Here is a 70,321-nt window from a genome sequence, read left to right as displayed (position 1 = left end):
CATTAATGGGACAATGTTCTTGCAATCAGCTTTCTGAAGGTTACACTGGTAATCTTCTGTCTTCTTTCCAGATGCAGGTAAACTGCAAGAGGGAGCGCTTGTGCACATCTACACGTCGGAACCAGGCTTTCTTTTAGCATTTCTGCCTCAAGCATCCCCACTCTGACACGAAGAACGTAACTGTCAGCTTTTCCAAAGAAAAATCTGTATTTATTTCAGGCATCATAATACAGTCAGGAGGGAAAGCACGTTCATCCCCACCTGCCGCTGCAGACAGCACTCGCAGATTACTAGAAATAGCAATCCCTCCAATAAGCCTTGGTGGTAAAACATTACCTAGAGCACAATGATTGGTGGGATCCTCTCTTTGTATTCCCTTCTACCTTTGCTTCCTTGTCTTCAGTTTTAGCTATATCTCACTACTGCTGCTCCAGCTTCTACTGATTTTATTTTATCCTCTTTTCACAGAGTGTTTTCATTTTGAATGTTGTCCCTATTCCCCAAACTATTTTTAACAGTTCCCCCTCTGACTCACTGCTGGGAATCCTCCCTTGGATCCGTGCTCCTTTCCTCGTTCTCACAGCATCACTCCTTCTCTGCCAGAGATCAGATCACGCTTCTTCATTCCTGCCTTTCAAAAAACGGACGTATTAGAAATCCAATGCCTAGGGCAGATCCAAGGTCGTTCCTTCCGAAAGCAAGGCAAAAGCTTCCCTTTGGCTTTCAAAGGTCTAAGCCAAAGTTCTCCTAACTTGTGACTGCCAAATGGCTTCTGTGCTGAACGGGTGAGTATCCTGAGCATTTCTGCTCGGTCTGTCCCCATTGTCCTTCAGATGCTGAAAAGGACAGGGCACAGATCTGGTGCCGGCACGCTTTTGACCGCAGAGCGCTCAGAGGCAGGCTACCGCCTGAGAGCAGACCTCCTTCAACGGCAAAACTTCAGTTCCTTGCTCCTGCCACCCGGCATTATGCATGCAGAAAGTTGTTCTCCTAGCCCTGTTAATAAATTTTTTAGGAGACAATAAATCTCCACTTCGTTTAATAATTCATTTTCCTCAGACCGGAGTCCAGGTGGGTGTTTAGGCTCTCGCTTTCTCCTGGGACTCGACGGATGGCGAGGAGTCTGTAAACCGCACCATTTAAAAATACCCATGCGCACACACCTGCTCTCAGCCTCCGCATCTGCCCGGTAATTGCTAGCTTGGCTGCTTGGTTGGGCTGCCTGTCAGCAGCAGCGCGGGGCGAACCTCTGCATCTGCGAGAGCTGCAGCCTTCCTGGTGCCAAGCCTTTGGGGCTGTGCCGCCCTCCCCCGGGCCTCAGAGCCTCTCTCTGCAGGATGTCAGCTGTCCTCCTCGTCTCCTCCCTTCAGTGGGATGGCTTCCTCTGCTCTGACTGTGATAAGAGTTTGTTTTTTTCTCCAACATACCCCGGGTTACTGCCGCTCTCTGCATTTTTCTGCTTTGATACCTGCATTTATGTTCTGATTTCTTTCTCTCTCCTGGGGCCACACTGCTTTTCTTTTCTCACCCAAAGCAGCTCTGCCACAAAGACAGATATTACTGATAGCACTGGGCTCTGTCGATGAAGCAGAGTTCAATCTACCTTTTGCAGAGATCACGGGGAATCGGGCACAGGCGAAAACGTCAGGCTAAGATTGATGTGGGGCTGTTTGCCTAAACGGGTTCCCTCTTATTCTCGTGGAGCAAGGAAGCTGCTGATATCTGCTCTGTGCCTGATATTGTCTTCAATTCCACCAGAGGCAACTTTCCCCATGCGACAGCAGCAGGTACATTCCCAGCTTGAGGTCAGACCGCCCGCGGCGGGCACGAGTGCAAAGGGGCTCCTACTTTGTTCAGGCACTGAGCGTTTTGGCACTGCCACCCTCCCCAGAGAGAAACCTCGCTGTGCTTTTGTCATTGCTGCTGTTGTGTGGGATTCGAGATCTGCCAGGGAAAAATGGTGCTGCTCTCGCCTGAGCTGCAGCAGCCCTTTCTCCTCCAAGACAGCATGCAGCTACTGGCAAACAGGCTCAGGGCAGGCTCCTTGCCACGGCATGCCTCGTGGCTTTGTGGCTGAAGCCAGACTCCAGCAAGCCGCAGACCCACAGAGACTCCTCTACACCCAAGCTCCAATTAGCGAGAAATCCCGTTTTATGCCTGAAAGTGATGTATTTTATGGTTGTTCAAATGTGTGCAAAAACTCCTGTGTGTCACACGTGGCCTCCTGCACGGCTGAGCAATAGACACAGGATCTCACTGCATGGATACTCGTGCCTTTGGATGGAAGGGGACATTCACAACAGTGAAAAATAGGCTGACTTTGTGCTCGCCCCGTAACAAAATAAATTGAGGGGAATGCGTTAGCATTTGTTTTATTTAACTTTGCCAACTTTCAAGTCAGCTCTCAAGCACCCAGAAGGTTTTAGAAAATGTTTAATCTAGCTCAGACAATTTCCTGAGCTCCCTAACTGGACCACCCCATTTTCTGAAACGCTGCCAAAAAGCCTTAGCCACTCGCCGGCTCTGCCGTGCTTGCTCTTTCACAACTCTTTGCCGTCCTTTAACCCCCACCCTCAAGCCGTTGCACGCGCCTTAATATAGTCCAGAAAGAGGAACCTCCTCGACCTCACTGTAAATGCCTGATTAAGCAAGCCCCTCCGGCAGCCGGCAGCATGCCTGTCAGGCGATGCCCTGCTGTGCCGTGCTGCTCCAGCTGTGCTGTGCCCAGAGGTGGCAGCGAACATCGCTCCTCTCTTCCAACCGCTGCCATACAGGGAGCAAGGAGGGTCACATGTGGCACATGAAGATGCTCTGCTGATTCCAGAGCCCCCTAAGATGCAGCTTTCAAACCTTGACTAAATCTTTTTTTTTTTTTTTTTTCTCCAGAGCGTAGCATGCAGCTTGCTGGGTTTTTTTCACTTTCCCACTAAGCGTTGTGTGCTCTCTGGGGGCTTGCTCTTCTGTCTGGTTATCATGGGATAAAAGTTTCCTCCCCAGTTTCCTGCTCTTCTCCCTTGTTTCCCTCTGCTGTCCACCCCCACCGCTGGCTCCAAGTAAGGGCAGCAAATCTCCCCAGGGCTCCCCACCACCTACTCATTACCCGCTGCCCTTCCTTCCCTGCCCCCTGGCCTGTCTCTTCCTCATATCAGAGGAGGTGGGAGGATGAGAAAAATTGGCTGGGCTTTTCCAGGGACTTCTGGAGGAATTTGCTCTTTCTTTCCCTGCACATGACTGGCCCACCTTTATGTTTTTTACTGGGGGAGATGTCATTCGGGGGAGGGAACCAACTTTTTACATGGACTAATAGTGATAGGATAAGAGAAGTGGCTTTAAACTTAAAGACAGGAGATTTAGGTTAGACATTAGGCAGATATCCTTTCCCCAGAGGGCAGTGAGGTGTTGGCACAGCTGCCCAGAGAAGCTGTGGTGTCCCATCCCTGGAGGCGCTCAAGGCCAGGTTGGATGGGGCTCTGGGCAGCCTGAGCTGGTGGGGGGCAGCCCTGCCCATGGCTGGGTAGGCTTTAAAGTACCTTCTAACCTAAGCTATTCTGTGATTCTATGATTCAAAATGAAATTAACAAAAAAAAAACATGGGGGAAGAAGATAAAGACAACAGTAACTATTAAGAATTGAACTGCTAAGTTCACATGTTTTTCTGCAGCTTCTTGCTGGCTAAAAGAAGCGGAGTGTGTCGCACGCAGTGTTATCAGGAGCCACTCAAATCCTGTAGGTCAGAGTTAGCCCCATGGCATGGTTCTGCCACGGGGTGCTTGGTCTCAGTGTGTGCAGGAAGAGGATGACATTCCAGGCTGTCCCAGCACTGCTGCATGGAGAAATGAAACCCTCCAGGGCTCAGGTTTGCCTCCCCTCTCTCACAGGAAGCAGTTTTGCTGTGGGGGAAATGCTGCCAGTAGGGAACAGCAGCATCAGCAGCTTTCTAGAGGCAAATCTCTGCCAGGGGCAAGGGGGCTTTGGGGACAGCACTGTTGGGGCTGGCAGGGCTCTGTTTCACAGCCTCAATACATCTGGCTTTCCTCAGTGCCCTGACCTGCAAGGTCAGGTCTCCTGCTTCCACTTGCTCGAGGTCTCTGCTCCAAGCACTGAAGGTGTTCCACAGCTTTCAAGTCAAGGAATTATTGCTCAGAAATAATTTCCCTATCTGTCACAGAATTATTGCAGGAGGGAAAGGATTAACAGGTATGCAAATTACAGAGAGTAGGGGAGGGAGCAGGAACGATGTTAAAAAATTAATAAATGCCTTGGTGGTATTGCTGCTCAAGCTCTTGGGTACCATTTTAGAAAAATGAACGTGTTTGCAGGCTGGCTGCAGGCCTGATGGGAGCTGGCTCCGGGCATAGGATCTCCTGCACAGCTGAGGACGGGCAGCCAGTCCCTTGAATACCCACTCATATGCACACATTGTGCAGAGCATCTCCTTTTCATGTGCTTGGGCCTGAGGAAGAGCCGTGGCACAGCTGCAGGAGGCTGTGCAAGGGCAGCCAGGCCTGATGGCAAGCTAGAGTGATTCAAATGAGCCCCTCAGTGCCCGATCTCAATTTCTAAATAAATCTGCTTCAAATTACATTGATTTATGAGTCACATATTTTTATTTGATCAAACGGCAGTGCTACAAAACCTTCAGGCGCTGAAGGTGTTTCTCATCTCCCCACGGTTTCAGATGGAGGCACCCCTTACAGAAGCCATGCTTTTAACCCCTGACTCCGCCAGCTGCTCAGCCAGGCTGCCAGCACCCACTCCAAAAACAGGTGGCAGCCGAGTCCTAACAGCAGGCTGTGCCCTGCCCTGCTATCGGGACATCTCCCTCCCCAGTTCTTGAACACCATGGTGCTCCAGTGAGGTCACCGTGCAGCCTCCCCAGCAGCTCTGCGGTCCCAAGCTTCCATGCTGAATCCCTGGGATTCTTCAGTGAACCTGGAGTGAGGATGTTTTGGACACTGGCTGTGCCCATACACATCTCTGGGAATCTGTGTTTTAACGTTTGTACCAAGAAATCCGTTTTCCAAGTGTCACGGGGTTAGACAAATACCTGATAAAGAACTAAACCTGTCAAATAAATTTACTTTGCAAAAAGACCGAGCCCTGCAGAAGTCTCTGTTGTGTACTTAAAAAAATACCTTACGCCTTCACAAACAGACAGCCCAGGACACTGCATTCCTGCGCGCTCCTAAGCCAGCAGCAGCGGTGGCAGCAGAACAGTGTGCATGGAGCTGCTGTGTCGCTGTGCAGCCCTGCAGCAGAGCCCCTTTCCCCCTCCTCCAGCCAGCAGCTGAGTGAGTGACAGCTCTTGCATGCTGCTTTGCCTTATAGTTAACACAGGTGAGGCTAAGGCAGACTCTGGGTTGGAAGGACATTGTCAGAAGCTCAGCTGGATGCTCAAACACTGGCTGAGCATAGGGCTGCATTTTTGAGCTGAAGTCTAGCTGTGAAAATAGCCTGGAAGGGGCTTTCTGGAAGTGTCCAGCCTGCTCTGCCCCTGGCACGTCCCCTGCTGTGCTCACAAAATAGCCCAAACAGCATCACTGCATCAGGGCTTCTGCAGGGGTGAATGGTTTCCTTCTGCAGGCAGTTGTTGCCTGCCACTACCCAGGGCATTGCCTTGAAAACTAACAATGCACCTTTTTGATGCAGCGTTATTTGCATCTCTTTGTTGACTTTGCTAATCAAGCTCACTTCTAAGTCTTTGAAAACAGGGCTAATCAAAGGCACAGGGCTCCTTGGACACGGCAGCCACTTCAGGCGAGGTAACCCCTTGGGGACCAGGCACTTTTGGTCGCTGGGCTGTTAAGGGCTCCATCGGGAGCTGGCGGCTGTGCTGAGCATCCAAGGTTAAGGAGGCAGGTGACTGCCATCCCTCTGCACCAGCTGAGCTGAGGCAGTGCCACATGGCCACCAATAGGGCAAGGCTTTGCTGTCTGGCCCTTCCCCTTTGCCATGTGCCCACGGTAGGGTACCTGGCTCTACCAGGTCTGTGACAGTCATCAGTTCATGGGGGAGCAGGGAGATCACCACCCCCAGCAGCATGAGGGCTACTGCACCCATCACCGCATTGCCTTGCTGAGCTGGCCCTATAGTGAGGGGCTCCAAATTCTCCATGCTAGTGTAAAACCATGCCGTGACTCAGAACTGAGTCCAAGGCTGAGTCCTCACTCTGCACAGTTCCCCACTCCATGCTTTGTTCTACATTTCCCACAAAGGAGCATGATTTTTTCAGTCTGTGCAAGACTAGCCAGTGTGTGTATCTAAACCCTCTTCAGCTCCCTGTTGCAGTCATAGTTTTCATTCCTTTCTGGCTCTTTCAATAGTCTGTGGGGTAGAGCTAAGCTAAGTCCAATTCAGAAAGGGGATTTTTTTTTTTTTTAACTGTTTTTTGTAGACTGGTACATCACAAATACACTTAAATCAATATTTCCCCTAAGATGCAATAGTAAGATATCCCATTTCCAATTGCTGGGTTTATTCCAATGGTGTGCTCTGTCACTGGTTGCCCAGCACAGTGGCAGCCCCTCTCTGTTTTTCACGGTGGTGCCTTGAGAGCAGCCAGGCCAGGCTGTCCATGCAGAACCCGTCCAGCACATGCTCTCAATTTGCATACTGTATTTGCCAAGAGTTATTAGTGTTGATCGGTAGTTAAATAATCTGCCCTTTCCATTTCAGGAGGCCTGTCAGGACTCACCTTTGCATAGACTTTACTTAAATGGGAGCATTGTGACACACTGGAAAAGGATTTTCATTAGGGAGCCTTCTCCTTGTTATTGAAACAGCTACAAATACAAAGTACCGTCTCTGACATCACAAGTGTCTGCCGTGCATGTTGACATCTCTACATCCTTTGCACACTGAAATGGCTGCAGCCCACAGAGCAGCAGAGACCAGGCTGCAGCCCTGTATGGGACATGGTGCTAAGGACAGATCCCACATCCTGCCTAGGGAGGTGGTGGAGTCACCGTCCCTGGAGGTGTTCAAGAACTGTGTGGATGTGGCACTGAGGGACATGGGCAGTGGGCATGGTAGGGATGGGTTGGTGGTTGGACTAGATGATCTTAGTGGTCTTTTCCAACCTTTATGATTCTAAATAAAGTTATCTTCTGATAGAGAAGGGATCGTCCTTGCAGGAGGGATGGCTGTGACTCACAGAGAAACAGTAGGAACAGCAGGAAGGGGTCAGAACCACATTCGGTTTCATGGTTAGGCAACACCTTTGGAAACTGGAGCCAGGAAAAAATAACTTGAGGGCTGAGAGGAGCATTGCAACGACCAGCTGCTTCCTGCACAGGCAATTATGCCCAGTGCCTTGAACATTGCTAAAAGAGCCAGAAAGGAATGAAAAGTATGGATGCAGCAGGGAACTGAAGAAGGGCTTGATATGCAAGCCAGCTAGTCTTGAACAGCCTGATAGAAAAAAAAAAATTCATGCATGAAATGACCTTCACTGTCAGAAGCAAGGGAACTGAGATGCACTCTGGAGGGACACCCTTCATCCCCTCTTCCTCCTGCCTACAGGTTTTGAGCAGCTGCTGAACTATGGGAGCTTTTCCCACACTTCCTTGGGCATGGGATGAGTTTACCACTAGCCCCAGAATCCCCACAGATGCAAGAAGTTCGAATGGATTAATTGATTTGTGCAATAGGTTTTCCTGCTCGGTTATTGGCAGGTTTGCTAATGGATCACTATTTAAGTGATTCTGATATTTTAAATTACATCTTATTTCATAGATGCACATTTATTTTAAAAAAGAGCACCCTTTGCATCTATTAACATATTAAGGAGAAAATAAAACATCCAGGTTGATATAATGTACAATGTGGCATTACTCTGGGTGCTTCCTAAGCTAGGGAAATCTTATTTGTTTAATAATAAGTTAGTCATGAATATGCAAATCTGCTTCAGTGCAGTACCTCACTGCTGTCACTATTAATGAGCTGCAAATTAATGTGACAACAAAAGGAAAATCTATTTAGTGGCAGAATTGCACTTCATACCTGGCTCAAGAGAGCAACCAGCCACCGGCACTTCGGTCTGCTGGAGCAAAATGTGCACACAGTGTGGAGGTTTCTTTCTGGGCTGGCAAGCCAGAAGTAACCACACAGTGCCTTCACCCCAGCCCTAAGGCAGAAGGCAGCATTGCTGGCAGTGCTTCAGCGCACACCTAACCTGCAGAAGGGTGCGATGTGCAAGCAAGGTGAAATGAGTGCAAAGCACTCTAAGAGGTGAAATGCGTAATTAGCAAGACCTGGGTGGGACACTTAGATTGCTTGAAAGGGCCCCATCTTCACATATGTTTGGGGATTTTTTTCACCTACAAGTTCACAGAGTTAGATTTGTTGGATTCCAGTCCTTTTCTTCTGAACCTCCTCTTGGCAGAAAATGCAGTGGTGACTGAGAAAGGAACTAATATGCCTCTTCATGACTGTGACATTCAGCTCACGCTTTGTGTAGTGGTGCCAAGCCTGCTCCTACCAACACAAGACCCACAAAGAGCTGCAAATGCTATGCACTGCAAGCAATGCTGAACGGATGTGCTATTTTTCGGTTAGTTTCTGTACAAGTTTAAAGCAGCACTGTGGGCTTTTTTTCCTGCGTGAACAAAGTAACAAACCTGAATGTCTAACAGCAGTCCTGCACGCAGAGCTGGGGATTGGCAGCTGCCTGTGTTTGCTGCTCCCTGACACCTTGTTCCCTTTATGCACAAGCCATGGGTCCCATCTATGGGGCTGGCATTTAGCACAGAAACGAAGGGAGAAGCCAGCTTCAAGCTGTTTCTAGGGGTGAGTCTGGCTGCTGGGAGCAGATCTGGTATTATTTCCATTCTGCTCCCATGATCCCACAAACCAGAGGCCACACTGAGCTTCCAATGGGTGCCTGGGCTCAGCCTTTGAGGGATTGCTCCACAGGGAGAGTTATGTGGGATATTTAGCCCAAAGGGGATGCTCCCCAGCAGAGCCCAGTCCTCTGGGTGAGGTAAAGAGGAGGAGTTCATAGCAAGTTCATACCAAGGCCCGTGGACCGAGGGAAGCCTTTCCACAAGGCCCTCAGGCCTGGCTTGTCTCCTCTGCTCTCCCAGGTACGCCGCCATTACAAAGAAGCACACCCCAAGGATAAAATGGCCACGTTACATTGACGGACTTCACTGCGGTCAGGTGTCCCTGCTGCTACCCTATTTTTAGCGTGCAGGCGTGCCTGCATGACAGCAGCGTGCGGCTGTTACTGTATTTGAGCACAGGGCCCAGTGCCAGCATGGAGGTGGCCCAACTGTATGGAGAGCACACAGGGCTGACTGAGGGGAGATGCTCAGGAGGACATCTCAGGATCCCGAGGAGCCGGCCAAAATACACAATGTACCCGTATCCTATTAGCCTGCAGGGCAGGGGGGAGAAGAGGGGCCTGCCACGTCACCCTGAAGCACTGCAGGGCCTGTCCAAGCCCTGCGAGCCCCACTTTTTCGCTGCCAATTCCTGAGCTATATGACAGCGAGCTTCTGTTCCCTGAAAAATTCTCCCTTTGGTTAGCCCAAAGTGTGCTCGCAGCCTCAGCGCTTTGTATTAAAACTAAATGATTTACCCTAGTACTATTTTCCTCCCCTCTGCAGACACCACTGAAAAGAAAATTCAGTCAATTCAACTTAAAAAGATGACAAAGGAGGAAAAATAATTGAACCTATTCACAATTCTTCAACTAAAAGGCAATGCAGAAAGTATTGTGAATGCTGCTTTTAAGCCTCTGTCCCATAAAGGGCTCCCAATGTTTTCTCGTAACCTTGAATTTAGAAAGTCAATGTAGATTCTACCTCCGATTTCACGAACCGCTCTCAAGCACCTGTGCCAGCTCAGCTCTGCTCTGCAGGAAATGCACGTAGAGCCTCCTTTCATAAACATTATTAAGTCAGAGCTCGTTTCACAATCATGCACAGAATTAATGGGAGTCATGTTAGCATCTTCATTTCTCAACAGTTTTATTGCCTTTAAGAAAATTTTTGTAAAATATAAATACAAAGGCAGGAGATTTACTTACAAAGTTAAAACACAGATCTCAAACATAAACACACAATTCAGAAAATTTAGTTTATGTACAGTTTTCAAGCAACTTCAACATATGTTAGTTTTTCAATATTTTACAAGGTACAGAAAAAATAGTTCAAAGTCTTCTTTAAATAAAGAGCATAAAATGTTTAAACATATATAAACAATCCGGTTTGATGTGTGAAAACTAAATTTCACAGCTTTTAAATTAGGATATAAAAGTTCTTACAATTAGTTGATGCGTATGGATATGGTTTAATTTATATTACAAACTATTGAATTATATTCAATAGTGCTTACCTGGCCAAAGCAGGTAATTCTGTAAACAAAAAAACAAAAATAATATCACCAAGTGCCTTACCGAATCCTATCTCCCAAACAAGCCACATGACTTTGATCACATCACCTATAAAAAGTATGTTCTGTGTAATCAGTGCTTTGTATGAAACAAAGTCAATGTGTGGGTGTGTTCTCTAAAAAAAAAAATGTTCCAAGTAATAACAAACTTATCCCAAAGCCTGTGTGCATTTAAAGAAACATTATATAACAATTTTGTAAAAACTGACTGAAGTTAAAAAAAAATTCTTCCAAAATCCATCCAACTGGAATTCAGATCTCTTATATAAAGGAAAGATATTTTCATATTTAATAGTGTCCTTTCTTTACAGAAACAATTGCATTTGAACACATATACATAAAGAAGTAATTGTATATAGCACTGTACATTAAACGGCCTGTTGGTTCACCAAAGGATGTCGAAGGGAGGGTCCTCATGTGGATGCAACCAATGAAGCGAGGAGCCCAGCAAAGTCTTGAGTTCGCTTGTAAACTCTACCAAGTCCAACAGCTCTTTGCTTTCTGGGTTAAACGCTTCAAGGTCCGTAGCACAAGCGAACAACTGGCTGAGAGAAGTCTGTTTGTAAAACTCTGCCTCTGTGATGGTGACGACTTCCAGATTGGGGAAGTTGCAGCGGAAGATGCGAGACGACATTTTTAGCCTCTTTACCACGTCTGAGAGCAAGAGCCAGTTTCGCGGTCTGTGGAGGCAAAGGAAAAACACGTTCCAGCAACTGACACGAAGCTATTCAACCCTCCACCGCTCCACCATTGTGTGACTGAGCCTGCCCTCCCCACACAAACAAACCACCCCCTCCAAGCCAAGAGCTTTGCCCTGGGGCTCACACACCGTGGATGCAGGTGCAGGAGCCTGCAAACCTGAGGCTTGTGAGCACGTGTGCCAGCAGTCGTACCAACGTCTCAAACTTTCACCAGTCTGAGCCTGGCAGCAAGTCAGGGGATGGCCAACAGTTAGAACGTGAGTTTCAGCATCTCTGACTTCCAGAGATGCTGATACTGAACACAAGCCATTGGAGGGTTATTTTTCAGGTTAAGAAGACAATTCTTTAAATTAATCTTCCTACTTTTCTGCTCAGAAAACTTGAGTTACATCAATCACCAAAGTAATGAGAACATGCTAAAACCTGCCCTCCTTCTTGATTACTATTTAGAACTACATTTCCCACAGCTGTCATTAAAATGATTCAAATGACAAATGGTAGCTGTTTACTAAGCTAATTTATATCTTGACTATAACAGAGAATAAAACTTCTCAGGTCTTTGCTTATTATTATTATCATAGTATCTTCTGTAACGTGTTGACTTCATTCAGAGTTTAAACGAGTTCTGTTGCAGCACCTAGAACAGCAGTAGCACTGTCGTGTTTTGACGATCCCAAAAGTATGTCCGCTCAGCAAAGCAGAATTTATTCATTAAATAAAATTAAGAACACTTTACAGACGTCAATGCCAATTCAAAGCACTAGAACTGCTTGCATTTGGGGATGTTATGCCAGGTGTCCGGCTGGAATGAGGGGAGGAATTTGTGTTCAAATGTCATTCATTCTGCTATGCAGCAGAGATGAGCTGCTGCCATCCCAAGCCCAAAACCTGTATGTGTTCTTACCCCTGAGAGAGACACACTTGTATGTTGTAACATGGCAAGGGAGGCTCATCTGAAAATTCAAACTCAAACACATCGCTAAAGCCATCTTCGTCTTCCTCACCCGGGCCAGGGGGGTTTGCCAAGACATCAAATCCGGATTCATCCTTCGGATCTAAATAAAATTGAATAAAGAGACCAAGTCAACATTTAAGAGACCACTGCAGGTCTTGCTTCCCTTCCAATAATATGATCTGTAAAAAAAATTGGTTTGCTTTCTTCCTAACTTCCTCTGCCACAAAAACAAGCCAGCCTCCACCCTCACCTGCTGCATGCATTGGAAGTCTCCACATACAAAGAGATAAAGGGTAACATTTGCTTACCACATACAGAGCTTCCATAGAAGTCCCAGTACAAACCAGGGTCATCACCATTTCGACCTTGCAGGTCAGTTAAATACTCTGGAGAGGAAAAAACAACAACAAAAACATACTGATGAGAACAAAAAGCTGGCAAGTTTAGCAAACCGTGTGTCATACAGAGTCCCACCATGCATACTTCAAGCCTTCCACCAGAAACACAGCATATTCCTGATGCACACCCTATGGAAGACATCATGAACATGCCATCCTCAAAACACGCCCGGAATTTGCTTCTCCCTGCATCCCTTCTCCCATCACATGAAACAATGACCACATATAACCACATGACATCACATAACCACCCTGGGTCTGACAGAGATGGACCTGACCTCAAGCTGTAGTAGCTAATAATGACCTTTTATTTCTGTGAAATGTGGGATTTGCCACGCTTTTTGGCCTGCAGTTACTCTGGACATCGATTTGGGGGTGAAGCAGTGGCCACAAAGAAACTGATGAAAAGATTTTTCCCTACAACTATGTTTAGGAGATCAAAGTATGCTACACAGACGTAACTTGTGAGATTTGAACACTGAGTTGGTGAAGAAACACTGGGATTCAAGACACCAGGAAGTCTACAGTACTGGTGTCCTGACACACCTATGTATTCTCTGTGCTGGTACATGGGTGGGTGCTTAAACTCATTGACTGTGAGTACTGGAAACTTCCAGAGATGAGGTTAGTAGGGAAAACAAGTGTCTTTAATCAAAACGAATGGGAAAACTCTAAAAGTATGTTACAACATGGACACGTGTTTGAAGAGAAGAATGTAGGCATAATTTTATGAGATACAGAACGAAGAAGAACTTGCAAAAAATAATACATGGGGAAGAAAGAAAGACCATGGGAAACTTGGCTGTGCTATTGTACACAGAGGGAAGCTCTGCAAGTCCCCTACCAGGAAGCAAGGAGTAGGACTTTTTGGGGCTGAAACATCACCCCACGGCCATCTGCACCCAGGAGCCACCCACCTGTGAGGAATGTCTCCATCAGCTCGCTATGGGTCATCTTCACAATGGTCCTCCCCGAGTACGTCGCAAGCGTTGGGTCAGCACCATAAGACAGTAACAGGCGGACAATTTCTAAGTGATCATTTTCTACTGCATCATGGATAGGTCTAGGGAGAAGGGAAAAAAAGAGATCGCGGCGTTACACTTTGACTCAAGAATTATGTAAATGTATTTGAAAAGAAACTCCTGACTTCAGACCAAAGTTATTTATAGCGAGTAACACTATTAATACAGCTGTCAATCGTCTCATTGTCAGTTTCACTTGCACAGCGCTCCTTCCCCTCTCGGTTTTTCACAGTCACACTGCTCAGGGCAGGCATTTCTGTTGCAGCTATTCATGGCCTTCCGCGTTTTGAGGGCTGGTATAATAATTACAGCCCTGTAACAGAAAGCAGGAGTTTGCACGATGCCTCACAAACATGGTTTTGCTGCAAGTCGCTCTGCAGCTCCAAATCTCTGCCCATTTAGCAGCGTGTTGCGCAGCACAGGCCCATTCAGCCTGCCTTTAAAATTTATTATACGTAACGGGGAGCAGTCTGGAAGCAGAACCTATCGCCCCTGACTAATGAAGACGTGCTAAATCCCATCATTTCCCAGGACAGCGAGGAGCAGGGAACGGAACACAGCCAAGCCCAGGGGCAAACAGCCACAGCAACTGCGCTCCTCTCCCTCCCTTCAGGCTGCTGAGCAGAAACGCGGCTGCCCCTGCCAGATCACAAGTCTAGAGAGAGAAGGACGGCTGCAGCCAGCACCGCGTGCTGCCTGCCTGCAAAACTCGCCAAGCCGCATCACAAGGAAACCTCATCTGGAAGTGGAGCAAGAAAAGCCCTGGGCCCTGTGTGCCAAGTGGTGCTGGCTGCTCACCAGGGCCGAGCCCCCCACCACACGCAGCAGCATCCCTGCTATGTGAGGACTGCATTGGCGTGGGCTGGTGGCCAGGGAGTGAGTGGGGATTGGTGGCTGTGCAAAACAGTGAGGGGCCGGGGCACAGAAGGGGACAGCCGCTGCCTTCACATCTATTGCGGAGTGGGGCTGGTGGGAGGGAGCTTTGAGATGCAGCATCTCACGAAGAAATACATTCCAGGTGTGCTTATTCCAAGTGCTTTCCAGTAGGCTGTGATGTAGGATGATTAACACTGGGGACAGGAAGCACTCACACTTGCTCCCATCTCACTGGAAAGCTGTGCACAGTTCTGCTGTTAACATGCACACGCTACGCAGACATTAAGAGGCAAATACAGAGAGTGTGGAGCTCATTCCCTGCAGAGGGAGGGCTCACTCCATGCCAAGGGTCAGAGCACCCCTCATCAATCTCTCCAACATTGCACTGAAACAACACGCCCTGAGAAAGATGGTGCCACACTGCCTTGCAGCCCAGGCAGCCTCCCCTCAACACTCAGTGCATGTGCAGCAGCAACACTCACCCACACCAAAACACTACCATGCCCATTGGCACAGAGCATCCCATGCCAAAAACCTGGCAGGGCACAGGAAAGGTGCACGCAATGTTCCAACACTGAGTACATTTCTATCCCCTACTCACTCATGTTACTGCAGTTTTTAATGGTGAACTGTTTTCCATTTTATTTCAGAATTAGGATTTTCTGGTTTCATTCGGAGTGGGGGAAGGACTGTGGGTTTATTGGTTTGTGGGTTTTCTTGTTTGTTGTTTGTTGTCATTTTCTTTTTTTTTTTTTTAACTGACTTACCTAAGTGGCTTTAGAAGCAGTAACGAATTCAAGATGATTGCTTAACTTATTAAAAACAGCACCTCAATTGCTGCCCGGTGTTTCCATCGATTTAACAACGCCCGGCCAAGTTTATTAAAGAAGAAAACCCCAGGAGGGAGCCTCTCTCCCCTCTGTACAGCTGAGCAGGGTGCTGCAACCAGGCAGCAGTAGGGCAGGCAGTGGGATGGAGCAGCTCCATCTCTGCTGCCCACAGAGCACCCTGGCATGACCTGCATTTTATGAAGGCTATGAGAAGGAAAGGTGCAGCAGGGTTGTGCAGAAGGAGGAAGAACGATAAATAGAAGGAAGCAAAGGAAGGAAAGAAAATGTTGGCAGGGAGAAAAAGGGGAGAGATTCACGCAGATAAAGCAGTAATGGGGCACTGACAGGATCCTTTATTGCTAGAACAGCTTTTTGGCAGGCTCACCGGTGGGATCGTGTGAAGGATACCCACATCTGCTTCCAGGGCAGGCAAAGGAAGGAATGTTTCTCTATCTTGATGGGGCGTACCACCCTATTCGTAAGTTGCAGAAGTGAGTGCTGGAGCAACTTTCTGACATGAGAAAAAGATCCCTGTGAGTCCTCTCCTGCCCTCCTTTGCCCATATAATCTTTTCTGCCCTGAGCACTGATGAAATAAACACTCTCTACCCCTAATAGTACCATTAACAGCAGTACAGTTTGTTTTTAAAACATACCCTTCAAAAAGGCCCCAGAAGGGTCTGGGGACATTCAAGAGCAGTGACATCCTACAGCAGACGCGCATCTCAGCCACTCTGATGTACCATCCAACCCTTACTACTATTTTTACTGCTCGAGTCAAGAAAACATTTCATTGGGGGTTTATCATTCCACCACCAAAATTATAAACAATTTAGACCAGCCGGGTTTTGCTCACAGCCTTCCAGGCACCATCCAGATTTCCACACTGCAGCAAGAGGCTTCGTTACTCCTACCAACACCAACCAGAGGGCGTGGAGAGAGCCACCTCAGCACGTTGTCTGCTGGCAACAGCTCAGCATCCCCCAACACACATTTAGGGAAAAGGAGGGAAAACACTGCAGCCTGTTTCCCTACATAGGGAAGCACAGCAACACAGACCCAAGTGTCAGGAACTGGAACCAAACCGAGCCCCCCTGACACACTGACCAATGGTGACACTGCGGGCTCACGCTGGCTGCCCAAGCAGCATGCTGAATGAGCTCACTATTGCTGCCCAGGGACTCAAGAGCTCCCAGAGCGACCAAAAATACCTCTGGCTGATGAGTGGACTGGGGAGGTGGTGGAGGGGACAACGAAGCACATTCAGTGCAGTTACAGAAGCAGGGGTGGGGTGTTAAGTCTTTGATGATGGGGTTTCTTTTTCTTGTTTGTTTGCTTTTAAGACATAAATATCTTCCCAAGGGGGCAACACATTCAGGAATCTAACCATAGCCATCCCTGTTCATCGCAGGGAAGTTGGTTTAGATGGCCTTTAAAGGTCCCTTCCAGCTCTAACAATTCTATGAATCTACAAATTAGAACCTGAAAAGCAACAAAGTTGAGAAAGAAAGATTGACACCGCTTTTCTCCCAGAAGTTTTAAGGATGAGAACTGGTTCAGGCTTCAAGATCAAAATGCGATTTGTCTTATGAATGCCGGGAGCTGCTCTGGGGAGATGGACAAGGCTGGCCCAAGTGAAAGCAGAGGCAGTGCTGCTCAGGCACTCCCCACCAAAGCCTCTGCTCTCAGTTCTGCTGGTAGTCGCACTGCAGCATCAGGCTTGCATGCACCTGGGATTTACACTGTCCACGGGACACAATCTCAAAAAACACTAAGCCTGCCACCAGAAAGCAAAGGGAGGCACAAGTTGAGTTCTGACAGCAAATCCAGGGTCAGACCATTATTCCATGCACTCCTGAAGCGCATTTTCCCCAAAACAACTTTCACACCAGCCAAGATTGTTTCTGGAAGATCAACTCCACCTTTGAACTGAAACCCAATCCACACTTCCAGGTGGCAGTGATGGCACAGCTCCGGGTGGTTTGCTATCTGAGTTATTCCATCAGTGGGACAAACAGCTTTGGGATCCCTTCAAGGGGGCGCTGGGTGCCCCTGGGGGGCTCCTCCAGTGGCTGCCTTGGGGCAGCCGTTGGGGCCCTGATGGACCAACCCCACAGCCCAACTTTTGTTCTGCAGACTCCTCCCTTACCCAGCTAATGCATGAAGAGCTTAAAAACAAAAGCAGCAGACCTTAGTCATGCTGATTTTCCCTCCCCGGCTATTGGGATGGTGATGGCAAATGTGATAAACAATTTGAGATAACAAGCAGCAGGAGCCTGGCGGAATACAAAGCGACCTGTCCCCAACACGAATAGCTGCGATCAAGTAATGCATATTCGGGGGAAAAGTTATCCCAAGGTCAGCCCCGCAGAGGTGGCCAAAGGCAGGCTTAGGGGTCGGGTAGGACTTTCCATTAGGAGACGCACCAGGAGCTTAGAAAAGATGCCGAGCCACATGCTCTACATCCTCAAAGCAAAATGGAAAACATAAAACAAAACCAATCTCAATATCTATTCTGTGAATACCCCTACAATTCTCTTAAGGGAAACAAAAGCCAGCACTGGCACTAAAAAAATCAATCCAAAATATGCAACGCGCAGACAGTATGGTTTAACAGCTAAGCAAAACAACATTTTTATATAGCACATATAGGGCTTGCACAACCAATCGCTGCAAAAGCCTGAAGTGCTCTTAAAAGTAACACCACTAACAAGGCAAAGACCACTCTTTTGGCACAATTCAAAGGACCTGGAGCACAGACAAATGGAGCTGCAGCTCAAGTATCATTCCTTCCTGCCCTGCAGCTGGGGATTTCACAAACTCTTTAAAAAAAAAATAAAAAAAAAAAACTTGTTAAAATTCCCAGGAGAAAAAAAAAACCCACATTGCGCTGAATTTGAGGCACAACAATTCCAGCACTCCATCACCCTGAGAGCCTGAGGCCTGGCCCCAAAGACAAGGGGCAGAGCAGCACTGCAACCCTGGGGGCTTCATGCAAGCTTGGGGGCAGAAGGCAGAGGGACGAAGCACATCCCCACGTGGCCATCACGGTGCTGGGTGCTGCTCACCTGGTTCCATCCTGTGCGCTGCAGTTGACATCAGCCCCGTACTCGAGGAGGTGCCGCACGATGCTCAGCCAGCCCCTGGCACAGGCCTCATGCAGGGCACAGTAACCTGCGTTGTCACGGTGGTTGACATCGCAGACCTTGTTTTCCAGACAGTACAGCACCACTTCCTGGAAAGAGCAGGGGACGAAAAACAGACACACTGAGTTATTTGTCACTGCACGGGCTTCTCTTCTCTAAAGAAAAAGATTATGGAGGAGACGACACACACAATCTCTATGATAATTCCATGCGTGGGGCTGGCAGCAATGCTTTGGCCCTTACACCTGCACTTCTGAGTGCAGGATTCTGCACGTGCAACAGCATCGTGGCTAACATCAGTTGGGATTGTAAAAGGAAAAAGCACGTGACCCAATGCAAAACACATTTAACAAATAAAGGACAGTTTACTATCAGGAAACAAAAAAGCCTGGTTCTGTCATCACCGGGGAAATCCCATCTTCACCCACGCTGATTCCTGGGTGGAACCCAAGTGGCACCAGCTCCAAACAGCGAACCCAGTGCTGTAAACTCAGCACCATTCATCCTGCAGTCAGTGCACCACAGTGGAGTCCAACCAAAGATTTGGGGTGATGCAAGTCTTCCTCTATTTGTGCCAAAAAAACTCAACCCAATCTGGACAGACCTGAGAAGAGCTTTTCAGTATCTGAAGGGGAGCTATAAGAAGAAAGGAGACAGACTCCTTGGCACAGCCTGTTGTGATATGAGGAAATGGTTTTCAACTAAAAGGGGAGATTTAGACCAGATATAAAGAAGTTTTTTACAATACTGGTGGTGAGGCACTGGCACAGGTTGCCCAGAGAGGCAGTGGAAGCCCCATTTCTGGAGACACTCAAGGTCAGGCTGGATGGGGCTCTGAGCACCCTGATGTAGCTGCAGGTGTACCTGTTCACTGCAGAGGAGTTGGACAAGACAGGCCTTTTAGGGCCTCTTCCAACTCAAACAATTCTGTGATTCAGTGATTCTATGATTTTAAGTGATGCTGTAGGCACACACACAGCAAAATGAAAGCACTGATTGTGCATTTGCTGCTCCCAAGGATTACAAAGTACAGCAAGGATCAGGGGGCCCTTTGCTTTGTCAAAAGACAAAAATTCAGCGAACACTACGCACAATGCAGATATTTCTCCTGGCTTCAAATCCAGCAGAAAGCCCGCAATCAGCCGCGCTCCCAGCATCCCTGACCTGGGGACTGGTATCCAGGATACAGCATGGAGCCATGCTTCTCACAGGCCCACGCCAACCAGCCTGAGAACGAGAATGGAGCAGCCAGAAGCCATTCCGCCCCGAGTCTTGGCCACCATCATCCCACTCATCGCCCCCAGGGCCAAGAACCAGCCCAGGGAAGAGGATGCTCTCACCTCATGCTTTCCCAAGGAAGAGTGGTGTGAAATTATACCCTAAAGGCATGACTTTCCCTGCACACCAGGCCTCCCTGCCGGGCACACAACGGGTGGATGGTTGCAGGCAGCAGAAGCCTGGCCGCGCTCAGCGCCACTTTTAGCACGCAGTTACCGTTTAAAATAGCTTTTGCAGCTCGGAATAAGAAAAGGGCCTTTCAACTATTTCTGCAGAAGGAAAAGGCTTGTTTCAGGGCAGAGGACCCACCACTGGCCAAAAACGCTAATTCTGTCGGGCAATTCTACATTAAGAAGCTATAAGAAGAATGCCATTAACCACAAAATGTAACCATAAAGCCCATAAAACTCTACATTGTTAATTAATTAAATGCCTCATTAACTTTTTCTTAACATGATTTATTCAATTCACAAAAAAATTAGCCATTGGTGGCGAATGTGGGGACATGTGGTGTTACAAACATGCTTTGGGTTCCACAAGCATCTCTCACCAGTGCTGGAGGAAGGCCATGAAAGTGCAACAGGAAAGCTCAACGCCTGTGTGGGTGCTCTGCTCTGCTCCCAGACGAAGTACAGACAGACCCACTGACCGGAGCAGACACGACAACCTGTGGTGCTCGGCATGGGGCTGGGCCCCAAGGCAATTCCCAGTGTCAGCGGAGAGAGCCCACCAGAGCCTTTGCCCCCCCTACACCACACATTTAACTGCCTTCCCAAATGGGACTTATTCCCTAATCTACCAGAGAACTTCCCAAGTCCAGGCACGGACTAAAAAGCACTGAGCAAGCACACGGACGGGCAGCCTTTCTCCTGTCGCATTCATTACAGAAGCTGCTTGTAATTTTTTTCCGAAAAGCCTTTATGCTCCCTGTAATTCCCCCTCCTCTTTCCCCCCTCCGCAAACAGTAAATTACAGTTTTAAGACTACTATTATCTCAAGTCATTTGTTTCAAATGGTGAAAACGTAATGGATTCAAGCACGACCGCAGGCTGATGCGCAGGGCCTGGCGCAGACTCCAACCAAGGAAGCGCACGGCTCTCCCGCAGCCCCGGGTTAGCTGTGAGCACAGCGATGTGCCTCTGAATGAGCCACGGCCGCCCCGCGGCACCACCGGCTCTGCTGCTCACGGGGATGGCAGAGAACAAGCGTCTCCAGCTGCCACAGGTCACACGCTAGCAAATGAGCTTGACCCACCAGCTTGTTTTTTTTTGTTTTGTTTTTTTTTGTGGAACTTCTTGACCACTGCAATTTTTCCAGGGGATTCAGCTTCCTACTGAGCACAGCAGTGCAGCTGCTGGCTAGCAAACAGGCCAGACGCAGAGCTCCCACAGCTGCTCCCACTACGGCAGCCATCCCCACTAACAGCCACAGAGCTCTTCCCCTGCTGTGCTCCTGGGGAGATCCAGAGCAGCCGCCCTCTGACAGAAAATGAAAACCCCACCCAAACACAGGTCCGCTCAAGGCTTTCGGGACCTTCACCCTGGCTGCTGGCTGCAGCCATCCTGATAAGGGCTGCAGCCAGCTCCTGCTATCAGCAAAGCAGACAGAAAGCCCTCAGCCCCTGCTTCAACAGGACCTTGGCTCATCACAGATTTTTTTAGAAGCTCCCACTGACCTGAGTGGAGCACAGAAAGCAAAGTGCCCAGTGTCCCGTGGCAGCCCGCTATGCAACCGAGCGCTTGTCCCTGAAGATGCCAAGCAGGAAGAAAATACCCACTCAAAACTAACACTGCAATATATTTTGGCTTTGGATCCATGGGAAATTTTAGATCTTAAATAATTTAAATGATGAAGATTGCCATAGTAACATTGTAGCAACTACTGCTCCTCCTCCCAGCTAGAAGCGCCCCAAGCTGGAAGCAGTTGTGCACAGGACACACACCACAGAACCACGGAATCATAAAAACTGGAAAAAACCTCTAAGATCACCCAGTCTAACCTCTAAGACCAACCAGCCCATCACACCATGCCCAGTGCCCATGTTCCTCAGTGCCACATCCACAAGGCTCCTGAACACCTCCAGGGACAGCAACTCCACCACCTCCCTGAGCAGCCTGTGCCCCTGCCTCACCACTCTTTTTGAGAAGAAATTGTTCCTAATATCCAACTTGAACCTCTCCTGGAGCAAATTGAGGCCATTCCCTTTTATCCTACCTGGAAGAAGAGGCTGATCCCCACCTCATCACATCCTCCTTTCAGGTGGTTGTATAGACCCCTCTATCCCCAGGTCTCCCCTGAGCTTCCTCTTCTTCAGACTGCACAATCCCAACTCCTTCAGCTGCTCCTCTTAAGACTTGTGCTTCAGACCCCTCACAGCTTCACTGCCCTTCTTGGAACACACTTGAAGGCCCCAGTGTCTTTCTTGCAGTGAGGGGCCCAACCTCCTGCCTGCCCTCTCCCAGAGCTGCAGGCCTCCCTCCAGCCCCGGCCACACAGAGGCCATGCCCAGGCTCCAACAAGACCTTAAGTTCTGTTGATGCTCAGACTGATACCACTAGTGCTGATGTTGAGGCTGTCCCTTCACCCAGCCACTGAGGCCACCCACACTGAGGCCAGGAATTGCACGCTGCTGCGCAAGGCTTGGCACTGCATGACAACACCTCCCAGATCTATATACCAAATACAAGTGTCCTGAGCAGCTGAGCCACTGAGCACATCCCTCTCCGATTTCCATAGCACCCGGGGGTTGCTCCGTGAGCAGGAGCAGCGCTGGGAAGCTCCAGGCCGCCGGCACAACATGCATGCAGCACTCCTGCAGTACATCTGAGCGTGCAGGAGGACACTGAGTGCTGTGTCACACACCCATCGCTCCTTGGAGAAAAGACGGAAAAACAAAAGCCCGCTTCTAAACCACCCGCTCCTCAGCCAGGGACAAAGGCAAAAATGACACGGCTCATTAGAGATCACCTAAAAAAATAAAAGCCCTGGGTTCTGTTTGCAGATGGTTCGCATTTAGGCGGAAGCCAGGGCTGCTAATAGATCTTCACCCCGTGCTTGCAGCCTCCCCATGGGAAGGGGGAGAGGTTCCTGCAGTGCACCAGGCTCCCACCTATCCCACTGGAACACCCTCGGGCGCAGGCTCACCTCGTAGCCCAGGCGGGCCGCTCGCTGCAGCAGGGTCTCGCCTGCGTTCTTGTTGACGATGAGACGGCGGGCCTCAGGCGGCATGGGCCGGCTGGGGGGGGGCTCAGGAGGGGGACTGGCCACCTGCAACGCAGCAGGCTGGGGAGGCGGTGGGGCGGGCTGCAGCCGCTCATACAGCTTCTGCTCGTAAGGTTTGGCGGGCGAAGAGTCGCAGTCTGAAGTGGGCTCCGTGCGCTTCCTCACCTTCTTCGGCACCGCCACCTGTCAAAGCCATCACCGTGTCGGGGTTTTGTCTTTTACTTTTCCCTCCCCGCTTTTACAATGCAGCATTTTGCCGGCAGAGAATTACACCCTTCTGCCGGTGCTGAATTTTTCTTAAGAAGGCCCTGCAATGGCTTTTAAACGCGAGACTCCTCCATCCCCACAGCAGCAGATCAAACACGGGCAGGGTAAGGAAAGCAAACGTAGAACGTGCAAAGCACGCACAGAAACGCCAGCGCGGAGCACCGCTGCCTGCATGCACGCAGTGCAGTCGCTCTGTGCGTTAGCTCTGCACACGGAGTGCTAGTGGGCAATTAAGGCTAAATAAAGATACCTTATCTTCGGCATTTTCGATATCTGTGGTGTCATCCCCTGTCAGGGATGACCTCCTCCTCCTCTCCTGCAGTGCCAAGTGTTTTGTTTTACACTGACGTTTCCCTGATGGCTTCTCGCACTCGGCGTATTTCTGCAGCAGAGACTCAGGTTGGAAATCCTCCTCTTCGTCTGTGTACAGCCCATCTGTCTTCCGGCTTTCTTTAATTTTCTGCTGTTTGGCAGCCAACCTCGAGGCTGGAGTGCAGCTTGGCTGAGCCTGCCTTTTGCTGTTTGCATTGCTGGATGAAAGGCTCTTCATGTGCGGAGACACTGGGAATACAGGCAAGCCTAAACGGGAAGGAAAGGCATTACACGTTGCATGGCGCGTTAAAAGCAAAACATATTGCTAGCACTTAACACGAACTCCTTGACTGCTTAAGAGATCTACCAATTACATTTTCAAATCATTAATATTTCAAGCGTGCCGCATTCCAATTGTAAACAGCATCCTGCAACCTAATGTCCGCTAACAGTCGTGACGCCCCAATGCGAAGAGCTGCACTCAGCTCCCTGCTGCCAGCACCCAGCCAGGGAGCGGCCGCTCCTTACCTGGGCTGCCTGCTCCAGGCACTGGGAACCCAGCACTCCGCACCTGCGCCCCACCGGGCTGCGCCTGCAAGGATGGAGCTGGAAGGGGGAGAGGGAGAATGGAGAGTGTGGGGGAGTCTGGTGGGACAGCAGTGAGGGCAGCGAGAGAGGGAGCATCCCTGCAGTGGTTTTAAGTCAGCACAAGAGAGGCCTGCGGCAGGACGCACTCAAGGACAGGTTGGGTTGGTAGAGGGCTCGTTCTCATGGGCCAAAAGCCACGATGAGAAAAAGAGTGCAAGCAGGTCTGCAACAAAACAAGGACAGGAAAGTTGACTTTTTATAGCCCGAATTCCCCTCAGGAAGAGAAGCCAGATGACCTCAGAACCAAGTCCTTTGCAGAAAGATGCACTAAGGGCGGCTGGAAAGGAAGGGACACTTCAGCCTGACAATGCCACACCACTGAGAGACGGTGCGGAAAAAACCCACAGCACTTGAAACAGACTCTTCTCACCGAGGAGTCTCTGAAGTGATGCTGCTTTCAGAAGAGAAGAGGTGGCAGGAGCAAACAAGGCACCAGGCTGCTCCCAGAACTGAAACCTTTATTTAAAGAGGCGTGATCCAGAGCCAGCTGGTAACAAAAAATCTAGAATGCTCTTCACACTTCTACCTTCCCTTAAATAGAGCTGCAAAGGCAACTTGCAGAAGACTTTCCGGACTAAAGATGAAAACAGAAATCCCTCACTTTGGAGCCACTTTCTAGAAAAAGATGCACATGGTGGTGTGCCAGCCAGATGTCAGGGAGTTTATGGGACACATGATGTGCAGATTGTGCACCAAAATCCAGTGAGCCTCCAGGCTCTGCAGCTGGGCAGGATGCCTTCCAGCTGAGGGCTGAGCCCACCACTGTGGGGCCGTCCTTCCAGCACCACAGATCTTTCTAACCACGATGGGAGAGCAGCAAGAGCGGGCAGGAATATCCCTTTAATATCCATGCAAGTTAAAAAACCCAGCCCCATGAGTGATGTGGCTTGTGGTGAGCTGACTCAGAGCAGGGCCAGCTCCCTGCCCGCAGGCTGCAGGATGCCTCGGCTGCTGCCGGCACCGCGGGCCATGGCTGGAGTGCTGTAGGAGCGTGCCTCCCAGCACGGCCAGCACGTGGGAGCAGCCACAGAGAGAAACGGCCAGGGAAACGGGGTCTGCTCCTGCATTAGAAACACCTGCTTGAGGCCAGAGAGAGAAATTTGAGGACAGGTCCCGGGTGAGAAGGAACATGCAGAAGTCTCCATCCTGGCGTGACCACCACACAGTGAATGCTCTGTTGCACAACAGGGAAAACTTCCCCACCCTGGTAAACTACAGATTTAAAGGCTTACACTTCAGCGAGGCCAGCAAAGTGACCTGAACGATTTCTAGAACCTCCACATACTGGCCATTGAGGAGCAACTTAGATGGGTTTATGGTTTTATGAGAGGCTTCCAAAACCAGAAGGCTTTTCATAGTCATGGGACGACTGAATCTCAACGCCTCTGAAGGAGGGCACGAATGGGGCGGCATCTTTTTCTCTTTCCCAAGGTTATGTGTTAAGAGAAGACTGCCACTGCCTCAGGAGGCATTGCGGGGGAAAGCCGAACATCCTCACACAATGCACCTCCTTGTTAGTGACCCTCGTTTAATCTCTACAAGATATCTCTTTCTGGAAGTACAAAGGAGATCAGGAGATGGGCAGGGATGTCTGAGAGGATACCACGCTCACCAAGGCAGCACATAAAGCAAGGGAGGAAGAGTCAAAGCACCTTTTAAACTGTCTTGATCTTCTGCTCCATAAATCCTTTTGGAGAATTTCCCCAACAGTAAGCATCAAAGTTTGGGGTTTTCTGCAGTTAGATAATCATAACAAGTAGAAAGATGGGCAAGAAGCTTTAGGACAGAACTGAAGCTGGCAGCTTTACGTGCGACTGCTTTGGAGATGCCACCCAGGAACACTGTCCCCAGTGCAGGGTGACCTAGCTTCAGTCCTGCCCTTGGTGTGGGACAGCAGGACCCCTTCCTTCTGCTTCTCCCTCTCGACAGGGTCTCAGCAATGCCACCAGCTTGATGGAGCTGCCAGCCCTGGGGAAGCCCAAGCATCTGCCTGGGAGCTGCCCCACCATGGCCTCTCCCCAAGACAGGGACTGAGCAGAAAGGAGGAGAGAGGGCAGGGAAAGGGGACACTGGGGAGACAGTCAGAAACAAAACCAAAGAAATGGGATGCCCCTTCAGGGAGTGACCCACACAACAGAGCCTGAGTACCACGGGGCTAAGAGGATGCCTGGAGCAAACCATCCAGGCACCTCTCAGGGAGGATGATGAGCCTGGCTCAGGCCCCAGGAAGAAGAGGCAGGGAAGCCCAGCAGAGCACAGAGTGACGGAGACATTGGGTTCCCAGACACACCACTGGTAGCTGTCCCAATGCTGCCCACCCCACCACTCTGATCCCGCACCCAGACTGACAGTGCTCCCTCCCAGCCTCCCTCGCCCACCACCACCATACACACCCCCCATCTCCTCTAGAGACACAAGCTAACTCCATGTTATCTACGAGAGGGTTATTTAAAGCCAGAAGACACACACACGCACAAACACGTAGTTACACACACATACACAAACACATTTGCTTGTCTGCCAAGTATCAGCTACGGTGCAGCTCGTACAGAGGAGGTGTCAGTGCTTACACAAAGATAGAGAGATAGATACTTTTAAAATAAAGCTCTCGACAGTTCCTTAACATCGGTGGCAGCATGCGTCACTGTAAATGCTAAAGCCAGCGGGTTTCCCTAGTAGTCTCTGCATACCTTGTTCATTGTCACTTGTTTTGAGGGACTCTTCAGACCAACTTCTATTGCTTTTGGCCTCTGACCTTTTCTTGGTGTGCCTTTCTTCTGTGAAGTCTTTGACCTTTGCAGTGGCCTCTGGCTGAACAGCCTCAGCTAAATCTTTCCTGCTTTGCCGGCCCAACTTGCCGGACGGGGATCTCTCTGGTGACACCTGCTGCTCCCATAGTTCCCTAAGATGCTGCAGGTGACGCTGCTTTTTGGGATGGAGCCCTGTTAATTCAATGCACACCTTCAGGTTGGTCACCTCATTACAATTGGGCTCTTCTAAGTGGTTAGAGGAATTGTTTGTCATTTCCCTCTCAGGCCAGTCATCTAATGGAAAAATAACTAAAAATTAATCAAAAGGCCCCCTCAACTTAAAACAAAAGCTACATTTCACTTTCGGGGCATATAGTCTCACCGCACTATGCATTTTAAAGGTTCGCTCATTAAGGGTTACATGCACTACAGTATCTCGCACTGCTGTGGCTACAGTGTCCAAGGACTAGTGCTTTACCCGTGTATACCAGGGTTTTTATATATACGTATATATATATACATGCACATATATATACATACATATATATACATATATATAACTTTAAGTGCAATGACAGTGCTCACATTAGCAACTATCAAGTTCAAAAATGGAAACACATTAAGCCAAAGGGATGTTCCTTTCACAAGACATTCCATGAGAGAGACCACAGCAAAATGCCACCTTACCTTTGGAGCTCTTCTTCTTTTTTGCCTTTGATACAAATTCATCCTGCAGCTCGTCCACAAAGCCCTCGCTTTGGCTGCCATCATTTTGCACTCTCTCACCAGAGTGTTTACGCTTCCTGTCCAGACGCGGACATGGATGTTGGCCAATCTCTTCTGTTGGCTGGTCTTCCGCTTTGTCGTATATAGAATGTCTCTCTAAATAACATTTCTCATTTGAGAGATCTTTTTCCTCCAGAGCTTCGAGAAAGTGACCTTGGTTGTTTTCTGCACTAGCAAAGTTACCTAAAAATGAAAGAGAATAAAGACTTGGTAAGTGCAAAACAATTCACTGTGAGAAAGCTGAGCTCTCTGATCTCCTCAATGTCATCTCTATCACGAGTTAGAGTTTATGAGGCATGCAAGTAAACATGGAATCATACTTCGGGACAGCTCTCTGGTCAGCCTAACCCAGCAGCTTTCTCAACCGCTCCATACAAATCCCCAAAAGTAGGATTCTCACTGTTGTTTACACACCAGTTGGAGAAGTACAAAACTCACAATGCTTGTAGCCATAGAAACATCACAATATATTTTTTAAAATAAAGAAACATCTTTACATATTGAAAGCACAGACCCTTTTCAGCAGGCAACCTCGCCCCCGAGCCTTGCTAAGTAATAACCCAAGCTACACTTTGCAATGACTTTCTTTTCAAAAATACTCTCTGATTATAATAATGCATCATTTTTCCACTAATTCATAATTGTTCCCACATCAAAATGCAGATTCTGGCTTAAAAGCATTTGTCCCTTCTTCTGGAGATGTAAGTGGGAAACTGCGCACGCACACTCAGACACGGGAATACCACTAAGAATAGCGATGGTATTTTGCAAAAAAGCACTACTTGAATCCAAGGTTATAAAAAGGCTTCCTCACATAAAGCAATCAGACAGACGTGATCCTTATCATTTCCTTAAAAAAAAAAACAAAAAAAACTGCACTCACTCAGGGAGGTATTTCCAGGGATAGCGACCAGGTGAGCACTGAAAGGCGTGCTAGGATGTGGTCTGGCAAGGCAACACAGAAACACTGTGCTGTCATACTTTCTGTGCTTCATCCTCTTCCTCAAAATTTAAGGACAGAGTGATTTTAAATGGATGCTTGGGTCCCAGGCCTTTCCCCAGGCACCTGCAGCCCCCAGTGCAGCCCGAGCGCATCCCTCCTTATCCCCAGAGCTGCAACTTGGTGCAGCTCTGCCAACACTCGCTGCTTTCACCATACCCTTCAAATGCAGAATGGGCAGATGGGGGGTGGGGGGCAGGAAGCAATTGCCCCTCCCTAATGAGATTTTTCTTCATTGCATCTTGGAAAAGGCTCCAAGCAGCACCCAGCAGTTTGCAGGCACCAGCAGACACCTCAGAGTTGCTCGATGCCTGCAGGGCTGTTGTATAAAACAGCAGAAGATATTTGGCCAAGAAAAATCACAACACAAGCTGACTTTTTCCAGCCACGTGTTGGGATGTTCAAGCCACTCTGCTATCTGGCACCCCCACTTCCCCCAAAACAAGAATGCGTTTGGGAAGAAGCCGGCAGACACCTCCCAGTGCAGCCCGCACAGGGTCGCAGGCAGCAGCAGCCCGTGGAGGCTTTGGTCGCTCTTAATCTTCAGCTTCGCAGGAAGCAGCGATCTAATTCCAGCCCGCTGCCACCGCAGGCAACCGCCTCCGTATTAATTCCTTCTCTGCCGGAGGAGAGAGGGAGGGCCTGGCACGGGGAGGCAGTGCCGAGACACAAGGCAGAGGGCAGGGACGCCCGATCCGTGCTGGCTGACAGCTCTCCCCCACTGGCACTGCTGGCAGGCTGAGGAGCAGTGACACAGCCAGACCCCTGTGCTCGCTAATCCGTGTTGCATAACTGCCCGCAGAGCTGAGTGGGGCCACGGTGCTGTGTGGGGCTCATCCAAGATCCCTGTCAAGTGGGTTCCTGCAGCCTGTGAGGAGCACTGCGAGCACCGAGCCAACAGGAGGCCTGGCAGCACTTGTGTGCCCAACAAGGACAAGAAGTTGTTTGTGCTTTTAATCTGCCTTCCTGCATTCAGGTGGGGTAGAAGGGAGAATTTCTTCTCAGAAGGAGTAATGAGGCAGTGACACAGGCTGCCCAAGAGTGTGGTAGTTCTGGAAGTGTTCAAGAACTGTGTGTTTGTGGCACTGAGGGACGTGGGCAGTGGGCATGGTGTGATGGGCTGACAGTTAGATTGTCTTAGAGGTCTTTTCCAACCTTAATGATCATACAAGTACAATATCCTTTTCTCTGCTCTAGGTGAAAAACAACATGCTTTGAGCCTTCCTATCCTCATTATTCAACCAGCGAAGAGGTAGCCAGAAACAGAGGATAAATGCTGAGTTCTCATAGCAACACACCTCTATGAGCAAGGAGATTAAACTCTCAAACGTGTTCCTGCCTCAGCCCTCAAGCATCGCGACTCTCACTGCACCGCGAGAATCACCACAAACCATGCCTGCTGTCCTATGACACTACAGATGAGGGGACTCCTTCACACATGACTTCTGCCCGGAGCCACATCTCAGTACACTGGCTCACGAGAAGCAGTTCCACACGCACAGCAAAAAAAAAAAAAACACACACAAACTTTCCTTTGTTTTTTTTCCACCTTCCTGTTGCCGTCAGCTGTATGAGACTGGGGCCTCCCATGCAATGCAAACAAGGAAACACATCGTCGTGTTTGAGCTGCAGTTCTTTTGTTCAAATAACATGGCAGCTAAAAACAGCATTTCCTCTTCCCCGCAGCTACCTTGCACTGCACTCACTTAGGCAAGGCAGTCTTTATGCATACCTGTGCCGTACTGACAACCCAAGTGCTACAAACCAGCATCCAGCATCCAGCACCCAGCACCCAGATCACGACACAGTCAGAAAGTCAGCTTCAGCACCAAATCCAGAGCATCCAATGTGTCAGAGGAAACCCAGTTGGTTTTGTGTCTTTTTTCTCCAAGCATCTCTGCTTGGGAACTTCCCCGATCTGTTTCTGCCTGCCCGAACAAACACGCTACCGCTGTCTCCCTGCACAGCCATTTTTCCTCCTTTTTTGCATCGTGTGAAGGCAATAACTGCATAGGACACGGGACACGCTCGCTGCTGTGACCTCTCATTTGCCTAGGCATACTCACAGCCCAGCAGAACAGATGAGCAGAAGGCTGTTGGGCCACATGCACAGTGGCACCTCGTTCCGAAGCTGCCCACCAGCCAACTGCAGCTTTCACTTTCACACACAGAAACTGCTTCAACTTTTTTCCTCACGCCTTAAAACCAGGTTTTTAACCTATCAGGTCCCATTCTTCCCGGTTAAGGATTAAATGGGCAGCGTCTTCCTGCTATAAAATGAGATGAGCGGGTAATTATGCTCCCCGATGAGGAAATTCATGGCTTGTGGAATGCATTCAATCTTTCACACTCCAGTATGATTTTCAGCATCACTCCGAGAGCTGTGCTGCACGCCAACATGCGATCATCACATGCCCGTATTGATGTGCATGTCCATGCCAATAGCTTAAATCACTTGATCTCCGAACAATTCTCTGACTCATGACATATGCATCCTATAATTTATCGTGTTTGTGCTATGGAAATGCACCGAAGAAGCATTGCCTCAGCAACATTTACAAGTCACCTTGGCAACAAAGCAGCTTCACCGCTGTTCTCATAATGCCCAGGAAAACCTGAACAAGATGGGAGAGAATCAAAGCACCTCAAGTTAGAGGTGCTTAGATTTCCTCAGCTTAGATTTCCCCATATCAGGGCAGTACACCACCTGCCTAAAATCAGGCACGAACCTCTGGCATAGCACAGTGAGGCAGTGCTGCAAAGCTCAATGCTGCCAAGTCAGTGCAAAAGTTGAAGGAATCAGGTACAGCCTTCATTTGCTTCAAAAATAAGTCAGTGTTCGTGCTTCACACCTAAGCAAAACAACCATTATCAAGGGTGCCTTAACAGAAGAGCCTGCATCCCATCAAGTGCCTCTCCAAGCATCGCCTGCTGCGTTACCCAGCCTGCTGTCATTGCACCGGCAGCAGCAAGCTGGCCCCATGCTGCAGGCACATTAGCAAGCTTTCACGCCAAACACAACAGCGTGGTTAGGAACTGGAGGAAATGGGAAGCAAACATCATTTCTCCCCTGATCACAGACAGCAAGCATAAGAGCGAGGTGCGCGTGGCCCTGCTCGGGCAGTGGTGTGCTGAGAGCTGCAGCTTGAGCCGTGCAGAGCCGCAGGCAGCCAGGGGCCTCCTGATTTATCTGCTGCTGTCCCCGGGGGCAGGAGGTGAAACACCACGATAAAAAACGTACTGAGGGCTGAATGTGTGCCTGTAAACACTGTCGGTAGCACAGGCAGGCATGCTGGAGAGGAGTTCTGATGTTAGGGGCTTATAGCTTCAGCCAAACTCTGAAACTCCCCCCTAACCAGAGCACATCAGCAGCAGGGACGCACAAAGCAACAAGACTGAGCACACTTCTGCCTCAGATGTGCTGTAGCCAGCAGACTCGGGAACGGGAGACCTCCACAAGTGATGGATTTAAGGACGTACTGTAACACTGGCCTTTGATGAAGGCAGCACGGGGGGAGGAGGTGGTGAGGGGCAGGCAGCATACTGTGCATCCTTTCCTCTTGGATCCAATCGAGAGAGTGCCAGTTGGGTGCTGCCCTTCCTCCTTACAGCCACCGCAGTACACTATGATGAGGGAATTCCCACCCAGCTCCTCAGCTCAGCCTCCTCCCCAACCTGACGCTGCTCCACTCCGACATTCAGAACCCCCCCGCCTCGCCGCCTGGCCAGACCAACCCTCATTCACGCTGCTATTTCATGGCAGCAATGCCACAGTAACTTGATTTAGGTGAGTAACGGAGCAAGCACGATTGACTGGCGTGCTCTCTGCCAAAAAGCATTAAACAAAGACCAGAACAATAATTCAAAGTTATTAAATTGCCCGAATAAATTTCCTACTGGCCTTACTTGCGCATCCCTACCCACAGCAGCACACACATCCCTCAGGCTGCCCAACACACACACTGACAGGGGCACCACAATGCCCACGCTGCGCTTCCCCTTGTTTAGCGATGCTTTCAGTGCAGGCTTTTTTTTGGAGCAGTTAAAAACAAAGTAGCAGCAGGGGGAACCAATCCTTTCCTTAATTACTTCGTAAAAGAAAACCAATTTGGAAACTGATGGAAGCCAGATGCTTACCAACAGTTCCCAAAATAAGAAGCGATTTTGCCCACATAACGCAAAAAAAGCCAACACCAGCTATTTACTGACGCTTCCCCGCCTCCAGCGCTCCATCCCCAGTACCACATACCCCCAGGGCCAGACAGAGCCACGAGATCTGTACAACTCGCACATGCAAGACACACAGATCACCCCACACCAGTTCTGCCCCAGCTGCTGCGGCACAGACACACAGACACATTTCCGAAAGCCATCGAAACACGCTTACATCTGTCATTGTCATTTTGGTCAGCAATGGCATCTTCCAGAGCGACAGGCTTTGGCTTCTTTTCACTGCTTCCTTTCAAGTTTTCCCAGTCTGCCTGGCTGAATCTGCAGACCTCTGAGTCTTTGGTAGCTGTTTGGCCTTCTCTCTCTTTCATCTCCAACTCTGAGAAGCGCATCATTGCACGCTAGAAAGAGAATTCATATGAAAAAAAAAGTCTTGCGATAAAAGCGCCTTCATTTACCTTACCTTCTATGAAAGTATTTCCAAAGAAAAAGCTGAGCCAGACAGTTAGCGTTAGAGTTTTAAGCACCTGACTTGTCAAACAGTGTTCTAGCATCGATATGCAAACAGCCACACAATTCTTTCTTAGATCAGTGTATATATATGCATATATATATATATATATAAATGTATACTGTATATAAAACAAAAACATTCCAATTTGGAGATAAAAGGAGACAAAAACAAAAAGAAATTAAAAAAAAAATAACACAAAACTGTACAATGAATAAAGACGACCATGGCCCACAAACTTCCCTTTGTGTATTTGGAAATGAAATTTAACTCAAAGGTTTATGTAAGAGTCTAGTAATAAAAATTTGAAGAACTGACCTCACAGTAAGCAGCAGGTAGACATAAAATACTGTCCTCTTGTAATCCTTCCATCTATGTAATTAAAATGGGCACTCAATGGATCATTTAGATAATTTCATCCATTTTTATAAGCATCAACCACTTCTTTTCTTAACAATGCAAAACAATTTGGCTTAACTCATCTGTTCATTAAAAGTAAAATACCTTAAGGCTATTCCTACACAGCATCTCTCTGCCATCCCTCAGCATCAGCCTCGGTGCTGCCCCTACTCCTGACTACTCGCTCGCGTGGTGGAACCGTAGCGCAAGCCCCACTCCTCCATGGCTGCTCTCCTCCGCACCGCACGGCACGCCTGGCATACTAATCACAACTTGGGACACACTTTGCTAGCTGGCACTGCCGGCCGAGGCAGAGATTACAGCCACCACTAGCGCTGCCATAGCATGCACTGCATTCCTGCTCGACTCCCCTCCGCAACTGCAAACACATTTCATACATACATTAACATTTCTAGCAGATCTTATTAAGAGCCCTTTAAAACTTACTCGTGCATACATACATGAAAGTCATACATGCTATTCTTTACGCAACCTCGCTTTAATTAACAGGCTTCTCGCGCTACATAAAACCATTCCTGACAAGCACGCCCTAGCGAAAGAATCCCTGTATTTCCCCACCTGCGCTGCTGATACCAACTGTAATACTTGACTGTGACTTACTGCAGAGAAATAATGGCAAGCACCGCGCGTTGCACCGCAGGACTCACCTGTAGTGCCCGCTGCTCCCGGCTGAGCTGACTCGAGTCCGCGTACAGCTCGGTCGTCACGCACTTGAACCGGTCACCTACATAACCAGCAGAGTTCGCGATGCGTTTTGCCAGTTTAGATGGCTTGGGTTTCAGTATTTTGCCATCAGCAGAGTCTGCGTCATCGGGTCCATCTTTGGTATAGGTCTGGTTGGTTTCGAGGCTGGGCTGCGCGGTGCCCAAGCAGAACTGCTTGGCGTCGTCCTGCGCTTTGCCAAAAGTGAGCGCGGGGCCATCAGTCTCGTGGGCAGCCTCCAGGAAGGCAGGCGCAGGCTGGACGGCCACTCTCTCTTTGCCCTGAACAGCAGATAGGTCTTCTTTCCTCAAACTGAACAACGCTGAGCTTGGGGCTTGCTTAAAATTATAGCTGTCATGCAGATCACTATTCCTTCCAAACTCAATAAAATCCCTGTGCTGAGACGCCTGCTCTACCTTGTGCTTCGTTGGGTCGTTAGCCTGACCACCACTCTCAGCAGCAAATCCAGATTTTGCTAAGCTTGCCTCACTTTTAGAGTCCTGCTCGTCCCGCAGGAGCTCTGGGAAGAGATGCTTGTCACTTTTGGAGGAGCTCTTGCCATGGCCAGATCCCTGGTGTAACTTTACCACCTTATCGCTGGACGCAACCTCATAGTGCACCTTGCCACCTGCCTCCAGCAGCTCAGGAAGCCTGCCACGCAATGAAGGATCCTCATAGCGTGCCCGCTCGTGGGACCGCGACCTCCGCTCTCCCTTCTCCTCCTTGCCCATCTCCAGCGCTGAGTGCTGCAACAACATGGGGTGCACCATCCCCATGCCCAGTGCGTCCTGGTAGGTCATGAACTCACTGCGGCCAGCTGGGAGGCTGTATGGGAGGCCAGGCTTGGGAGCAAGGTGGCCCGGGTAGAGGCTGCCGTTGGGCAGCAGGACTGGGTGTGGGTAGACATGCCCCTTGCCGTGCAGGGACAGAGGGCTGATGGCAAGGCCCTCTGGGACGGGGTATGGGAGATAACTCCTGGGGTAGGGCAGATGTGGGGAGCGGAACGCCTCGTTGGGCGGCAGGAAGATGGGGCTGGAGGCCAGGGCGCTCTCAGTGGCTTTGAAGCCAGCTTCCTGGCCGCAGGGCTTGGTCACCTTATTGCTGTGCTTGGCCGAGGTGGCCAGGGGCTGCCCTACATGCTGGATGACTGAGGCTGCACTCTCCATGCCACTCCTGGCCGCCTTGGTACAATCTGTGTTGGCATTAGGAGCTGGCGAGGCCGAAGCTGGCCGTCCCCCTGCCGGCACAGTCCCTGACACACTGCCCACCGCCGCCTCTGTGCCACCCATCCTGGGGCAGGAGGAGCTCCTCTGCTGCGGGATCACCCAGTCCAGTGCCTTGTTCTTTAGCGTGACACTCTTGCCGCTCTCCTCACCAGGGCCAGGTCCAGGAACTATCCAAGAGGAAGGTGCCGTGCTGATGATCTCGGGCCGGTATATGGGACAGGTCCCAGGGGAAAGGGTCTCCTTCTGGGCATCACCCCCCGGAAGCAGCGGCCCACCTCCCGCCCGGCCATGCACCAGTACTGTCGGTGGCATTTTTTTCACATGCTCCACTTTTCCGGCACCTTCAGCATCAACAACCTTTGCTGACAAGTCCAGGGGCTTGTCAGCAGCATCCTTGGCCGGGGCCTGCTTCTCGAGCAGCGGGGGCGAGCGGCCATCCTTCCGCTCATGGCTGGCTTTCCTGGCATGGGGCACTGCCTGTGCCGGCCCTTCAGCAGCCTCACCAGCCTTGGGCAGCTTGCCGTTGGGCAGCCGGGCAGGTGGGAAGTCACCACCCACATTCAGGTAGGGCTTGGGGAGGGGGACGGAGGAGGAGGGCGACGTGGCGATGCTGGGAAAGTGTTTGTGGAACTCGGCGTAGGCATCCCCCACCTGGGCGGGCAGTGGGAGGCGAGGGGATGGCCGGGGCGAGTGCGGCAGCAGGAGCGCAGGGTCAGGCGCCAGGCCACTGGGTGCTGGTTTGGCAGCAGGGACGCGAGGCTGCTTGCTGTTTGGCAGGTGTGGGTAGGCGTGCGTCTCGACCGGAGCACCGGGGCTGACTCCCATCTTCCATGACAGACCCTTGTCTGGACAGTGCACCAACGGCGGGATGGCTGGGGACGCTGAGGCAGCCGAGATCCTCATGGGTGAGGCGAGAGAGGATGGGATATGGGGGGTAACGTAGTGGGAGGGGGGCAGGTAGAGGAAGCGCTCACCGTTGGTGCAGACAGGCGAGTAGGCCAGGTGCTGTGGCAAGCTGTAGGTGGACTGCTGAGGTAGCAACGCCTTGTACATGTTCAACGAATACTTATTTGGTGAGTCAAGAAAAGGGTAGATGGTGGGCGTCGCGCCCTCCATGTAGGGGTTCACCCAGGGGAGCCGTAGGTAGCTAGCACCATTGACGCCCAGAGGGCTCTGCTTGTCGCTCGCGGCTCGGTCCAAGCCCAGCGTTTCTCCCGTTGGGACTGAGTTTTTTTGTATTCCAGGGGGCGTTTTGTAGATAGCGCTGAAACCATTCGGGCCTTTTCCAGAGACAGCTGCGTTTTCTACTGCCTCGGGGGCATTAGACTTAAACTGTATCTCTGGATTTCTTTCAGGAGTAAATCCAAGACCAGCTATAGAACCTGTAGCATCCCGCGACTTTTCAGAGCCAAGTCCACACAAGCTGGAATAGACAATGCTACTAGGGACCCTGAGTCCTTCTCGCATAAGTCCAGACCTGTCCATGCTCAGAGCTGCCAAGCTGTCAATTCGATGGGCTGTAGTTGCATCCACCTTCACAGAAGAAGAAACGGTTAGCTGTGCACTCTGATAAAAAAAGGCTACCGCACAAACTACAGATACGCTGTCATTCTGAAGAGAATCACCACCAAGGCAAGCACTCACAGAAAACACACAGAGGATGGCCACGCTGGATTATATGAGAAGCTATGGAACAAAACAGTCCACTACAAACATCAATAAAGATCTCTCTATATCTTCAATTAATTGATCAGAATCTAAAGCTTGAGGATCCAGAGCCCAGAAAGCCCAAACATGCCCAGAGCCAGTGCCTGGCAGACACCAGCTCCTGGCCTCCGGCCCCGACAACTCAGAATGAGGCTGGGAGCATGGAGAGCAGAACTCAGGGGAGAGCTGGAAGGGCAGGAGGGAGAGCCTCCTCCTTCCTCCTCCTGTCGTCCTCCTCCAGGAGCTCCCCCTCCTCCGCAGCTTGATTGCAAGGCATCAGAGCGCACAGAACAGAGCCAGGTCAGCCATCGCTTGACAACAAGGCACTGAACTCCGCTCGCTGCTCACCACATGCTCTCAGAGGAGGAGACCGTCAGCTCTGGTGCTCAGGGACTACATGAACCGTTTGTGGTAGACGTAGCGGTGTGCTGCGTGGCATTACTCATAACGGAGCGAGAGAAGGATGAAGTCATACAGCAGCGCACACCACAAAGTCAGAGCCAGGAGGCTAACGAGATAAACAAGCAAAGTCCCATTGCACTGTTCCACAGAAACAATCCCTGCATGCCCCTGCAGCAGAACTGTGTTTGAATCGCCTCTCCACATGCAACATGCGGGAACACCGGCAGGTGGGGAGGACAGATGCGATAGCAATAATTTCTTACCACACTGTGATTCAGGTGGTTTTCTTCCCTCAACTCCAGTCTGCTTTTCGGTGCATCGCCATCATTAACTGGGATTTTCCTATTAAAAAACAGAAGCTTGTTACTGGAAAGCACCCTACGCACTTCATTATCAGCCCAAGGTTGTATACTACAGCAGCCCCATCCCATACTGTATTTAGCTGTCCATGCACGGTGACTGCTTTAGCAAGGAAGGATTGTTTGAGAACAAGAACACACTGAGCCCATCTCAGGGCTCAGCCTCTTGCAAAGCCCACAATTATTGCCAATGTTTACTATTTGCTCCTCTTCACTTTCTTCTTTCCCAAGAAGAAAATACACCATTTTAAACACGCCCTTTCCACGTATCACCCATAAATGCTGCAATGGAGAAAATTAAAACACACACACTAATATCATACAATTGTCAGCTGTTCCATGCTAAAGAGGGGGTGCACATCTGTGCCATAGCAGTGCTGCAGCACTGGGACTTGTTATCACGGCAAGCACCGATAAAGAATATACCTTAGTGCCAAATTTCAAATCCTGGGGATAAAAACCGCTGACATGCAACAGAAGGAAAGTTTCATCATTACCCCAAAGAACTCCCTTCAATCAAAGCACTTAAAGGCACACATCACTTCCATCAGACATCAGCACCCGCATCGCCGTCACCCCCGGCACCCAGCTGATCCCTGTGCAGGAGGCAGCAAGCTCACGGTAAGGCCTCGGCTGCACAACTTGCAGCAGCTTAAATATTTACCTGTCCTCATTAATTCCACACATGCGGACCCTTTCATTGCTCATCCAGCTATGAACGTTGCCATACAGGGGGGTTGCAGAAAGCATGACGTCTTCTTAAAAAATCGCTGCTTTTCTTCACGGTTTTATATTCTATTAAAAAAGGAGGGGGGGGGGGAAGAAAGAAGAAAGTTGAGCAGATTTGTCTGGGAGGAAATGCAAACATCAGAGCGGAGCAGGCGGCCTCCCTCCGGGTCATTAATAATGAATGCCGCGTTGGTGCGGGGAGCGCGCTGCCTCCGCCAACCGCTAAGGGAGATACCCTGCAATAAAGGAGCAAATTGAGGGCATTTATAGGTCAGAGGAGATGGATCTTTTCCCCAGCGCGCGTCTAGAAAATTAAGTACCATTCCGGGCTATCGACAAAGAAAACTTTCCCCAGTACATGGAATCAGAGCATGCTGCAGTTCACACCGGCACCCAAACGCCCACCTCGGTGGGGCCGGAGCAATGGGCTCACAGCAGTAGGCTGGGGCTGGCCACAGCAGATGAGAGGACGAGAGGCAGCCACGTCCCCACACCCGGCAGTGAAGGGAATGCCTCTCCCTCCCACCACCACCTCCGCTCGCATTAAATCCTGCTTTGCTGCATGAGCGAAGTGTCAGGACAAGCTGCGTTTTATTAACAGGATTAGCGCGGCGCATGATTTATTCCGGTGCAAGATTTTAATTGCTCTTCGGAGGTCGAGTCGTCGCTTTCGACTGCGCTTCAGCCCGCATCCCACTGCCGAACGCTGGCTTAAGAAGTAGGGGGAGCCTTAATGCACAGGATATCCCTCGGCTCTTCCTCTCACAAAAATAGAAGCCCACAAGCGGGCGGCACGGCGCTCCTCACTGCGCACAGGGCTGACCGCGGGGAGCTCAGCGCATAGCGTCTCCCACCACACGCAGCTTCCACAGCAAACTCATTTCCTTTGTTAGGCTCCGGGATATGCAAATGGTGGCTTTGGCATTTAATGGGGAAGAATCCCAGATTGCACCTCAGCACAATACTTCGCACACGTGGGGAGGGATGTAAGGGCCCGAGTGGCGTTCGCTCCCCAACACTTTCCTCTCCCCTCGGAATGGCCTTTTGTGCATAACTCCGCGTCTGGAACAAATGTATATTAATGGCACAGCACCGAGACCCTCCTCTCTCCAGCACCATTCGCTCCCCATAATGAAGCCCACAAAAACCACTGCGAGGAAACAAAAATCTGCGGAGATTACAGACCGCGCTATCATTCAGAAGGAGTTATTTCACTGCAAAGACGGTTTCTGGACAGATTTACTGGTTTCCAGATGCGCCGCTCGTAATGTTTTCAATAGAGGCAGCAGCAGCATGGCTGGAGTGATTTAAGGCTTTCCGTACGGCTGGTGGCCGCACCACTGGGAGCCTCGCACCCTACTCGTTTTGGGGACAGCTCTGGCCTTCCTCCTGGATGTGGATGGCTGAGATAAGGCACAGTGCCCACACCAGGGCAACTAACGAAGCAAAGAACTGCACCGGAGAACAACAGCCTCCTGAATCAGAGCCCTTTGGGGTGCAGGGTAACCAGCTGCAGCCCCATCCCCTAAAACCACCCCAGGCACACAAGTGCGCTCGGCACCCAGTGAACTCTATGTGAACTGCAACGGGGTAGAGGTCTGCTAGTGCCACCCTTGCATCACTGCAGCTGCACCTCTAGTCGCACCCCTTCCTCTCCTCCCCTCCCGGGGGTGCCCGCAGCACTACGACGAAGGCACCACTCCTCTATTTATACCCGCCTTCCGCGGGGGCGGCCCCGTTACGAAACCCCGACGGCAAGCGCGCGGTGCGCGGCGGGGAGAGCAAGGCCGCGTCCGGCCCTCCTCCCTCCCTCCGTCCCCTTCCTCCTCCTCTCCCCGCTGAGCACCGCCCGTCCCGGAGCACCGCAGCCCCCGGAGCGCGACCGGCATTTCCTCCGGGAGGTGCCTGCCCGATAGGGCCCTCCGCGGCTAAATATAGGCGGTGATGCGCGACGGGGGAAGTGGGGGGGGGAGTAGTGGGGGGGAAGAGCGAGACGCGCACACGCGGTTCCGCAGCGCTGCCGCCGTGTGAAACCAGCTGTGAGCGGCGTCTGCAAGCACTGACCTGCACGCAACGCCGTGCCGAGCCCAGCCGGGAGCGCCCGGCCCCGCACCGCAGGGGCAGGCGGGGGCACACCGCGCTGCTCGGGCGGCGGATTAGAGCAGGGAGCGTTCGGGTCTCCCTCGCAACGTCAACAGACTTTTGGCAGCCGTCGACGCCAGCAGCAGCACGAAGTTTTGTTCACGCGCTCTTGGCGTGGAAACGAGAAAAACCCGGTGCCGGCGGCGGCAGGAGGGGGAAGGCAAATCCTCGCGGCCCCGGGAGCCGGGCGGGGGGCGGCCGTCGAGGGGGGCAGGACGGCCGTCGGGGCCGCGGCGCAGGGAGCCAGGAAGCAGGGCGGGGGGAGCGGCGCAGCGGCGCACGAGTTCCCTTCTGGCGCCTTTCCTCTTTCCACCTCCAGCCCCGCCTGGCTGACCGCCAGTTTCCACTGCACAACCGCGGGGCGGGCGGCAGCGCTGCGGCTGGGGGGGGGGGAGGGGGCGCTGGGGGGGGGAGCGAGGGCTGCGCCGGGTGCACGGGAGGGGGGGCGGGCGGCAATCGAGGGCGGCCCCAACGCTCGGTTCCAGGCCGCTGGAAGGATCATTGGTAGATTTGCGCAAATCCCGGCGTGGGGAGCGAGAAGCAATCGGGGACTCGTAGCGATCTCCTTCGATTAGCCCTCATCTGGAGTTTGATTTAAAGGGCAGTGCTCGGGCGGTATTTATAAATGCGGGCTGCCGTTCAGAGCTGCGCTGAGCCGCTGCGTTCCCACCTCGGGTCTCGGTCCCCTATCGCTGAGCCCCGACAGCGGGCAGCTAGCTGGCACCGGCCGCGTGCTCAAAGGGGCGGTGGGAAGGGAAGAAGGAGGCTGCGCTTTTTGCAAAATAAACAAACAAACAAAAAATAGGGAAAATATCGCCGGTTGTTTGTTGCAGTCTCCCCGCAGCATCCCCGCCAGCCACACGTTCCGGAGCCGGAGGAGGAAGCCGCAGGCTCGAGAGCCGCCGCTCGGCTCCTCGGATTAGAGCACGAGTGTGACCTTTACCCGGGACGTGTGGCATTTCATTTAAGCGCAGCGCCCGGCACAATGCGCCAGCGAGATCGCTAACCCGATTGGAAATCCACCTCGAGCCGTGCGCGGCTCCTCTGCGGCTCTCGATGTGAGTGCTCCGCCGCAGCCCCCCAACCCCCCCGCCGCACCATCACGTGTCGGACGGCGGCCGGGACTCGCCGCCGGGTAAACACGGGACTGTCCAGGGGGGTGGAAGGAGGGGGGACACCGCGCCGCGCCAGGCTCCGGCCCGGCGGAAAGACCACCCCACCCCACACACATACACATACACACACACGCGCGCGCGCTCGCGGTGGCCCCGGGGAGGGCGATGGGGGAGGGAGGGGCGGTCTGCCCCCCCCCGCGCCGTCTGTCACGCCTTGGCCCCGCGCAGGCAGCGCCGGAGCGGCAGCAGCGCTTTCCCCTTTCCCATATGCCGCGAGGCGAATCGTCGCGCTGCTCTCGGCGCCGGTTACAGCCAAAAAGGGAGGGGAAAAAAAAAAAAAAAAAGTTTTCAATTAATGATAAGCCCAGGGACTGGGGAGGGGGGCGGGGAGGCGGCCAATAAGAAGAGAGAGGCAAAATGGCTGCGAGCCCTCGGGCGGCCCTGCCCGCCCCCGGCCCGCGGGGAAGGAGCCCCGGGGAAGCCCCGGCCCGCTCCGATCCGATCCGAGGGGCGGCTCGGAGCTGCGGGTCCCCGTCACCGCGGCGAGGAGCGCCCGGGGATCGCGGGGACGCCGCGTCGGCAGCACCGCACGAGCGGCACCGCGTCGGCAACCACGACGCCCCCCCGGCCCCAGCGCTCCCCGTGCTTCCTCGCACGCTCCGCCGCAGCGCTCCGGAGGCGGCGGGGAGGGGAAGCGCAGATCGGCGAACCCCGGCTCCCCCCTCTTCTCCTCCCCTTCCCCGGCGGCAGCGCGGCCCCCCTCCGGCCGCCCACCCGCCGCGGCATCTCCCCGCCCGGCCGCCCGCGCCATTTTAGAGGCACACACACACGCGCTCGCCCACGCTCGCTCGCACACACGCACGGAGCGAGGTTTCCGCCGGAGCCAACGGCACGGCCGGGCCCGCAGCAAGGGGGGGGGGCGGGGGAGGGGAAGCGGCGCGGCGCTCGCACGGCCCCGCGGCACCGCAGGTAACAGAGGGCCGCGGGGAGGGAGGGAGCGCTGCCCCGCGCGCCCCCGCCCCATTAACCCGCCGCGCCCTCGGCGCCCCGGGAGCGCTCATTGTCGCCTTTATCCCGGGCGGCTTTGGCTTTTCAGGAGGGCGAGCGAGAGAAAAGCGAGGGAGAAAAAAAGAGAAAGAAAGCAAAAAAAAAAAAATAATAAAAGAGAAAACCCCTCGAGCCAGCCCCTTCCCCCCGCCCGCCCCCATTGTTCGGCCGCGGGAGGCCGGGCGGTGGGCGAGCGCAGCCCCGGGTTGCCATTCCCGGCTGCTTCCCGCTGCCCCCTCCACCCCCCGTCTGTCACAGCAACTTCAGGGCTTTCAGGGCTGGGGGGATCCTCCTCCCCCAGCCCCCACGAATAAAGAACTCCGAGAGAGTTGGACGGAAAGCCGCGCTCCCGTCCACAACGCTACGCTCGGTACGCAGCCCCGTTGCTCCCCCCGTCGCGGCCGTGCGCCCTCTGCTCCCCTCGGGGCCGCCCCGGCTCAGCGCTCCCAGCCCCGGCCGCCGCCGCACGCCAGGCGGGGGAGGCCCCCCCGCATCCGTCGGGGACGTTGGGAGATATTGATCACGGACGCCTTCATTTTGCATAATTGCGGCTGACAGGGCCTGTGGTTCCCTCATTTACGGAGCAACAGCTTCGAGGGGCTGATGGATGGGGAGCGGCTCTCTCCGCTCTCCCCTCCCTGCCCCCCTGGCTCCACAGCCCCACCGGGCCTCCGAAACTCCTGCGGCAAATGGCCGGCACGGCGCGCCTCGACTCAGCACGGCACGGCTCAGAACAGCAAGGCATGGCTCAGCAGAGCACGGCTGAGCACGGCACGGCTCGGCTCGGCATAACACAGCTCAGCACGGCACGGCTCAGCACAGCAAGGCTTGGGTCAGCACGGCACGGCTCAGCATGGCACGGTGCTTTCCCCAGGGCGGTCTCAGCCCTCAGCTTATGAAAAGTGTTTGGGAAGTTGGGGCTTATCCTCCCTTTTCTTTCTCTCTCCCTCTCTCTCTCTCTCCTCCCAACAACATGCAAACAAACAGCTCGGTTTCTCCTAAACAACGCATAAGAATTAGCCTCGCCTCGAAGTTTAGGTCGGGCTCACCGCGCTAACGTTTCTCCCTGCTGGGAAATGCTTCCTGAGCACTTCTGGAAGCGCTGGCGATTCTCCGGCTACAGAAGCAAACATCTCTGCAGCTGCATATCTCAACCACGCATCACCTTCTGCACCGTTCTGAAGGCACAGAAGGGAAAAGAAAGGAAAAAAAAAAAAAAAAAGTATGGGGGGGAAATAGGGGAAAGAAACCCCAAGCAGAATGCTCGGCTTTTCCAGAAAAATAAAGAAGGGGAAAAAAAAAAAAAAAAAGAGCAAAAGTTGCCGTGTGCGCCTATGCCCCGCGGCGCAGAGCCCCCGCGCATTGCCGGCCCCGCTCCCACCGCGCTGCTCCGCGCCGAGACAAAGCCGCGAACGGAGCGCGCTGCAGATGGGCGGCGATGGGTTTGTGCCGCCGCTCAGAGCTTTAATTACTCGTTCTTGATCCGTGGGACTACGACACGACACCGCCAAGGTTAAAATGCCCTGAACGGCTCTGAGCAGATGTGAACGAGTTGGCAGACGCGCAAATGAGGTCTGCCTCTAAGCATGATAACAAGTGACTAATACATTGCATATCGCTGAAAGAAAATTATTTTTCTCTAATTTGCATTAGCTTTTTCTCGGTTTTTTTTTTCTTTTTTTCTTTTTTTTTTTCCTTTATGCCGGCGACATTCCCTGCTCAGAGGCTGCAGCGTAATCCTGCAAACATCGCAGCTTCAAACACGGTGGAAGGAGGCAGAGATGGTGGTGTTGGGGCCGTGCGGCCCTGCTTATCTTCCTGCCTTTGCTCCCAGGCGAAGCACATTTTGCAAGCGGTCTTCCTGCACGTGTCACACCAACACCATGGCAGAGAAATGGGGGCTAAAATGCTGCACGAAAACAGCAGTGCTTTCATCACTAATAGTACGTCATCACCCATAGAGAGCCATGGGGACGGCCAAGGCCAAAAGGAAAAATAACGTCACATAAAGAGGATTGGAGAAAGATAGATAAAAGAGTGCAGAAGTGAGCATTCCCCGCTTTCCTCACTTCCCACCCCAAAGCTGCCTCGTCAAAAAAAAAAACCAAAAAACATAATAAAGAGAAAAGGAAAAGGCCCCAGTACGTGGAGGTCACCCACTATATAGAACAGAGTGCTTTGGCAGGGAGCAAAACGGTGTCATGCACAAATCTAGGCCAGGACCCAGTTCTGTGAGCTCCCTTGGGTTTCCCGAAGCTCTTCTACAAGGGCCAGGAGAGCACTTTGGGTGCAGAAGCAAACTTTGAGAACAGGCAGCATTTTGTTCCTCATGCCTCAATGATACGTATGGCTGTAAATGCACACGGATGTATGTAACAGCAGGCTGAGCAGAGGCTCAGATGAGAACCCCGCCGAGGCCGCAGCAGCGTTTTGCCCAGCACTGCCAGCTCCGGGGGTGCGGCCCTCCCGGGTTATCTCGGCTGCAGAGCGATCCCAGGAGGCCGACACAGCTCCTCCTCCCGCAGCACGTGCTCCGAAGGCAAACACGCACCGCAGCGCCCGTGCCTCATGGCTCCGCTCCCGCAAGGCCCCCGCACGGCCCCGCGGCTCTAAGGCTCAGCGAGGGCCGCTCCGGGGCAGCCAGGGATTTCCCGGCCGGAGGGGGAGGAGGGGGAGGAGGGGGAGGGGGGGGGGGGGGGACCGCCGCTGCCATCCTTCCCGGAGTCCGGGAGCTGCCTCTCTCCCCCCGGGAATCGCTGCGGCCGCGGCAGCGCTTTGTGTGCGGGTGCCGGAGAGGCGCGGGCCGTTCGCGCTCCAACAGCTGTCACATTATTTGCGCTGGCCGTAAACAGCCTTCGCGTTCCCCCCCCCTCCCCTTCGCCACATAGTTAAACCCAGACTAACAATCCGCAGCTCGACATCAAACCAACAACAGCAGCATTGTGTCCGCCCTCGCCTCTCTACCACCGACTCCCGCAGCTGGTTCGCTCCGAACGAGGAACCCCCCCGGCGCCCGCAGCCCCCCGCCCCGAGCACCGAGCGGGAGTCGGGCGGGGGCCTCGCCGCCCCCCCCGTCCCCCGCCCGCCCCTGGCAGCGGCCCCGGGGCCGTCCCCGCACCCGAGCGCAACCCGACGCTGCGCCCTTCCCCGCGGAAGGGAGACGACGGCAAAAGGAAAAGCAGCGCCGACCCAAAGCGCGCGGCGTCCCGGTAGCACCGCGCACCCGCACCCAGCGCTGCGGTGGTGGTGCGGCTTGGGCCGGGGTCTAACGGCCTGTGCCTCCCGCCCCGCGCTCAATCATCGCTCTATCAGCCACAAAAGTTGGTGAGGTGAATCTCGCCGAGTAGCAGCGAGGGGAAAATAAATCAGTTCCAGGAAGTGCTTCCTTGCCTGCTCTGACACCGAGCGCTGCCCAAAACTACACGTCTCTACAAGGAAACTGCAACGGGGTGAATTTCTCTGAAATGCGCCCATCACACCAACTCCTGGTGCACACTTTCTCGGTGTTTACATGCAGGTTTGGAAATGGCAGTGGCAGGGGGAAAAGCCAGCTTCATCAGAAGCACTCCTCCACCTCATCCATCCCCTGGTGCCATCCCGCAGCAGCGCACTGGGTATCCCACCACCCGGGGCACATCTCCCACCAACATCCCCACTAGATCCACAGCCCGCACGCAGCCCCGGCCCGGTGCCATTGGCCAGCCATTGCCTCTCTGCAGCGAGCAATCTGCTGGCCTGGTGGAAACCACCGCTCACAAAACAATGTCAGCAAAGGCTGCGCCACGCTCGTGAGAGAGCGGCGATTCGTGCTACCGAGGCTCTCTCAGCACAAAGGCTTTTAGAGGAAGAGGAGAGCGAGAGAGGGAGAACGGGGAAAAAAAAGAGGGAGGGCTCTCGTGTTTCAGGGCCGCTGTCCCCTGGGAACCCAGAACCAAGTGTAGCTTCAATCAAATGCTGACTTCTCCTCCGGGAGCTCGGTCGGAAACCTGATCTCGCCAGCTCCTGCCTTCCTCCGCGCATATAGGCTGCCTTTTCTTTCATACCAGCAATTTGTATAAAGAGGAGAGCCAATACGGTTTATTGCAAGCGAGACCTCGCGGTAGCGGATCTAGAGAGAGATTTCTGGAGCTAAAATAAGACAACCTTCAAGCTGGCTGCTCGGGGCAGGCCACAGCGTTGCCTCCCCAGCTCCCGCGCATGGCTCTGCGGCACAGCTCTGCGGCACAGCACAGCACTGCACAGCACAGCACAGCCTCCCATGTGCCTCCCAAGCCCCGTGTCCTGCAGAGCTGGCAGCAGCACCCCAGGTTGGGTTTTTGCACAATGCCAGGTTGCACTTCCATTCAAACATTCAGCCCTGGAGGTCGCTTCCTGCTCACAAGAACTGTTCCGGCTTCCCCTGCTGCTGCAACTTCAGACGGAGCAGTTCCTCTCCGTGGGAGCGCTGCCGTGCCCTTGGGCACAGGGCTGCTCTGGCACTGCAGAGCATGGCACAGCACAGCGTGGAGGTGTGCCCGGGGAATGAGGATGAGCCCTCCTGGCGCAGCACGGCATAACTTCTCGCCAGGCTGCTTCATTCTGCGCGGAGCTCTGCTCATCCCCTTTGTGCCTGACTGCTGACATGGGAGGGAAAGGAGCACAGGGATGGGAGCCAGGGAGACCCAGCCCTAGGCAGAACTTCTCCTGGCAAGGCTTGGCCTCCCACTGCTAGGGATGAGTGGCAGAGGCTTAGATGCAGCATAGCACATAGGGGTGTGGGAGCAAAGGGGACTGCCTGGAACTCAGGGATCCCTGTGGGATCTCTCCATAGCCAGGGGCTTTCATGTGGAGAAAGTCTGGTCCACAGAAGGGATCTGCAGAAAGAAGGGGAGCCCTGCACATCCCTCTCCGTGTCATTAGCAAGTTTTCTGGAATTTCACTCATCTGTCCCTGCTGCCTCAATGCATAAATGCCACCTGGAGCTGCAGTATCCCCAGCCCTCCCACAGACAGGCAGACCCGTGCCAAGCATCAGCCGCAGCCGCTCCCGCACGGAGGAGGAGATCTGACTTTTCCACTCGGTGATGCAGGCCCGACTGTTTTGCAATATGCAAATCCCGGAAGGCGCACCGGGCCCCAAGGTGAGGCATTCCCCAGCGCTGAACGAACACTCGGGGAAGAGCTGAGGCAGCTCCTCTCAGCCAGCACCGCGCAGAGCAGAACAGCACCGCACCGCACAGCGCGGCGGCAGCTCCCGAGGCACCGAAGCGCGCTGCACTCCGTGCCCGCCCACAGCACCCGGAGCAGCGCAGCGGCAGCACACGGAGCGCTGGGGCAGAGCCGAGCGCAGAGCGCGCAGCGCAGCCCGCGGCCGCCGCTCGCCCCCTCCCGGCGGGCGGGCGCAGCACAATGCCGGGCCCCCCGGCCCCCCCTTCCCCAGCGGCCTATTGAGCACACTCGGCTCTTTATCCTCCCGATTCCCAGCGCGGCTGGTGGATTCTGTGCTTTCCACTTTAATTGTCTTATCCAAATAAAGCTTTGTTTTCCTTAGCGCCACAAATCCCAACATTCAGCCCCCAGATTTCCATTGGACAGAGGAGATATTTTATTCGGCGATTGTTCCGCCGGTCGGGGCTTACACGGCGCAGCGCTGGTTGTGTGCCGTGCTCACAATGGGGCTTTGCAGCCCCGCTCCGGCCCCGTACGGCCGTTTTCCAACGCGATCGCGACCGGAGTCGCTTTCTCTCCTCATTTCCAACTCTACCCCAGACTTGAACAAGTCTTTGGGTTTGCACCTAGACAATAAATTTCGTTTAATTTAGCTTCCGGTCTTTAATTTTAGCAGGTCTTCTTTTTGCATGCAAATCAATATGGCAATTACCATCTAAAAGCTCGCCCAGCCCCAGGTCAATGTAAATTGATCATTGTCCGCCTTCTACAAAATAACACCGGGAGTCTGCGGTGCATAATGAGATTATACTGGAAACTGTCTTTCAGATCACCAATTATATTTCGAGCCGGCAGGATCCTCGCCCGAGCAAACCTGTGAGCACGCGGCACCCGAACCCACAGGCTCACCGGGTGGGTTTCGGGGCACAGAACCTCGCATCGTCCCAGCACACCATTTCACAAGGCGTGAGGGCAGGTGTGTTCACGCTCTCGCTTTTCCAGCAGTGGAAGCGCGGAGGGAAAAACCCTCCTCACCGCCAACAATTGCTGTCCAGCAAACAAGAGAAAATGAATTCCGTACTAGAAAGCAGCAGAACTTTCCTCAATCTGTGCTCGCTGTGAGCTCTTGGCTTCCTCCTCCCATCCCCACCTCAGTTGCTCACCCACCCGAAGCAGCGCTGCCAGGGGAGACGGCCCTGTCCTCGGGCCAAGGGACAGAGGGAGGAGGGAGGGAAGGTCGCCCTGAGCAGCGATCGCTGGAGCAAAAGGCCGCGGGGACGAGCCCGAGGCAGGCAGCTGGCGGTCACGGGAACTCCCCCTGCCTGCAGCCACGGCCTCGTGCTGCCTGCTGCACGCACGGCAAGGCACGGCACTGCACAGCTCTTGCAAAACCGAGTGCCAGCAGCAGGCCAGCTCCGGCCATCCGTTATTTCCAAAGCAATGCCACTCAAAAGAAGGAAGCACCCGACTCGGCTTCGCACCACTCTTCCCAAGCCCACACTACAACGTGATCTACTGCGGCACGTGAGGGAATGACAGCACACCAAACAGCGGCGAGCCCCAGACACGAGCTCTACAACTCCACCTCCACCTGCACAAACCAGAGCCACATCCTGCCCTGTGCTGAGCGCCCACAGCTGTGTCCCTGCCTCTGCTGCGGCCACTGAGAGCCCTTAAAGGGCAGCCCCACACTGCGACGACTGCTTTGGCTTGCGCTCTTAGTTTGGGTTGTGGTGGCCTCAATCCTTTTTCCCCACAATGAAGACCTGAAAAGCACGCTCCCAGTAAGGCAAAGCTAGCTGCTATGGGGGCAGGCAAGAGGGGGGCAGGGACAGAGCCTGGGGCAGTCCTGGTAGGGGACCAATGCAGCATACGACACAGAGCGGCTGTCCACCCCGTACCGGAACGCAGCCAAGGAGCCAGTATTGTTCCGAGACCCAGTCCATATTTGGTCATACAGTTCACACATTCTAAATATTGCTTTAAATATTAGAATGGAGACATTTGCCAATGTGGCTCAGAATGCACTCAAATGGGAGAAGTGATTTCTGGGCGCTCTCGGATTGGCAGCCTGGCGTTCCTAGCCTTTATTTTTGGGGGGGGGAGAAGGGGAGGGAGGAAGAGAGGGAAGCCCCACTGGGTGTGTTTGTGCCGGTCCCTATTAGATATGCAACAAATCTGCCATTTCCGGCGCGGCTCCTATCTCATTAGCCGTGTATTTAGATGTGACGTGCGAATGGCGCTGAGCCGCCGCTGGCCGGGCCCCACGGTATGCTCAGGAGTGCTTCCAATAGGGCTGTAGCGCCCGGAACCGGGGCTCAGACAAAGAGCAACGGGAATGGTCTGCGCTGCAGGCGAATCCCACACAGCCGGCTTTTATCTAGCGCTCCAAAGGCCTCCGCTGCTTTTAATCTGTACCGCCCAGGCTTGCACGGCACCACCGCGTCTCATCCACCACGATCGTCTCGCTACAAAGGGAAACGCGCACACGCAGCGCAAATGGCCCCAAAGCCACAGCGGGGTCACCGCACCTGGACAAGAGCCCAGCGCTCGGACAGGGGCACCGACCCACTCTGCATACACATGCGTGGCCCCGGGTTGATGGGACCTGCAGGAAACTCGCTGGGGTCCTCCACCGTGGGGCTCTCGCTGCAGCCTCAGCGGGGGAACAGGAGAAAATGGGAGGGTCCGCCTCACCAACCCATACGCTCCCTGGAGCTTGCACAGGAATCTCCTGGGAAGCAGCGGTGCAATGCTCACCCACTGAACTATTTTCATAGTGCAGGAAAGAGCTCCCAGAGAATGGATGGACAGATGGACAGGGAGTGAGCGTCCCTGCCAGCACTACTCCAGGACACAACCAGAGGCTACAGTCCCCCCCTCGGCTCTAAGGGTTAACAGTCATCGCCACCACCAATAAAAAAAAAGAAAAAGCTATCGCGGTGACCTTTTCCTCAGCGACTCCCCCACTCTCCCTTTCAGGCTCTGGTTCTGCAGCTCGCGGGGGAGCCGGAGCGCTGTCTAGACCGATCTATCACAGCGGCCAAACAATACCGGGGCGGCCCCTGCCTGCTCCCCACACCTTGCTGTGGCTGAAGTGACGACCATCCCATCCCATCCCATCCCATCCCACCCCATCCTCCCGTGTATTTATAGCCTGCACACAGCCCACCTTCATGCCTGACAAATGAGATTTTGTCTTCTCTCCCCCATGTCCGCTCCAATAAACACACACACACTTTGTTCCACCCCCCCCCCCCCCCCCTTCATCTCTCCCCCCCCCCGTTGCCCCGTGCCTGTTTGATTTTGGGAACATTCCACACGCTCGTACTTCCGACCCTCGGAGCACTCCATGCCCGGGTAGGGGTGCTCCCATCTGGGAATCTCCGCGCGCCCCCCCCCGCATTGCCCTCCACCCCCCACCCCCCCGGGGCGCTGCCCGCCGCCCGCCCGCCCCCGACGGGAGGGACGGAGAGCGGAGCGGAGGTCCTCCGCTGCAAAAGGCCGGGGAATAGCTAATGAGCTGTGCAGCCCATTGATCCGGCGCATACTTCCTAATTAACTCTGAGTCACCTATTTGTGACAGTGATTCAAAGCTCTGCGCCGGGGATCAACCGCGGCCCCGGCGTGCGAAGGCAGCGGGAGGGGGGAAACGGGGGGGGGGGGGGGGGGGGCAGTGGGGGGGGAAGGAATTTGCTCCTAATCCTCTAAAAGCAATTAGGGGGAGCGCCGCGCTGCATGCCCCAGGGAGAAAACGTATACATATATGCATGCATTAAAAAAATAAAAATAAATTAAAAAAAAAAAAAACAGAAAATACGGAAAGAAAAAGCACGCAGCAGCTCCGGGAGTGGAGAAGCGAAAGCAAATGGATCGCAGCGTTGCGATCCGGGCACGGCGCGGGCACAGCGCGGGCGGAGGGAGGGGCGGAGGGACGAGGGGGGGCCGCCCCGGGCGCCGCGGGGCCACCGCCGGGGGGGGGGGGGGGGGGGGGGGGGGGGGGGGGGGAGGAGGGGGGTGAGCGCAGCACTCCCGTCCGCGCCCCATGCTTACTCCCCCGCGGGAGGGAGGAATTAAAAAAAAAAAGTTAATGGAAACCTTTGGGAAATGCGGGCTACGGGGCGACGTGGTGTTGGTGGACCGCCCCCCCCCCCCCCCCCCCCGCAACCCCCCCCCTTCTCCCTCTTTTAATACAAACACGAATACAAAAGCTGCAGGCTCCAGAGAGCAGATGAAAGCAATGAGCGGAGTTTCTGGAAAAGATTCATTAGTGGGAATTAATGCTGCGAGGCGGTGCCATTAGAGCCGGTCCCGCACTTTGTCACTTGTGCACCGCTCGCTGCATTCGGGGCTTTCTGCTGTCGGGGCTGGGGGGGATTTCACCGATCCCCCCATCAGCAAACCCGAGATCCGACAGACATCGCGGAAACGAGAGGGAGGAAAACAAACAACACACACACACACAGAAAAAAAAAAAAAAAAAAAAAAAAACAACCAACCGCACACACACACACCAAGAAAGAAAGAGGAACGAGAACGCTCCACAGCCCTCGCCCCCGGACTCGTTCCGCGAACATCAAATGCTCATCTGCTGCGCAGAGCTCGGCCCGGCCCCACACAGCAGCCGCCGAGCCCTGTCCCCTCCGAACGCCGACTCCCCCCGGGGCCACTCTCCAACTCCGCACGGCACCACCGAGGCCGCCTGAACTTCCGCGTCCCGCCGGACCTCGCGCCGCGACGGCTCCGCGCACGGGAAAGCCCCGCGCCGCCCTCCCCACGTGCGCGGGAGGAAGGGGGGGGGGGAGACCGAGCCCCGTCCCCGTCGTCCCCGCCCCCCCCCCCCCGACGGGGCACGCAGCGCAGCGGGCTCTCCCCCGCCCCTCACCTGCCCGCGGCCCGCCCGGGGCGGGGAAGGAGCGCAGGGCCCGGCCCGAGCGGGGCTCCCCAGTGCTTTCCGAGCGGGAGCACCGCCAGCCCCGACGGCGGGCCCCCGCTCCGCGCGGGCATCTCGGCCGGCAACCGCTCCCCGACTTCCCCTCCGACGAGGCGCACCGGGGACCCCGCGGTCCCGCGCCGTAACTTCCCACCCGTGGCGAGTCGCGGGCAGCCCGGAGCTCCCGCGGGGCGACGGGCGGGGGAGCGGCGGCACTGACCTTTCTGCCGCGCCGGGGCTGCGGCGTGCGCCGTCCGCGCCGAGGGTCCCGACGCCGTCGCCCCCGCTTCGCCGTTCTCCCCGGTGCGGGAGGAGGAAAAAAGTTTCCCGACCCTCTCCCGCCGTCCGCACCGCGCTGCGCCCCGCGCGGAGCCGCGGGGGCGTGCGGAGCGCGGCCGGCGCCGGCGGGGGCAGGTGCCCGCGGGGAGGGCTCTGCCGCTCGGCGCGGCGCGGCTCGACTCGGCTCAGCGGCGGCAGCGGGAGCGGCAGCCCGCGATGCTCATTCCGGCTGCCGGCTCGGCTTTGGCAGCGCCATGTTGCTGGCTTGCTCCGGGCGAAGTTCCTGTGCTGGAGAGCGCCGCGCTCCCTACATCGCGCCCGCACCGCCGTCTCCCGTGCCCCGGCCGCCGCGGCTTTGTGTGTGTGTGGCTGGGGATTTAATTCTCCTCCTCCTCTTCTCCTCCTCTCTCTCTCTCTCTCTCTCTCTCTCTCTTTTTCTTCCTCCCCCCCCCTCCCCTTTCAGTCCGCCGGGAAAGCCGCTCTTCCTCACCTTGCCGCTGGGAGACCGGGCTCCGTCTGCTGCACGCTGCGCTCCCCCTCGCATCCCCCTCCCTCCCTCCCTCTCTCCCTCCTCCTCCTCCTCCTCCTCCTCCAGCCGCCGCCTCCCCCTCCCTTCCCCTCCCCCCGGGCAGGCTGCACCGAGGGAGCCGCCGCCAGCAGCACAGCGCAGCGCAGCGCAGCACAGCAGCAGCGCCGCCACCGCTCCTTCCCTCTGCAAGTTTCCCCCCTCCCCTGGCCGCGCTCCCTGCCCAGGCGGGGCGAGCCCCGGCCCATCGAGCCGCCTCCCCACGCAGCGCCGGGCTCTGCCGCGCCGGCGGTCAGAGCCCCCTGCCCGGCGCCGCGACCTGCGGCTCCCGGGAGCACCCCGCGCCCGCAGGGAAGCCGCCCTCGGTCTCTCCTCCTCCCCGCGCTCGCTACCCAGAAGGCCAGCGGGGAACCGCAATTCCCCGCCAGCACCGCTCGCTCCGCTCCTCACCCCGAGCTGTCAAAAGCCCGGCGGCACGGCACGGCACGGCACGGCGCTGGCAGACGGAGCTGCGAGGCACCGCGATGCCGCCCCCGGGTTCCCCATACCGCAGGGGCATCCCCCAGCACGGCAAACCCCCCGGCTCCCTCCCCTGTCCCCCCCAACTTCCTCCCCCTTCTACCCCTGCTCTCCCTCCCCACCCCCCCCGGCCCCCTTCTCTCGCGGGTCTAAAACCGGGATGGAAAAAAAAAAGCCGCGTTTGTCAACGTCTGCATTGCGCGGGGCGGGGAGGGCGCGGGGGGAGGCTTATTAAAGCGCGCTGCCGCCTGATCCGGCTTTGGAAGCCCTTAACGCGCTTTTTACAGCGTGCGAACGGGGGTGGCAAACCGCGGACGGGGGGGGGGATGCGGGGGGGGCAGCCGGAGCGCGGGTCCCCCGGTGGCGTTTCTCCGGCCGCTGTAAGCTTTGTGCGCGGGTTCAGGAGCCCTTTAATCTCCGGGTTGGTACTTATCGGCTGCGTGTATTTACTTTGGCACGGCAACTTTTGGCTCGCCGAGCCCGCCTCGTAAATTTCACGTTCGCGACGCCCATCCCCGCCGCTCCTCCCGGCTTCGGGCTCGCCGAGACCGCGGCTCTGGGGCTCCCGAGGCTGACCCGCACCGCGTCCGCGCTCCATGCGCTGCCGAGCTGCGGGAGCTGATCGCGGGCAGCCCACACCGGAGGGGGGGGATGAACGGAGTGAACGGGGGGGTGCATGGGGGGGGAGGAACGGGGTGAGATGGAGAACGGGAAGCGGGAGTGTTCCGAGGATATTCGTATCCAAGTTCCCCCCCCCCACCCTTTCAAATAGAACAAAAAAAAAAAAAAAAAAAACGGGACGCGAGCCACTTCGGGAAAGTCGCCAGCTGCCCGGGGAGGGGGCACGAAGCACTCACGCATCGCGCGGAGCTGCCTCCCAGCTCCACTCCGCAGCGCGGGGTTCCGCCGCGTACCGCACAGCGCTCCCCCGCTGCGGCGCTGCGGACATCGGGGAGGGCCAGGGAGGGCAGCGGGGGGCCGCGCACCGCAGGGACAGCAAAGCGCCTTGTTTTCATCTCCGCTAACAAGCGGAGGAACACCTGGCCCGGGCCGCTGTAAAGCTATTTTTTATAAAGACGTTTTAGGGCTAGACATTAAAAGTTATTAGAGTGAACGCACGTGAGTTACAGACGCACAGCTGGAGGAAAGGCCTCTGCTGCCTTTTTTCCACCCCCCACCCCCTCTTTCCTAGGGAAAACCTCATTAACATCGCTCCTTTCGGGAGGAGAGCGGAGCCTCCACGGCTCTTTGCTCTGCCCGCACAGCTCCGTCTGGGGCCCGCGGTGCCGTCGGGCCGCGCTCACAGCACAAAGTCCGCTCGCCGTGGGGCTGCCCTCAGCGCAACGGGGCGGGACTGACGCTGATGCGTTTCTTTCTTTCTTTCTCTCTTTTATTATTATTCTTTTTTAATACTACTGATTACAAATGATCCCGGGGAGAACTCGCTGCATTCCCGTTTTCCCCCTTTGGCCAAACTTACTTTCTTTGCGAACGCCATTTCCTCCGCGGCGGCGTGGAACAGACCGCCGCTTGTTCGCCTCTGTGCCGTTTTGTTCCCCGCTCCGCAGCGGCGGACCCCGCGGGCACAGCGCGGTCCTGCGGAGAGGCCTCCCCCCACACACACCTCCCCGAGGGAAGCAGAGCAGAGCAGAGCCGGGAGCGGGCGGGAGGCCGCGCACGGACCCTCGGTGCTCCGCGCCGCTGCGGGGATGCGCTCGCCCGAGCGGCTGCCCCGTTAATGGTGGGCGCTTAACCTCCTCGTAAAGACAAATCCGGCGTTAATGGCACTGCGGGCTTCTCGCGGGGGATTCCCAGTGGGACGGCCTTACCCTGGCTCTCATTTACCCTCCTCGCCAGGAGCTCCCCCCGCCCCGAAAGTTGGGGATGAAACCCAGCGGGGCCCTCCTGGGGCCGGGGAGGGGGGGGGGGGGGGGGGGGAAGGGGAGCCGGCGCCGCGGAGGTGAAATGAATGAATGCGAGCGCGGTGTTCAGCGCGCCCGGTGATGAGTGCTGGGAAAAGCCTATAAATAACAGATCACCGTCCTGAGCTCTGAATTGCCCGGCTTGAGTGTGTCTTAAATCAGACCTTTATCATTGCTTATTGTGAGGCTGCTTTTAATGGAAGTGCGGAAATCTGAATAACAAAACACGCCGGGCCCCGGCCGGCGTGACGGGTCCGCAGCTCTCCCGGCGCTGACGCGGTGCCAGCAAAGCGTGACCCCCCCGCAGCCGGGGGGGCTCTGCGCAGCCCGACTACAGCGAACCCAGCGCGCAGCTCGAGGCCGCTCCGCTGACAGCAGAGCGGTGATATAACCCCCTCCCAGCAGAGCCCGAGACGCGATCGGTTCCCGGAGCGAGCACCGCGCTCTCGCTCATACAAAGGAGAAGGACAAACCCCGTGGACGCGCCGACGGGATGGACATGCCGACGGGGCGGACGCACGGGCGAGCGGCCCAGGCCGAGCAGCCGCCGCGCTCTGAGTTTTGCGGCCGAGGAAACCTCCACGGCTCGAAGGTGTGTTCATGCAGCCTGCAGCTTGTATGTTAATAATTGGATACAGTCGATGAATCACCTCCGTCCTCCTTCTGGTTTTGTTTTCGTGTTGTGTTTTGTTTCAGAGGGGGTGGGGAGAGAAAAGCAGGAGACGCTGCGCGGCTCGGCCCTGAATACCAATGCCGCGGCCGGGTTCGCAAACACTGGGGTTATTCACTCCGCCCCAGAGGTGACAGCGGGCTCCGGGCCTCCGGGAGCGGCCCAGCGAGCGGGGGGCGGCGGCACCGGACGGGGGCAGGGAGGGGCGCACACGTGTGCGTTCTCCTGGGAAGAGCCCCTCATTTCTCCGCTCGGATCGCTCGCTTTTTTTTTCCCCACCCGCGCGGTACACACGAGGAGAGATTCTTTAGTCCCGAACTTAACACTTCACAGTGTTTTTAGCAATTAAGGCGAGAGGGGGGTGGGTATAAAGATAAGCCACTTTTTCGCCCTGCAAGTGTGAAAGATAAGATAACAGTGAGCCGGGGCACAACGTCCTGCTTACAACCTCCCCCCGGCGATTCCGATCGGTCACCTCTTATCGCGGAAAATGTTCATTTTGAAAACAGCCTCGGAAAAAAAAAAAAAGAAAAAAAAAAGAAAGAAAAAAAAAAAAAAGAAAGAAAGAAAAACAAAGGAAAAAGAAAAGGTCTTTTCCGGTCCGTAACGCCATTCAGAGCTCCTGCGCCCCACACGGAGCACCGCTCCCCTCCCGGCGCGGTGACGGGGACGCGGCCGCTCCCGGGCCCGGGGCAGAGGTCCCGGGAGGGACGCGGGCTCTGCCGTTCCCCGCCTGTCAGGCAGCGCCCACGCCGGCCGCGGCCGAGGCCACCCGCTGCTCCGCTAGCCTGGGGCCTGCCCTCCGGGCCCGGAGTTTCCCCCGCCCGCCGTGCGATAAGCCGAGATCCCGGGTACAAAGCGCTTCCCGACACCGCCCCCGAGGGCGAGGCGCGGCGGCGCCGGGTGCCCGCTGCCGTCGGGGAGCTCCGCGCGGCCCCACGCGGGGCAATGAGCTGCGGGGATCTGTGAGCCGCACCGCCCGACGTGCGCAGCGGGGCGGCCCCGGTCCCTCCGCAGCTGCCGCTTCCCCCTTCCTCTCCCTCCGCCCTTCTCAGAACCGCGTTCTCGGAGTGACTGGGTCCGCAGATGATGACACGGGAAAAAAGGAGAAGAGAGCGAGCGAGCGTGGAGAAAAAGCACCCTCGCGGCCCCTCGCTTGGGCGAGATTACTCATCCCCAGAGTTCCCCTAAGTTGCAGAAACTTGGCCAGGGCTCAGGCCGGGCCGTTAGCACGGGCCGGGGCTCCCCGGGCACCTCTCGCTGCGGAGGCACAGGGCCGGGCCGTGCCGCGTGGATCGCGCGGCCCCTTCCCTCCCTCTCTCTCTCTCTCTCTCTCTCCTGCCTCCCTCCCTCTCTCCCTCCTTCCATCCCCCGCCGCCGGCGCTCGCGTTCTCGGCAGCGTTTATCTTCACAGTCACATCGGCAGCTAACGAGGCTCGGCGGCTGCAGCCCACACGACTTCGGTTCCCCGCATTTATCCTTCAATAAAAGCCGGTTCCTTTATTAGAAACAGGAGACGTGTCTCCCGCCGCCCCTGGCAGATCCCGAGAGCCGAGGCGCAGCCGACACCTCCCCCTCGGCCCCCACCCCCCCCCATACCCAGAGGGGCCGCCGCCACCACCGCGCGCCCCCCGGACCCCCCACCGCGAGCAGCCTCGGCCCCCCCCTCCCCCCTTTGCTCTCCGCCGAACCGATCGCCTCCGCCGGGCGCACCCACCCCCACCACTTCGGTTCCCCCGCGTTTATCGCTCAATAAAAGTCGTTTCCTTTATTAGAAACAGCGGAGCCGCTTCTCCCACCGCCCTCACCTCGGGGGGCTGCAGCCCCCCGCCCGGCACGGCCCCCTAAAAATAATAACAATAACGCGAATAATCATCACAATAATAACAGCCGCCGTCCCCGGCAGCAGCACAGCCACCCCCCGCCCCTCCCCCGAGCCCAGCCCCCCCCACCCCGCTCCAATCCCTCACAGCCCGGAGCAGCAGCCTCCCCCCCCTTTCCCCAGGCGCAGCCAACGACCCAGCAAATCCCCACGCCGGGCACGGCTCGGCCCCCGCCCGCCTCGCGGCCCCCCCCCCCCCCCCCTCCCACCCCCGGGCACACGGCAGGTCCCTGCGCGGGGCCGTGTGTGCCGCGACTGCCGCCCGAGGATGGCTTTCCCGGAGCAGCCGGGAGAGCCGCTTGCTAGGGGGGATGCCGATGCGATGTGTCGAGGCGAGCCGAGCCACGCTGTGCCGAGCCGCCCCCTCCTCCGCGTTCCGACCGGAGCTCACCGCCGAGCTCTCCCGGCGAGGCGGGGTCGGACTGGAGCGCGCTGTGCATGGCATTAAATACAACGGCCTGGCCCGGCGGAGGAGGAGGAGGAGGAGGCAGGTGATGCTGCCCGACACAATGAGGGGTTTGAGCGCTGCGGAATAAAGCGCCCTTCATGGGGCTGCGGGCGGTCGGGTCCCGCTCCTTCGCGGCGGAGCGGGCGGTGCGCGGGGTCCCCCCCCGGCCGCATGCCCGCTGTGACACGGTACAGCCGCTCAGGAGGCTGCGGCCGAGCCCGGCGCTGTGTCGGTGGCTGTGACATGAAAAGATGGCGCTCTCCCCTCCCCCCGCCTCCCTCTCGCCTTACACTTCCTCCCTACAGCGTTTCCCTCCCGGTTTTTAAAGCCCTCTTTTCTCTCTGCCCCCCCCCCCAACCCCCACCCCAAGACGCTTTCCCCCCGCCGGATGCCGTGCGCTCCGGGCCCAGCGGTGCCCCCCGTGCGGGCGGTGATGCCCTCATTGCATGCGCTGTCCCCGACCCCGCAATGTTCGCCGTTCCTTTTTCCCGGAAGCCCCGCGCTACGCCTCGCTCCGCTGTGAACTTCTGCTGCTAACGGGAGGCGGGGGGTGAGGGGCACGTACCCAAAACGTTCTCCTCTCCGCTACTTAGCTCCCCCCAGCTTCCTCCCCCCCCCCCCCCCCGTTTCCTCCCGCTCCCCGAGGCAGGAAGGCAGAGCCGCGTGCGTGCCGGGGGGGCGGAGGAAGCAGCCGCCGAGAGCCGCCCCCCCCCACGCCGACCCACACTGCGGGAGAGCCCGGCGGGGCCGGGAGGGCATGAGGCGGCGGGACACCCTCTGGCAGTGTGCCTGCCCGGAGATGTGCTCCGAAGCGGGAGGGCTCCGCCGCCAGAAGCCCCCTCCTGCCTCCAAGCAGCAGGCTGCTCCGAGCGGTTGTTTTTGGTGGGGTTTTTTTTCCCCCTTTTCTTGTTTCTTTTCTTTTTTTTTTTTTTTTTTTTCTTTCTTTCTTTCTTTTTTTAAGCCTGCAAATTAAATTCAGCGCCGCTCTCCCCCTATTTTAGTGCGTGTGATGTTAATGGCACTTAGCGCCGGGGCGCCGCTCGCCAGAGATGTGCGGAGGCCTGGCGCTGCCCGCAGAGCCCCGAGGGCACACGGGGCCGATCCGGCGCGTCCCTTCTGCTCTACCCAGGGAGCGACTGCGCGGGCTGACCGAGCCCGGTAAGCTGTCCACTTGTTCGTCTCAGGAGCATCGATTCCTGGCTGCGAGGCGCTCTTAGCACCACGCGATGCCCCGCAGCTGGTCTTTCGCCCAGACAAAACAGCGACGAGATGCGAGCGTTATTAGCCACATAAATAAATCATTACGCCGCGCACCGATGTTATTTCAGCACAACTCCTCCTGAGCAGAAAATAGCCCGGCGGGGCCGCGAGAAGCCGCGCACCGTGCTCGCCCCGACGGCCGCAGCCCCGCAGTCGGGAGCCATTCCGCAGCGCGGGGAGAGCAGCGGGGCTCCTATATGCCGGGGCCGGGGCTCACCCCGTCCCGCTGCGGTCCGGGGGTGGTCGGGAACGGCGGGGAGCGTCACCCCCCCGGCCGGAGCGCGGCGGGTGCCGGCAGAGCGCAGCCCGGGAGCCGCGCCAGGCGGGCCGCCTTTGATATTCCGCACCGCGGCCGGTCCTCCGCTCGCCGCTAAGCACGCAAACGTCGGCGAGCTCCGGCGCTCTCCGTGAGAAACGCCGCGCGCATTTCTTCGCGCTCCCAAAGTAAACACGGGAGATCTCCCACTTTTTCGCACTTAGCAACGGCCCGAGGCGGGCCGCGACCGTCGACTCCCGGTCGCGCCGCAGACGTTCGCTCGGCAGTTCAAGGGCAGGACGGGAACCGCGCGACCGAAGCCCCGCCGGCGGAAATCTCCCATTCGCAGCGCCGCGCACCGCCGCCACAGCCACCCCCGAGCACCTTTGTTCTGCGCGCAGCTGCTTTTATCCCCCCCCGCCCCCCCGCGGCCGCTCCCTCCCCCACCCCCCAGCAACCCCGGACGGATCGCGGGTGACCCCGGGGGGCGGCGGGGTCGGGGGAGGGGCCGGGAGCGGCTGATGCGGGGCGGCACCGCCGGAGATAAGGGCCGGGCGGCGGCGGGGCGGGCGGCCGCGCTCTGCGGGGAGCTGCAGGGGGGACGGGGGCGGCGCTCGTTCTCCCGAGGCCCCCGGGGGGGGCGCGGGGCGGCCGAGGGAACCGTGCTAAGCCCCGTTCCTCCGGTCTCGCTGCGAAACGCGGCGATCCCGCAGACGCCCGGAACGGTTTTCCTTGATCTGAACTTCCTCGGGGTGATCCCCTCTCGCTACGGAGCACGAAACGCCTCCCGGACACGGAAAGCGGAGCTCGGAGCTCCTCCCGTCCCCTTTTGTTGCCCTCTCGCCTCTAAAGCACGGCATCCCCCCGGGGGCTCGCGGTGGCGGAGGGAAGGAGAAACGGAGAGAGGGCTGAGGGCCCCCCCCCGGGTGCTTCAAACTCCACCTTTCGTGGCGGTCGTGGCCCTTGATGGTGAAGGCGATGAACGAAGCACTGAATGCATCAAAGGTCCGGCGAGCCCCTGAGCCTGTGGCCATCATTTGCGAGGTTCTGAGACCTGCTGCAGGGTTTGTCATCAGCGCCTTGGGCTAGGGAGGAGGGGGTGTCGGCATGGGGGGGGTGTCGGCCGTATTGCTTCCCTTCTAAAAGACATGCAGAAAGTTTGTGCTGTTTTGACAACTAAGCCCATCTAGCCACCCCATCCAGGGTGAGAAAAACACACTGCCTGTTTGCTGGAGGCCATTGTATGAGACCTCAGGGAGACGACTTTCAGGAATACCGGGTGCCTCCTGATGACCCTCTCCCCATTCCCCACCACTAGCTCAGCCAGGCCATGGGCTCTGCAGGCCGAACTCTCCTGCATGGCCAGTGGTTGCCCAGCTGCACAGGGCTGCACCTCTCCCCTGCTCTGAGTACACACAGTGTGTGAATAACACCGGTGACACACCTGATGGGAGGGCATGGGGACTCCTCATCCCATCTCACATATTTCACTGGAATGTCATGTAAGAGCCACCGGTATGCACAGCGTTAATGAGATTGTGCCTCTGCAAAACAAAGCCAGGCAAATGGGAGAAGGAGAATTTGTTAAAGTGTTTAAAAATGCTGTCATGTTTGTTAACAGCTGCTTAACTCCTGTGTCTAACAAACACTGGGGGGGAAAAAAAAAAAAAGTTACTTAATTTTTTTTTAAAAAGGCAATACCACGGCTTGCATACAATTAAATGATGACAGCCTATAATGTGTTCCTTCAAGACCTCAAGTAATACCAGGGCTCAGGAGACCTGAAATACCCAATTCATGGATTTTTAAACCAAAGAAGGGCTGTTACGATTGGTGCTCTGACCTGCCACATATCACGGGCCAGCGAGTTTCAGGCAGCCATTCCTGTCTCAGGCTCATAAATCCTGGCCGAGCTTTTAGCCTGGCATCCAGTCTCGCTCCGAAGACCTGTAAGTAACAGCAAACCCTCGGCCTGCCTCCATCATACCGGCGGCTGTGTCCCCTCACTGCTTTCAGAAGAACGCACCTATTTCTGCTCAGAATTCACAGCGCTTCATTTTCCAACATAGGATCTCATTATGCTTTGTCTGCCACATTAAAGAGATCTCTGCTATCAGAAATCTCCCCATAGAGACACTTAGGGCACTTAAAGACTATGATCAAACCAAGCCATAGCCTCCTCTTGGATAAATTAATAGATGAGATTTCTTTCGTCTCGGGCAATAAGATGCGATCCCCAGACCTCGAATCACTTTTGTAGCTCTTTTCTGATCCCATATTAATTTGCCAACATTCCTCTGACATGCGAACACCACCGCAGGATTGGATGCTGCATTCCGCTACAGGTCTCACTCAAGTCATAAGTGCTAATGGCATCATTACGTTTACCTGTTTAAAACCCTATGCAGATTACCCTAATAGATGGCATTAGCAATAGTGACTTTATTAAAAAACCAATTTTTAAAGTCGCCTGTCTCCACACAGACGGTGTTGTTCATCAAACTCACAGCACCAAGCGTCGCCTGGCCAAGCTGCAGAGCAGGCTGAGCTTCTCTGGCCAGAGCTAGAAAGCCTCTAGAGAGGCCGTGTTGGCATAAAGCACCATTGAGGTGAGGGCAGTGCAGCACTCACTTACAGTGCCTTTGTGCACGTCCCCTGACTCATGCTCGCTCTGTGCCGCGCTGTCACAACACGCCTGCCCCTTTAAGCTGAAATTATCGTCTATAAAATTATTTTTCCCATGACACACGGCACAGCCTGCATGTCCGACCAGTACAGCTCTCCCTGCGCTCACTCTTCCCACGTGCCCTCTTTTTGCTATGAGTCACACGTGCTTGCCCTCTCTTCCTCTGACTTACACTTTCCTACCTCAAAGGACGTGCGTGTCAGGAGATAGACCTGATGGCCCTGTTTTGGATATCTGCTCATACAATCGTTAAGGTTGGAAAAGATCTCTAAGACCAACTGTCAGCCCATCACACCATGCCCACTGCCCATGTCCCTCAGGAGCCATATCCACGCGGCTCTTGAACATCTCCAGAGACGGTGACTCCACCACCTCCCTTGGCAGCCTGTGCCACTGCCTCCCTGCTCTTTCTGAGAAGAAAAGGTTCCTAATATCCAACCTGAACCTCCCCTGAATAAACGCAGTTTATACTTTCAGCAAGCATGAATCGCTCTGACTGCTGTCCCAGTGTGCTGCAGGACAGGGCTGCTGCTTCTCACCCCGATGTGCCCATGACTGTGCAGCCCTTCAGTCCCTTACAACCTGCTCTCCCTCCCGAGCTGCTGCAGCACTGGGGTCTGCTCTCCTCCACCTCTCCGGGGGTTTTGTCATTAGCTTCTACGGAGAGCAGAACGGGGCTGGATGTGGAAAACCAATATTGACATTCCCTTGTTTAAATATCATACATCAGAGGGGGTCATGGGCACCAAGGCCATACGGAAGGGCTCTCCCAGGAGCTATTATTGCCTTTTAAGAAGCACCGAGTGCCTTACCCCACATACCTGCCCCTCTCTACAAGAGATGTTGCTGCCACTGGGCAAATACGAATGTTCAGGTCTTTCCCTCTAATGTAGATCTCACCCGCTGCCATGCAAAGGCCTTGCACGACATGAATGCCTCATTTAAGCCCTCTTCTTAAGGCTGTGGGAAATATGCTTCCCACACACACTCACCTCTGTCTTTCCTTACTAAAATGCACAGTGTTTTCCTATCAAATGTGAAACAAGTAGCGTTCCAGCTTATTTAAAAAATTAATTGAACTAATACATCAACAACTTCCATGTTTTCAGAGCCTGCCCAGCCCTCGCTTGCAAAATGAGAACTGCAGGAGAGTCATTTTGCATTGAAATCCACAGAGACCTCTTCCTATGCCAGGCTGCCCTCCTCCTGGCGAAGCCCAGCAGTGCTCAGGGCTGGAGAAGAGCACAGCCTGTTGGGTGTCCTGCACCTATAGTGCACTGCTTTTCCTGGCAGGGTTGGGGGGGTCATGGGGCTACCCCTCACACACATTAGTATCACTTAGTGTAGTGACACAGGGCATCATCACTGTTAGTGCATGCCATTGCCCTCGTCCCCATCTACACTGCTGTGTGTTCCTCTGTATACCTCTTTGCTGTGCACCAGGTGAGCAGTAGGCTCTCAAGTAGGAAAAAAGGGACTTCATGGGTTGCTTAAGCCAAGAATCAGGCAGAGCCATAGGAAGAGACATGTCCCTTCCTTGCAAGGGAACGGCTGCAGGATTTCTCTTTTTATCTAAACCCCCGAATGGATTTGCCACTGAAAGAGAGATAATCCACATTATGTAGACACAAAATTACATTCACATGAACACACGCACACAAACACGCACTGTTCTCCCTTGACGGTGGGATGCTGGCGATGGGAGTGAGGCCTCGAGGAGCCCAAAGGTTACACAGGGACCTCACCGGCCTCGACGCTCCCCTCCCCGTGCTGGAAGAGCAGTGTCACAGCACGCCTTCCCTTACCGGGGCTCCCAGCACCGTAACCCCGCTATTGCGTAAGGCGGTACTGCTGAACCCAGAGAGACAGAGCACGGCTGGAATGTGCCCGCTGCCCCAAGGCTGTGCATCCTGAGCCCTGCACCGCTCCACAATTTCTCTCCTCTGTTCTGTTGTTTATGTGACAGCCGCTGCTGCTGTAGTAGCACTCTCGGTGCTGTTCCTGCGGCTTAGCGATCGCCCCTGAGAGCACTGCCAAGGAGATTTTACAACGCCTTCAGGGCACCGAGGGACAGCAGCAGGAGGACTATCTGCACCGCTCTGGTCCCCAGCGTTCGGACTTAGATCCATCCAGGCATTAATTCAGTGAAAGCCAGACGGGATCAGGATGAAACTGGCATTATGCACTGCTGGAAGCAAATCCAATCCACATAGTTTTAAGTGCATGCAAACCATTTTCTGTGGGGACCTGGACTGCCTTACAAGGGTGCTCGAGGGACCAGGTGACTGCTCGTGCCATGCATTGCAGCAGTGTAACCAGGGCTCACAGCCCTCCCCGAGGTAGGGGTGACCATAAAAGCTAAGCCATGAACCTGAAAATGCTGTGTTTTTTTTTCTTTTGCCTTTCCTACTGCTGCTGTCCTTTTTTTCTGCTTCTCCTTGTGCACCCTGCTGTAGGAGAAAAGCGCTGTATCTCATCGCTGTGACACAAGCCCACTTTTTTGCTCTCTGCTGATGGTACCAAGAAAGAGAAGAGCTCTGTGCAAGACCCACAGGGAGTGCAGACACCTTGGGGCCAGTTGTTGGTGGCTGCTCTTCACACCTTCCCAAGGCCTCGCTCTGACCCAAAGTCATTCTATGGGGCACTGCGGCTATGCACGGCCCAGGAGAACCCTGGTAAACTGCTCCTGTGCTGGTTTGCCACAAACGGTTGTCCCAAATAAGAAAGCAGGACGTGGTCTTAAACTAAAGTGAGACATATGGACGTGTGTTGGCTGATGCATCACTCTCACTCTTTCTTCAGATGACTCCTTGCCATGGGGAGATGTCCCCAAGCCTTCACCCACATGAACCTACTGAACCGCTTCCCAGTCTCAACCTCCAATCAGCAACTCCCCAGACATCTGCTCTGACATCCATTCACTCTGACATCTTCACACACACGTACAAGCAGAGATCTCTCCAAGTGCCACACACACCACTTTCCCTCTCGGGGCTCAGCCACACATCAGCAACACACCTGGTTGCCATACCGCAGGATACGGTGCTCTGGCCCCATCTGTGCTCCAACACCAGCCCCAAAGCCATTGCCTGAGGTGCACTGAGGGCACAATAGTCACCACTCTCCACACCAGCCCTGTCTGTTCAGCTCCACTCATCTCCACGGGGGTGACACAGCGCTCTTACTGCCCATTCCGAAGCGACGGTCAGAGATGCTCCCGGATTTTCACCTCCTTCTGCCTTCTGAGCTCAGGAGCGGCACTCTTCTGCCGGCCCGCTGCTTTCCCTCATCACCCCCCCCTCCCCGTCTCTCCGGGGCAGCTGACAAGCGTGACAGCCGCCAGCCCGCTCTGCATGCAGGGGGCGGGGGGCCGAGGTGACACTCTCTCGACCCGGGGCCGCCTCCCGGCCAGCAGAGCCCTCCCGGAAGCACCGGGGCGGCCCCGACAGCGCGGCTCGGGGCACGGGGCCCTCGTGGAGACGGCCCTCGGTGTGCGGAGGTAGGGGGGTTGGAGGGAGTGCGTGCTTGGGCTGCGTCAAAGGTATTTGTTCTGATTGTCCCTTGGCTCCGAGTTCCGTCGTCGTTGCTCTTTGTTTTAGAGCTGCTCAAGTTTACTCGCAGAATTAAGACAGATTTTGGGGGGAGGGGGGAGGAAGGGGGTAGGAAGCCTTTGTTCTCCGGAGTGTGCTTGTCTTACTTTTGTATCATGTGGCCTGAGCAGCACCCCTTCCCCGCCCCCGCCTACCCCCCCCCTTTCCCCGGTCGTATTTACTCTATCTCGAGCCGAGTCCTTTGAAGGAAAGGGCAGAGGCGTCGTTAACCCTCTGCGCGCCTCGCGGGGCCCTCCGCCGGCTGAGCTCCCCCCGGGGCCCGGCTGCGAGGGCTACGGGTGCCCGCTCCCACGCAAGGACACGCACAGCGCGCCGCTGGGGAGCAGGCACCGGGGGCCTTTCTGGGGGAGCCCGGGGATCCCCCATAGATCACTCTCAGGCTTAACACGGGGTTGGGAGATGCTGACAAACTCGAAACAGCTGCCGGGCTTCGCTCTGGCCTGCCTGCTAAAATACGCCGATCTCCTTTTAATCTGTTTCATATTCACAAATTAAGCACTTAGCCTAGGTAATAAATCATGAGGCAGTTTACGAGGCTAGCAGGAGACAAACAAGTGGAAAGGGAAAACAATCGCTTCCAAGTGCACGCGATGCGATTGCGGAGACGCAGCCCGACCCGCACTGCACTGCGAGCCCAGGGGGAAGCAGGGAACCCCGCACCGCTCCGCCGCGGCCTTTGTCTGCCCGGCTCCGGCTGCCCGCACCGGCCCCACCTGGGAGAGCCTCTCCCGGTCGGGAATCCACGCGTCAGGGGGCCGGCAGCCTCGCTCCGAACAACCACACCGTCGCGGCCGTGGTGCGGAGATGTTGCGATGACACCGAGCGCCGGTGTCCGGGAACGGGGATCGGTGCCGCTGGGCGAAGCGGCCGCACGCGTGTGTGCGGAGCCCCGCGTCTGCCAGGTGCCCGTCAGACGGAAAACAGCGCTCTGGCCGCCGGAGGAATGCCCCCCGCCCTCTCGGGCCCGTTTCTGGGGCTGCTGGCGGAGGGTCCAGGGGGAGGCGGCCCCACCGGCCCGTCGGGCAGCCGTCACGGTCACGGCGCGCCGTGGCGGCCCCAAGGGCAGGGCTCAGCCTGACCCCCTCGGAACCGAGCGGCGCGGGCTCGAGCGGCGCTACCCGCGGGGGCAGCACGGGCTTCCTGGCACTTTCCGCAGTAGCTCCGCACCGGAGAGCAGCACGCGAAGGCCCCGGACAAAAGCCCCGGCGCTAAGACCCCTCCTGGCAAAGGCGCAGCCCGCCCCGAGCGCTCCGGACTTTTCTCTCTCCGCGCCGAGCTGTGCGGTGGCAGCGGGGCCGCGGGCGGCTCCGGGGCGGCGGGGGGGAGCGCGGGGAAGGGGGGTGGGCAGCGGCCCCGGGAAAAGAGAGGGGAGCGGGGATTTAAAGGGACTCCCGCGCGTGGGAGCGGCACCGACCTGAGTCCGTCCGCCCGCTGCGATCGGAGGAGCTCCCGGCGCGAAGAGGCGCCGTCAGAGGCGATTTATCTCCCGCCGGAGCGCGGGCTCCGCTTCCCGCATCGCCTGTGAGTAACAATGGCAGCTCTCAGCGGCTTTTCACGCTCTCCAGCGGACGAGCGGATCGCGGAAGGTGCCCGCGCCCCCGCTCTCACGGCCGCTCCGCCGCATCCCTCTCGGCCGCCGCCGCGCCTTGTGCCGCTCCGCCGGGAGCCGCTCCCCGCGCCCCCCGCCCTCCCCCGCCCGCCCTTCCCTTCGCTTTTCCATTCTCAGGACTTTGGCGCGCGGCCAGCAATGTCAGGAGGGGATGAAACTCGACACAGAGATCTCAACCCGGAGCGATTTCCTCCTCCCCCCTCCCCCGCCCCCGTCCCCCCCCCCCCCCCGAGCCCCGAAGTTAACTTTCAGCTACTTTGGCCGCTTTTCAGTTCGGAGAGAGGGGGAAATTGCAGGTCACCGCCGCCTGTTCGGCCCGGGCATGTGTTTCTTTCTTTCTTTCTTTCTTTTAAATTAAAAAAAAAAAAAAAAAAAACTGCACACCGGGGCCTGAAATTCATCTGCGACCCGGGCGTGCCGCCGTTAACCCGTGTGTGCCCCGACCCACCGCTCCGGGACCCCGCACCCGCCCGCCCCGCAGTGCCGGGGGAGCAGCGCTGGCAGCGGAGCCACGCTCACCCCGGGAGGATGCCTCAGCACTTTCTGTGTTCCGCGCTTCCAGCAGAAGGGAAGCTAATTCCTCCGCTGAGGGCCTCAATCAGGCATTTATTTGACACTCATGATGCATGAACGGCTAAACGCTCGTCTGAGCGGGGGATCAGCCGCTGCTTTATAGCCCGCGAGTTTTTTGATGCAGGTGAATTATGCTGATCCCTGAATGCCTCCTATTCCTGGGGGGAGGAGAGAGGGCGGGGGGAGAGCAGAGTGGCGGGGGGGGGGGGGGGGGGGGGGGGGGGGGAGGGAGGTATGAAAACACAGAGGGGGACGCGCGGGGCGGCTGCGCTCCTTCATCTCAGCTCCGCACGCCCGGGAAACTCTGGGATCGGGGCTGTGGCCCGCAGCCCTCCCGTCCCGCCCCCCCCGGTACCAGGCCCGGTCCGCATCCCGCACCCCTCCGGGCCGCCCCGTCCGCGCCTCCCCGAAGGCACAATATGGAGAGGGGAAAGGCACGGCGACAACATGGAGGGGGGGAGCCGAGGTGGAGGAGGAGGAGGGGAGAAACCATATGGAGCGGCGGGGAGGGAGGCGAGCAAGCCGGAGGAGCCGGAGGAGGCAGCGCGGGGCAGGGCGGCCGAGGCCCGGGGGCACGGAGCGCGGAGGCGGCCCCGGGGTGGGGGATGGGGGGGTCGGTACGGCCGGTGCTGGGGGTGAGGCGGGAGTCCGCTCCGAGTCGGTGCCCGCACTGCGCGGCCCCGCGCTCTGTGCCCATCTCTCCCGATCCCCTCCGGGGAGGTTTCTTCTTTTTTACAGCTTCTCCTCCTGGCCTCTTTCCAACTGTTGTTCCAGGACCGAAAAAAATAACAATTAAGTAGGAGGCATGTCTTGTGACTCGCACAATCTCTCCTAACGCCCGAGTTCAATTTTACACAACATTTAATACAAATATTAAAAATCAAT

General features: G+C 55.3%; 1 protein-coding gene across 8 annotated transcripts; it reads right to left on the bottom strand.

Moving 5' to 3' along the window:
* Positions 1-9,959: 9,959 nt before the first annotated feature.
* Positions 9,960-68,911, bottom strand: BCOR (BCL6 corepressor). Of its 8 annotated transcripts, none has more exons than XM_048943265.1 (15): positions 68,669-68,911; positions 38,747-38,877; positions 37,987-38,065; positions 34,334-37,147; positions 33,585-33,638; positions 32,973-33,156; positions 27,487-27,768; positions 26,740-27,093; positions 23,340-23,668; positions 22,745-23,005; positions 18,245-18,411; positions 13,367-13,512; positions 12,360-12,437; positions 12,001-12,151; positions 9,960-11,075 (listed from the first exon to the last, which is right to left on the bottom strand). In XM_048943265.1, the coding sequence occupies exons 2-15, from the start codon at positions 38,830-38,832 to the stop codon at positions 10,781-10,783; spliced, it is 5,280 nt and encodes a 1,759-aa protein (XP_048799222.1). In that variant the 5' UTR covers positions 38,833-38,877; positions 68,669-68,911; the 3' UTR covers positions 9,960-10,780. The 8 variants fall into 8 exon arrangements, with proteins under 8 accessions (XP_048799222.1, XP_048799245.1, XP_048799226.1 ...); XM_048943288.1 differs by having other exon boundaries at positions 26,740-26,991; XM_048943269.1 differs by lacking the exon at positions 68,669-68,911 and adding an exon at positions 53,965-54,018.
* Between the last annotated feature and the right edge of the window lie 1,410 nt (positions 68,912-70,321).

Source organism: Lagopus muta, chromosome 1, assembly GCF_023343835.1.
Source record: "Lagopus muta isolate bLagMut1 chromosome 1, bLagMut1 primary, whole genome shotgun sequence".
Lineage (NCBI taxonomy): Eukaryota > Metazoa > Chordata > Aves > Galliformes > Phasianidae > Lagopus > Lagopus muta.
Note: the sequence above shows the minus strand (reverse complement) of the source record. Positions and strands in the feature narration are given on the sequence as shown.

Excerpts from the sequence above, each read along its gene's own strand:
- BCOR (XM_048943265.1), bottom strand. The coding sequence starts at position 38,832 with ATGCTTTCTGCAACCCCCCTGTATGGCAACGTTCATAGCTGGATGAGC. Across the intron at positions 33,639-34,333 it reads GGGAGCAGCGGGCACTACAG|ATGGAAGGATTACAAGAGGA; the intron begins GTGAGTCCTGCG and ends TTAATTACATAG. Across the intron at positions 33,157-33,584 it reads TACCTGCTGCTTACTGTGAG|CGTGCAATGATGCGCTTCTC; the intron begins GTCAGTTCTTCA and ends TTCTCTTTCTAG.